The sequence below is a fragment of the Anas acuta genome, chromosome 2 (assembly GCF_963932015.1).
Source record: "Anas acuta chromosome 2, bAnaAcu1.1, whole genome shotgun sequence".
Lineage (NCBI taxonomy): Eukaryota > Metazoa > Chordata > Aves > Anseriformes > Anatidae > Anas > Anas acuta.
The window spans coordinates 128389339-128453907 of NC_088980.1; the positions used below are offsets into that span (position 1 = coordinate 128389339).

The 64569-nt window shown below is 40.7% G+C and overlaps 1 protein-coding gene and 1 long non-coding RNA gene across 2 annotated transcripts; one reads left to right on the forward strand and one right to left on the reverse strand.

Moving 5' to 3' along the window:
- Positions 1 to 2690: 2690 nt before the first annotated feature.
- On the reverse strand, positions 2691 to 7033 carry LOC137851224 (uncharacterized). Its single transcript, XR_011093084.1, has 3 exons — positions 6938 to 7033; positions 6432 to 6576; positions 2691 to 3804 (listed from the first exon to the last, which is right to left on the reverse strand). It is a non-coding gene; the product is annotated as an uncharacterized lncRNA (long non-coding RNA).
- Positions 7034 to 11744: 4711 nt separating this feature from the next.
- Positions 11745 to 50088, forward strand: STMN2 (stathmin 2). The gene is made up of 5 exons (XM_068672152.1): positions 11745 to 11964; positions 36134 to 36229; positions 36876 to 37048; positions 44926 to 45117; positions 48727 to 50088. Exons 1-5 carry the CDS (start codon positions 11946 to 11948, stop codon positions 48784 to 48786), a joined length of 540 nt encoding a protein of 179 aa, XP_068528253.1. The 5' UTR covers positions 11745 to 11945; the 3' UTR covers positions 48787 to 50088.
- The last annotated feature ends 14481 nt before the right edge of the window (positions 50089 to 64569 follow it).

Here is a 64569-nt window from a genome sequence, read left to right on the forward strand (position 1 = left end):
TCTTGATGAGATAATTTTTGATCCTTTAAACTACCCAAATTTTAAAGATGTTTAAAAAAGGACAGAAATGGAATAAGAAGACCCATAAAGCCCAGGCTAATGATAATGACTTAAAGCAAGAAAGTAGAGGGGCCAGATCATCTTTAATTTTCAGAAAAAGGACTAAGAGACTGGAAACTACAGCAGAAAAAGACACCAAAAGAAACAGAAGATGGACTCAGAAGGCAGAGAAATTCAACTTAGAAACTATACAATTTTTTGGTGATGATGAGTGGATTTTTCAACTCTCAGTGTTTTCAGGTGAAGACTAGACACCTTCCTCAAAAGTGTTTAGGAAAATATGAGCCATTTTGTCAAATAGTTATTAGAGTGTAAGAGTAGCTCTGTGTACTTTTTCAATACATGAAAGAAATAGACTTCTTAATTGAATATTCTGTTCTGTCCTCCTGCAAAGCTAAAAAGGTCAGTGGAGCAAGGATTTCAGCAAAAGGAGATCAAAGTTTTCTAGCTCAATGAATCCTGGTTCAAGGAATCCACTGTTAATCAAGCATCAAATAATGGAATTTGATCCTTGTCTGAATATTCAATCTATAAATCCGAGAAATTAAAGTTATGATGCCAAAATTTTTATTGTCATATTTGTAGTGCCATCCTCATGATCTCATATCAGACATGTATTGCAATAGTTTAATGAAACATCCTCAAAAGGACATGAGGTTACTGTCAGTTTTCTTGTTTGTATGAACTTAGTCAACACCAAAATGTTACTTACACTTTAGACATGTTAGAATACCAAGGGTAGCAAAAAGTCTTAGTTTAGCAGATGGATTTTTCACTGCAACCCATCAAACAAATGTAGTATTCTGCATTTCAAAATGTCATGTAAGGAAATATCTCTTAATTCTGAAAGCTACCAGTCTTTGGAAACTGATATCCTATAGTAGTTCATAGAATACAACCATGGTTAGTACACATTCAGCTGCCACTGTAGCTTCCAACCTGAATGCCCACTCTAGGAAGGGCATTCTTCACTCTCAATCTTGCAACTTCATTTGTTACTCGGGAACTTCTGTCAATCATCTCTCCTTTTCACCCTTCAGATAAAATCAGCCTTAATGTGCTGAGTGAAGCTGTAATCTGTAGGTTGACAACACTATGACCCATTTAGACTTTATTTGCCAGCTTCTCTGGGAGAAGAATATAACAAATCCACTGCAAAATCCTGGACTTTGAAGAATTTTTGAATAATTTGAACTTCATAGAAGAAAATCCTAAGGTTAAAATAATGTATGAAAACGTGCTCCTAGCCAGTCTTATTCAACATTTGAACTCAAGTTTTATCCTAATGTGATTTGCCATATTTGGTTATTACAGGGGCTAGGTACTGTGGAATTGTTGATAAAGTAATGCAGCTTTCTCTCTCTCTCTCTCTCTCTCTCTCCCTTTTCTGGCTAAAGTTAGAGCCCTACTTGACTTGAATCTAATAGTATTTGACTGAAAAGGAAATCAGAAGTCAGACAAGAATTTTTCACCCCCAGAAAAGATAAAAGTGAGTTACTGCTTTAATTGGCTGTTGAATTAGCTCATATGAATAATAGCTCATGGTCTTTTCAAGTTCTGTGTTTTAATAAGACTCCTTTTTACTTCTTTGTCTGAAGATTTACTGGAGAAGATTCATTCCTTCTGGACACAGTGATTACATTCAAACTCCAGATGTGAAAAAAAGAAAATGCTATGCAAAGCAAAAAGCATATGTAGTATAGGCTACTGGTAGCACTAGTCTTTAACCACCTTCTTGATGTAGCAAACACAAAGGTCTATTTTAATTATGTTACAGGACCATAACCAAAGGGGCTCTTCATTACAGCAGACTGCACCACAAGGGTCTTTGCAGAGCTGCACATCAAAATAAAAACAAGAAAATTCAAAACGGGACAGAACAGATATATGCTAGCCAGCAGAACCATCACCCATATGGCAGAGCTGGAACTCAAGCAGTACCTGGACTTTTGCAAGTTCAGAGCTGAACCAGCAAACATCCAAAGATGTTGTGTGGTCCAAAAACTGGATTTCTAGTGAGCCCCTTGCCTAGAGTACCCACAGGCAGATACTACCAAAATACACTCGGAGTATATCACCAACCAAAATGAAAGATTAATAAAAAATGAAACATTTCTTTATTCTCTTTGAACAACTTTTGCTGTGAATTAGTAAGCCAGTAGCTTGCTACCTGCATTATCTCTTCCTATAGTTCTTCTCCTTGCAAGCAGTATCATTAAAGGTATTTATCTAGCCTCCAGCCATCCACAAGCTGTTAATGCTTTGCCTTCCATGGCATCAGCTGAAGCACTGCCTAAGCAATATTTACCCTTACTGCACCCAACTATACTACTTGGAGGCAGTGACTATGTAAAAGGCATACTGGGGAGCAAATTCCCGCAAGAGAAAAGAACCTCAAAAGACTCCATTGCATTCTACTCTCAGCACAGAGCACCCTCATGGACCCAACCCATTTCAAATAGGAGTATAGCCATTAAAGCACTCATCATAAACCTGAAACTCCCTACTAGACAAAACAAACAACCCCGCCCAAGGGACAGGAAAAGACACATGGGGCATCAGTATATCATTTAATCTCCCTCCTGGCAATCTCTCCTGTAGAAGGGTGATAATAATCTCTTGTGCCTATGTGTTTTGACACAATCTTTAATCACTATTTTTTCACAGGACCACTGCTTCATTCAACAAACAGCTAATCAATATTTTGCTTTTACCTCATAACTCATTGTGTGGCCCATGCTTTGTTTACTGCCCATTATTCAATTGTGTTATGATGGAAGAATTATTAATTTCCTCCAGGGCTTCTCAATGGTGCTCATCACTTCAACATCTGAGTGCTGCAGAAATGCAAATTAATTTAGCTTCATAAAAATACATGGTGGCAAAGAAAAGGAAGCATTGCTGTCTAAAATAAAGGAAGAAGAGGCAGAGAAAGACTAAGGCAGAAGGTATTCACTAATTTTACATGTCCTATCTGATGCATCAAAGATGTAATTTGAAAGTATTTAACAATATTTCAAACACAGAAGTTGCAGCATCAGTCACAGGTGTGAGTGTTGAGCAAATTGGATTTGAGACTCTAACTATGGTCATTAAAATTAGATAATTAGAAGCTATTAGACTATGGGAGGTTCCACATACAGAGATTGATAAATAAATAAATAAATAGAACACCAAACTGTTTTAAGGGGCTATATTAGCAATAGACAGGAAAAGTCCTGTGCAACAGTGCACAATTCAGTCACATGGCCTTCCTTTACCCTCTTTCATTCATTAACTACTTTTCAGCTCAAGCAATAAATGAGTCAGGAGTCATGCAGGCATCACCTGCCTTTCTTGCACAGCCCTACTGTGTCCCCTGAGCAGGTCCATCCTGCACAACACTTGAGCCAGAAATCCTGCATAAAAACAATATGTGATCACACATGTATCATAAGGGGACTGAATTAAGGTTGCCAAGCAACCACCTCCCCACATTATGCCACAAATCCTTGTCCTTCATCTTTTCAGCAAACAAATGCCAAGCCCTGTCTCACAACTGTACCCTTTCCCTAGTCTGCCTCTGAGACCCTAATTACCCATGGTCCCAAAGGCTTCTTCATTTCAGTTTCTTTGTCCAGCCAGTACCAGCCTTCTCTCATTACTCCAGTTGTTATTTTGCCTTTGTGTTCTTCATAGTTAACATTTAGTCCATCTCATTTCCTATTTCCCCGACCAGCTCTCAATCCCAGGAGATGACAGATGCTGTTAAAAAAATAAAACATCCTCAGTAAGGATAGAAACTTCAGAAATTCTAGCTGTTAAGATTCTAGCATATATATCCAAAAACTGTATAAAGTACTTTTTTTGTTTATAAAACATTAAAATGTCACCAAGATTAAGAAGATTTTTACAGTGAAAAGACAGTGAACTCCTCTACTACCAAAACAATCGCCTGACAGATTTCAGTTATGTATTGCAGAATAGGGCATGCTAGATTGTTTAAAAAAAACAAACAAACAAAAAAACAGAATGAGCAGAACGTTATCATATTGCTTGAAGTTTATACTCAAGAACAGCTAAGATGTCTCAGTTCATTTTTTTTTAAACAAAAAAAATATTCAATGGACATGCAGTGCTGAAAATGTCAAATGAAGATAATGAAGTCCAGCAAAGCTGTGAGCAAAAACAGTTGTTATTGAAATTTCCTGTAAACTTTTTATGGGCTAAGAGCAAGACTATAAATAGAAAAGTTCTCCTACACTTCATTCTCAAAGTTGTTTTCTGCTACTGTTTCTCTCCAAGTGTGGATTTCACCAAAATGTAACTGACATCTTCAGATTCTATTTTATCTATCTTCAACTTATTTCTTGCTTTATTGTCATCTGTTGTCTGTACTGTGATTAATCACTGAGTGAGTAAAAATCAATTTTATTTGCAAAAACAATAGATGATGAGCTGAAATCAGGAGCAGAATAGCAGAATCCTTGTTTGAGAGTCAGCAATAACATAACACTTATTCTCCTAAAATGCACATATCTATAGATATGTCTAACTAGATAGAGAAAAATGGTCTGTAATGTACTTAGAGCATCAAATGGTCTTCTCCAAGGGGTGTGAGACAAAAGGCATGATGAAACAGCTGATAACCATATTTTAGTCACCAAAAAGTAAAATAAATAAATGTGAATTAAAATAAAGTCACGAAAAAGAATATCCCAAGAATACCAAAAATAGCAAAAGAAAGTTAAAATAATTGTGTTATGTGTCACCACAAATAGCAGGGTAGACAGAACAAAGAGAATCAGGCCTTTGCAGCATAATTATTGCCTATTGCTTTTTGTATGTGGCATTTTGCTGTCCAGAAAGACTGCGGTCAAGAAACCAAATGAGAAATGTGACAGCGTGCACCTCCTTTCAAATGAAAGGGCCTTCTTGGAGGACACTTACAAACAAGGGTTTCTAGTCTTGGAATGACTTGTTATTCAGATACGCTCAATATAGTCACTTCTGTTCCAGTAAAATTTCATTGTGAATCACTGAGGTGCCATGAACGGCATTGTCATCCAACCGTCTAATCTAACTCCTTCTGCATCATCTGCTTGTCCAGAGAATTACATTAAACTCCTCCCATTTTAAAAGGAGAAATGGATCTTTACTTTAAAGAGTAAAGAGCCCTGTGATTCCAGGATTGGAAACATACTTAGCATCCTAGATCTAGAGATGAACATAATAGCTCTTAGTAGGATATATTCTGCTTTAATTGGATTTATTTTCTTAAAATAAGCAGAAGAAAATTGTTCTTTATACAGTAAAAAGCCAACCTTTGGAACTGGCTGCCACAGGATATTGTGGAAAATAAAAGGCATATGGGCTCAGGCACACTGCACAAGCACTTAGAAAAAAAAAAAAAAAAGAAAAAGGGTTACTGAATAGGAAGATTGTGTCATGCTCAAGAATCTATTCAGAAAGGTCAATGGTTGAAATGATCCTTGGGGAAGAACTGCACGTGCTTGTCTAACTCTTGGCCTTCCTGTAGCATTCACTTACAATTAGGAAAAATACGGAGAGGCTGGACTACTAGACTGCTCCTAAGTGTGTAGAAAACATAGGAAACCACATTTGTAGAAACCAAATTGCATGCACTTAAAAGCTGGAAGAATAACAGGAGCACTATCATAGAATCATGGAATCATAAAACGGTTTGTGTTGGAAGGCACCTTAAAGACCATTAGATCAGTTAGTTCCAACCCCCCTACACCAGGTTACCCAAAGCCCCATCCAACCTGGTCATGGACACTTCCAGGGACGGAGCATTTGTCTTCAGAAGTGCTCCAGCCCTATGATCATCCTCATGACCCTCCTCTGGACTAACTCTAACAGGTCCATGCCCTTCTTGTGCTGGGGGCCCCAGAGCTGAATGCAGCACTCTAGGTGCAGTCTCAAAAGCGCAAAGCAGAGGGGACAGAATCACCTCCCTCGACCTGCTGGCCATGCTGCTTTTGACATAGCCCAGGATATGTTTGGCTTTTTGGGCTTTAAGCACACATATATCATATAGGTTTGCTCTCTGTTACTCCTCCTACATGTATGTTTATGGCTGCTCTTCCTAAAAAGTTTCAATTTTAGGGTCAGCTCTTCCTTAATAAATAAATAAATAAATAAAAATTAAAAAAAAAATGTAAACAGGAAACTACAGAAGAAAGAATTTAGTGAAGAGAAATGCAGAAGAATGTGGAACTGCAAACATGAAGGCAGGCAAAAGTCTAAGGATTACAGATTTAAAAATAGGATGTCAGAGGGGGGCATCAAGCTGGGCACCTCTAATAGCACTTCTGTGAGCACTCTGAAAATACACAGGTAACTGGGGAGGCTGCCCAGTGGTGGCCTACCTGGAGGTGGGTCAGGATGAGAAGACTGAAATGCCCTCACAGGTATGGGATTTCCCTTCAGGCTATCTCCTTCAGGAGCTTTTGTTGACCAATTTGGCCAAGGCAAGAATGTCATTGACAAGAAGATCCTGTTATCCTGTGAGGACTTAGCAGGGGAGAACATACAATTTAAAGGCCACTGGCATATGAACACTTGGTCTGATCTAACACAATAGCTCCCACATTCTTGTGAACATGGTATCCTCATTCAGAATCACACAGCTGGTTTCTACCTCAACCTCCACCATCTACCCCCACAAGGCCTAGGGTTTTTTATGTATTTGCAGCACAAGACAAAGTCTAGGTGCAACTGAGTCACCCCCATCATGCAGCCTTGTGCAGCTGTAGCTCACATCTCATGGACAAGGGCATCGAGGGAGACCTGATTATGTACAATCCCCATGTTAGCATTAAGCCATTGCTTAGAGATTTCTAGGGAAAAAAAAAATCCACAAATACTGTAATACCATTATTCAGCTTTCCCACTGTGATTCTGAATGCTGCTGAAAGGAACACCATGTGCAGTCGTGCAAGTATAAAAGCCTGCATGATACCAGGCTAACACTAAGGTATTCCAACGCCTGGAATGAGCAGCAGCTGAAATCACTAATGGCAACATTGTTTGCAGCTGGCTTACCAAGCCACTATCAAGCCATAACAAGATGATTTTTAGATGGGCTACACCCAGCAAAAAAAAAGCACAATTTCAGAAGTGGAGAAATGCTAGTTGAAATGTAACAGCATGTTGCCACTCATATGTTGCATAGGAAAATGAAAGGATAAGAACGGCATAATTCAAAAAGAAAATGGTGACCATGGCTCATACATGACACAGTTACATGTAAGTATCAGTGCTTGCTCTTTCTACCAATGGACCCATCAGTACACAGGTGGGTCCATTTTTTATTTTTTTTTAACTGCTTCGAATAATATTTGTAGCATTCTGTAGGAATTTAAAATAAAAAATAAAAAATAAAAAATAAAAAAGCCAAAGTGTTACAAAAATTACAGAATCACAGGTTTGTAGTCTCTATTTTCACATTAAAATATGTAGGGTTTAGTTGCTTACTGAAATACACACTATGCTAATTTATTCTAATCTATACTTAACCTGCTGTGAGGAATAAGTCTGGACAAAAGATTTTTTCACCCATGCTAGAAAAATATTCTGGCAAATGTTCTCACAAGAAAATCTTTATTGTCCCCACGCTCAAGGGCACAGAGGACTGTGTCAAGGTCCTGTTTTATGAGAACAGAATGAAGATAAAATATCAAATAGTCCTCACCAAGGGACCACCATCCGTTTTGTTATGGATATAGGGAGAATCTGGTGGAAAAAACAGCATATGCGTACATAATTAAAAACTATATCATAATATTTATGTGTAGGGGAGTAATTAAGGTTGCACAGGCACCATTCTTTCTGACTTTTGAGAATTACGTTTTACAATCTCGCTAGTGTTTTTCACCATAGGTTTGGGTGAGGTGTGAAAGCTATTGAGATGAAAAGAAGCTAATCATGAGCTAATTACTGATTAATTTACTAAAACTGCATAGACACAAAGAGAACTTGCTTGGGAAGGCCTATAGAAGACTTAGGAGAGACCAAAGCAAAAAAATCAGCTGCTATAAGTAAGGTCCATTACATTTCCTAATGACAAAGGCTAAGTGTAAACAAGCCTCCGCAAAGTCAATAAGAGCTTAATTTCTCAAGTTATTTAAGTAAGATAAACAAGGCTGCACAGCCTCCCAGCCTATGCAGCAGAGAGGCACAAAGCGCAGGCAGACAGCAAGAGATTCATGACCTACTCCCACCTCTGCTGTTTGTAGGTGCCAGTGCAAACAGCATTTTCAATGCCAATGTAGTTCATTTACCTAGCAACAATAGCCTTCAAAGTGCTGCATAAACATTTCTCTTTCCAGCATCGCTTCCCTCTCTCCCTTGTCTCCAAGGGGGTGAAAATTAAGATTCTTTCTAGCAAATGAAGAAAAGAACAAATGAAAAACAAAACAACAACAAAAAAAAAAAAAAAAGGAGAAAAAAAAAAAAGACTATTCAATAATCTGTCCAACACCACAGAAGAAACCCCAGACATATCCTACTGCCATTCAGGAGCAGCTAAGGAGTGCTGGTGCATCCTTACAGCCCATACATCTGCAGACCCAGAGGTAGGGCTGGGCTAAGGGAGCCTTTTAATGTCAAGTGAAAGAAGGCCCAGGCTGTGAAAGAGGACAAGTCTTAGCAATGCTGGGACATGCTGGAGCTTAATTCTGTTCTCCTTTCCAATGAAACACAGCATTAAAAGGTGACATGATGTATGGCACATCTAATATATTGCTCCCATCTACACCACGGCTTTGACACGGCAGTGATTGCCCGGCGATTTCTTGCACCACTTTCCGAGGGGAAGCGGCGAGCTGGTGGCAGGGGGGTGGTTGGACCGGATAATCTCGGAGGTCTTTTCCAACCTTTATGATTCTGTGATTGCCCCCCTCCCGGCCTCACAACCCAGGCGGGGGGCTCGGGGCGGGCTGCTGCCATGCGGCGGGGCCGGGAGCCCTCCCGCTGCGCCTGCCGCGCCCCGCAGCTGCTTTCCCTGGAAAAAAAAAAAAAAAAAAAAAAAAAAAAAAAGAACGAAACGGGGAAGGCAGATGCCAGGGCGGCTTCGCTGCCTGCTGGGCGTGCCGGGTGCGGCGGCGGGGGATGGGGAGCCGAGCCGAGCCGCGTTATGGCAGCACCGCCCCGCTGCATCCCCATCCCCATCCTCATATCCTCATCCCCCCGCACCCCTCCCCGGGCCGAGCCGAGCCGTGCCCGAGCCCCGGTGCCGGGAAGGCGCTGGGGAGAGGCTGCGGGAGCCGGGCGGGGCCGGCAGGGCGCCCCCACCCCCGCCCCGCCATGCGGCTGCCGCGCTGCGCTGGCGCAGGGCCGGCGGGGGGAGGAGATGGGGGAGGAAAGGGGGGGAAGGCGCTGCCCTGCTGGGCTGCACCCCTGCCTGCCTCCGCCCGGCTGCCACATCCCTGCAAATCCCTGCCCCATCACTGCCCCAGCCCTGCTCCATCCCTGTCTGCCCCAGCCCTGTCTACCACTTCTCCAGCCCTATCCAGCCCTGCTCCATCCTTCTTCCCTGATCCAGCCCTGCCCCAGCCCTACTCCATCCCTGCCCACCCCTTCTCCATCCATCCCTGCTCATCCCTGCTCACGTTTGCTCCATCCACCCCTGCTCCATCCCTCTTTGCCCCATTCCTGCCCCACCCTGGTCTCTCCATGCCCCATCCCTGCCCCATCCTTGTCCCCTCCATGCCCCCTCTGTGCCCCTCCCTGCCCCCCTCCCTTTTTTCCACCCTCCCTGCGCTCCTCCCCCCCCAGCCCGCCCCCTCCCCTCCTTTTCCTCCCCTCTCCTCCTTCAGCACCGTGGGCAGCTCCCGGCCGCGCCTGCCCTGGCCGCTCACAGCCCGCAGCCTCTCGAGCCGCGGGCGGGGGGCTCTGGGGACCCCCGCAGCCCCTCGAGGCGTCTCCCTCCCGGCAGCCGGCCTCTGCCCCCCCCCCCCGGGATAAGCCCCCCTCGCTGCAGGCAGCCCCGCGCAGCCACATCTCCGCCCTGCCGCGCACCCTCCCCTCTCCCGCAGCCTCCCCTCCGAAAGGTTGTCTCGCCCCAAAAGAGACAAGCAGTCCCCAAAAGACAGCTGTCCGCGGGGGCAGGGTGTCCCCAGGAAGGCAAATCACCCCCCCCCCAGGGTTGCCTCCCTCCCGGTACGGACCAACGAGCCAAAGCTGCCCCAACGGGGAGCCGTGGCAGCACCTCCTGCGCTGCGCCCCACGCGCGGTGAATCACGGCAGCGCTCTGGGCACAGAGTGGGGCTGCTTCCTTCCCCCAGCCCGCTTCCAGACCGTGCCGCTCTCACTTAGAGGAAAAATCTAGTTCCTGCAATTCAGAAACGATCGATAGTGACTCAAAAGAGAAAGCTGACCTCAGGCTCCGGGCCCTGCTTTACGCAAAGATGCTCTTACTGACCCTGGAGGCAGCTCGAAAAGAATAAACCTGCGTTACCTGTCCTGGGGAAGCGCACGCAGAGGAAGAGCATTGCAGCTCGTGATGGCACAGTGCATGGGCTGAGCAGCTGCAGATGGCACTGCTGGAGGAAGGAGAACGGTGCCAGTGCCCTGCCTGCTCCGGCAGGACACAGCTCCTCCCTGAGACCTCTGCTCGCTCACCACCTTTCTCACTCACCCCACAAAACAACCCCACAGGTAGCATCCTCCAAACTCCGAGCTGAAAATTCACCCGATGGCTGCCTCTCTGCCAGCAGCCTGGGAGTCTGTTATCACTGCATGCCTTTGACAGTAAGGCTGGTTTCCCCCTGGGAGAGGCGAATGAGCTCCAGTTGGGCAGAGCAGGACGAGATGGCCTTGCAAGCGTGGTGCATCGTCCTTGGACTCCTCCAGGCCAGCAACTGCTTCCAGCCCATGAGGTGTGCAGGCACATCCCTGCACTACCATGTTTCTAGCAAGCATTTCAGATCACCACCCACATGTGTTAGCCATAAGTCACGTCACTGGCTTTCCTCTTGCCAGGGACAGAGAATCCTTAAAATGAATAAAAAGGAATCCTTAAAATGAGTCCATCCCCTTTTGTGTAATAGTCTTATTAGGTGCCATTCTGCACTCTTCATCAAGTAAATCAGGCTCACAGCTTCCCAGTGTTCATCAAGGAAGTGGTTACTGGCACTTCTTTTCACATTTATCCTGCTTTGGGCTTCCCAGAGCCCTTCATGGGTGTGAGCAGGTCCAGCTGTCATTCCCCAGGTTTTGGCATGATGTGAGTTGTCCAGGGTTAGGTTTGGGCACTCTAAAATAAATATGTGTCATAAAACAATTGTATATGGTATCTGCATGCAATTGTAGGAATGAGAGGCAGAGGAAAAAGTAATTAAGCAGCTGTTTTATGGATATGGTTTATTTAAATGGTTTATTGAAACCCTTTCTATTGGTGATTTTTTTTTTTTTTTTTTTTTTTTGGTCAGACCTTTGGAATAAAATGTGTTAAAATGAATTTCTGCATGTTTCACAGGTAGCAACAGCAGCGCCTTCAACACCAATAGGCTTTTTTCATGTAAGACATAAAACATTTGACATGGAATGTACTATTAAAGCCAGACCGAGGGGGGAGAGGCATTCAAGGACTGATTTCCATTTCAAACTGCATTCTGGCACTTTGTACTCCAGCACCATTGGTGGATCAATATTTAATGCCCGGAGATTCTGGCTCTGCAGGAGTCATGTCAGGGGACCTCTAGAGCCAATCTGCTTGGGTAGAGGAGTGATAATTATTCATGGGCTCCTGCCTCTTGCTCCTTCTCTTGCACAGCCCCACTCTGCTGACTCAGTGCCTTATTCAGTCTTCTCTCCCTCTCTCCACTGCTGTAGCTGGACCCCTTTGCCTTCACCACCTCTGAGAGCCTGCACATCCCACCATGGCTAAAACAGCAATGGGTAAGAAACCGCATCTCTTTTCCTTCAGCCAGTACAACTCCTGGGAGCACTGCCTGCACCGGCAGCTCTTCTCAGTGGCCCTAAAGTTTAGAAAAATCAAGACGACGCTAAACATATTTTATTTCTTTGATGGAGAAAAAAAAAAAAAAAAAAGAAAAAAAAATAGGGGGGAGAGGGGAGGGGACCCCGGGTCTCTTTTAGCATCCTGAGATCGGATGAAGGATTTACTGATGGGCGAGGTCGGCAGCCTCATTTCCGAAAATGACAATTTTCATTTCGCTTTTCTTATTTTAAACATTAGTCTATCTCACGGCACCAAAGATACAGAGGCAGATATATTTATTAAAAAAAAAAAATAGAAAAAAAAAAAAAAAAAGAAAAACGAGCCGGAAAGTTATCCCCGCCGTAAATACGCCTCCCACCGCCCCGCAGCCCCCAGCCGCGGGAGGCAGCGCTTCCCCTTTTTTCGTTCCCAAAAGAGCCTCGGACGGAGGTGGGGGGGGGTAATTTGGGGAAGGGGGGTCCCAGGGGAGAGGCACCCCGAGGGGGAACGGACTTGGGGGGGCTGCGGGCGGGGGGCTGCGGCGGGCACCTGCTGCGGAGCGCACTGCGGGCCGGCCGCGCCCAGCCCGGCGCCGGGGGCTGCGGGGGGGCGAGGAGGAGATGGAGCCGCCGCCCGCCCGCACCTGCAGTCTGCCGGGGGGGGGGAGATGAAGGGGGGGAAGATGGAGGGGAAAAAATGGGGTGGGGGGAGGGAAGTAGGTCACTGCATCGTCGCTAGCTGGTGTTTTCTAGCGGCTCCCACTCTGCTTTGGCTCTCTCTCCCTGGGGGCAGCTTGCAGGGCTGGGGCGATGTCGCGTGTTAGAGCTGGCAGCCCCCCCGCCCTGCTCGGTGCCCCCCCACGAGCCGCGCCCTGCCGCCGCACCGCACCCCGCACCCCGCATCCCGCATCCCGGGAGCGGCCCCGGCCCCAGGGGGGGCTCCAGCCCCCAGCCCCGCTGTGGCCGCCGGGCGTTGGTCCTGGTGGGGTGGGGGGGGGGGGTGAAGGGGGAAAACGGGGGGGGCCCGGCGCCAGCCCGGCTGCTGCTGCTGCCCCTTTGTTTGCGGGAGGCTGCTGAGATGGGTGGAGGAGCAGAAAATCGCAGGGGAGGGCGTGGGAGAGGGAGACGCAGAACAACCGTGGGGTCAAAAGCATCCAAATCCTGCTACTTCATGCTTTTTTCCTTTTCTTTCTTTCTTTCTTTCTCTTTTATTATTTTTCCTTTCTTTTTATTTTTTCTTTTCTTCTTTTTTTTCTTTTTTCCTTTTTTTTTTTTTTTGAGGGGGTGGGGTGGGGTGGGTGGGTGTGGAATGAGGCAAACCCTCCGCTTGTCGCATTCAAATACAAGTTTCCACAATCATTCACCATGAAAGCCGTGCGCACACAAATCACACAAAATAATGATGGGGTGCCCCACCGCAATTATGCTCCTTTCCTAAGAAACGACTCCCATTCCGTGCAGATGCTGCTACCACTCTTAACCGTGTTGCACGAAGTTGCTCCGAATCCTCCTGGCGCTGGCTCTAAGTGATGCATTGCACATTTATTTATCTGAATGCTGATCTTCCGCTCCCGAGGAATAATCGGTGGGGATTGAAAGCCTTTTACCCTGGCTGTGGCACCCTTGGGAAGGAGGCATGAGACAGCTGGATATGCAAATAGAGGAGAGGAGACAGGGCTGTGGGAGTCTGGCCAGCCCTGCAGTGCCGAGCACGCCGTCCCCTCCCCACTGCAGCAATCTGGTAATCGGTATTGATAATTTGTAGTCAGCTGGAGACTTATCGCTGCAGAAGGCCCTGCAAGGAATCCTGTCAGTGGGAAGGAAAGGGCTCTTCAGCCTTTGATTAATGAGCTCGCAGCACACAAATATAAAGGTTTCTGCAGCAAGAGACATGGCGGAAATCATTAGATTTGCCCAGAGACTGGTTGGCTGTATGGCTCCCGTTTGCCTATTAATACCTGGTTAACCAGCTGCTTAGAAAAGCAGTAAGAAGCAATATAACCACCTAGCTCAGGTTTCTGAAAATGCTAATTGCAACAGAGTTCAATTAAAAAGGAAAGAAACATCATTAAAAGCATCTTTGCTTTTTAAACTCCTGAAGGTATTGGCAAAGAGGAGCATTTTCTTTAACTTTATTCCTCCTTTCTGTATTCATTTTAGAGAGATTTGGGATCTAGGCAGCATATTAGAATAAGTCATTTCATCTCTATTTTGAGAATTTCTTCAGCAGAACAATTTTTATTGTCATGTAGAAGAATAGACTTGTTCTCAGTCATACACATTTCCAGCTACTGCTAAATAAGCTACATTTGCTTGGTACCTAAGCTTTACCCAATAGACCACTGAGAGAACTACACAGTGCCTGATTTTTTTTTATTTTTTTTTTCCTTTTGAGCACTGTAGTTTGCAAAGTGGCAATAAAGGCTAGGTCCTGCTGCCATCAGAGCCAACAGAACATTTCTAATCGGCTTAAGCTGGCCCACCATTACGTTTCTGGCCCCTCTCCAGCAAGACACTTAAGCAGGTGTCTGAGTTTGAACATGTGAACAGTCCCACCGGCTTTGGGCAGAAGTCTTCGCCTAACTCAGTTTAGGCAGATGCTAAATACCTTGATAAATCTGCTTTTAATCTTCTTCCATAGAAAGCAAAAAAAAAGAAAAAAAATCTTTTTTTAAGGCTCTATTAAATAAAACCTTTTAAAGGAAAACTCCATTGATTTACATGGCAATTTCAACAGCTACAAGAACTTTCTTGTAAAGTCTGACTGCTTGTAAAGTTTTTCTGTTTAGTTTGCTTAATATATGAATGATGCATACCATGCACATATATGTCTTACTTTAAAATTTCATACAACATGACTGCAAAAAATCTGGAGATTTTTAAATTGTGCTCACCCCTAGACACCTTCTTCCAAGTAAAATCTGGGTTATATGGATGGATTTATCAGCTAAATCAGCTGATTTAATCTGATTTAATCGGTTAAATCAGCTGGTTTTTTATTTGTTTTGTTTTTGGGTGGGGTCACTACAGACAAGGTAGACCATGTATGTGGTTGAATAAACTCTCTTAGGGTAAGTATGTGAAAGTGTGAGGGTGAAGCAGTCAGTTGTGCCAGTGGAACTAAAAAAGGTGTCTGAAAATTCGAGTATTTTCTGATAGTGTTTAGTTTAGGGACTATTTGTTCTGAAAACACGTTCAGACAATTACCATAAAAAAAAAAGTCTCAGTCCTGATTATAGTCCTTGTTTATTTTATAGCAATTCATCTAACAGAAATATATAGGATTCATGTGAATAATGTGTTAAAGAAGTGTTTTAATTAGGACCTTGAGATTAGGATAATAAGGGAATTTAGGCAGCCCTACCTTGCCCCTCAGTGGGACTGATCAAACCATTGTAAAAGTGCTTCAGAGTATTGTTCTGTTTTATCCTCTGCATTTCAGTTACATGCTCAGATCTAGATACTTAGCTTGATGGATGTAATGCCACTGCTCTTTGTCTATTAATGGACTGCTACATTATTGTTTTATCTGGTATGTAAACATACATGTGAAGTCATAAACATGTGCATGATTGTTGATTTTAACTGGTTCAATTATTTCAATAACTAGCTTTTTTTACTGCACAGCGCTAAGCATTTTGCCCTGATTTGCCACTACACTTAAACAACTGCTTTGTCTTTAACAATTTCACATTAGTAGTCATCTGGACATCAATGGCAGAGACAAGCTTCAAGTTAAACAACATATGGCTAAATGCCAGGCTGCATTCAGACTCAACATCTTTCTATACAACTCCTTTCTATACTGTATGGGTTTTAAGTGAAGGTTTTAACCTATTTTTTTCCCCTTTTATATAGAAAGGAACACAAATCATCAATGAATTATTATTAATTGTCAGAAAAATGCATATTTGAATAGAACAACAGGAGATTAAGATGAGAATGAATGTAGGCAAGATTCAGAAAAGAGAGTTTGCTGTCTCATAATGTTGGCAGAAATGTGTTTTGACTGAGACATGGTTATTGCAAATTTTGTCAGGGTCTAGAAGAAGAAACATTTCAATTAGTCTATTGATCATTCTTTTGATAGGTTTGATCACTATGTTAATGCAAATTTACTAGTGAGTACAAGTCACTAGAGAACTCAAGGTTAACATTTACTTACATTTTTTCCCTGTTTTTAAGAAGTAGATTACTCTTCCTGCTACTGAAAATTCAGGCAGTAATAATTTTGAAAACAGTCCATATGGTTAAGAATTTATATTGCCTGATAGCAGTTCTTTACTTACCCTGTGAAATGCAGAGGCAGGAGAGCAGAGCGTCATCTATTCCATCATCTTATGGAAGGCATCCCACAACATGCTGAGGAAATAAAAATAAAATTCAGCAGCTTGAATACTCCCAAAATGTTCTCTCACCTCTACTTCCATCACCTCTTGTCCAAATATAAGCTCTATCTAGTCTAAAGGTTTCCTTATTTAATAATGTATTCTTATAATTCATTCACATTGATTTTGTCAGATTTTCCCTTAATTAATTAAGCCTGGAATCTTTTTTCACTTCTTTGGTATTTGGAACTATAATAACACGTTTCTCTAGATCACATTTCGCACACATTTTTTTACCATAATTATGCATGTAATATAACAGCATGGTTACATTTTTCCCAGGTGACATTTATATTCATTTCTTTAGAAAAGAATTTTCCATTTTCAAATTAATACCATTAATTAAAAGACTGATTATAGCAGAGGGATTGGATGATCATATTCAGCAATACATTTAGGTTGCATTTTAGCCTTCAAAGACTGTGCAAAAATGAACTAATTAGTTTTCCTAAAAGCCTCCTGTGGGAAGTAGGCAATATCACATAGTCTGAAGCACAGAAATCAGAGGGTTCCCAGGACAGGCAGGTCTGGGCAGTACTTCACCCATGTGGCATTTTCTTGTAGGTCTAATTGAACTACCTTATTAGTTCATAGCCAAAAGCAACAAGAGATATTTAGCACTCCTGAGAAATAAATCTAGCCCTAGGTGTCTTAAACTGGGCATCCTAAAATGGTACCACTCCAAAAAAAACGATGTAGATGGAAAATTAACTCACTGAAAGATTTGTCAAATACTATACAGCACTTCAGTTACCACTTGACCTCAGGGGACTGAGGGTGGCAACTAGTCACCAACTGTTCTGCTAGTAGGCAACATCTCAGCTGGAATTGAAGTCCAACAAGTCTTTTCTTTGAACACGCTCCCCTCAGGCTTTATCTGTATTAAGTACATTTGTCTTTCAACTTAGATTATCAGGACTCATTGTTTTTTTCATCCTGACACTCTCAGTAGCACATTGCTTCGAGGAGGAGCAAATAGGTCATCATGAACCAGTAGTGATCACTCACCACCACAGTAACTACCTTCAAAAATCCAGTGTGAATTGTCCATACCTTTATAAGCAAAAGTTACCGTTGTCATCAGTGCACTTGCAGAGAACATGTCTTCTTCAGCAATACTATAAAATGGATGGTAGATGCATCAAATTCACGTCTTGCTGCCATGGGGTAATGGAGTTCAGCCACTGGCTTCAGCACAGTCAGGGCTGGTCCTGAGCCAGGGGGGATGCAGAAATCTGGTAGATGATTTGGAGGAATGTCTACTATTCATGACTTTTCCTAGGGTGCACATAATCCTCACGTGATGAACTCTGTGGATACTGTGGAGAGCAAATTCCAATGTGATGCTAGAATTGGGTCAGTCTGTCTGTGAGCAGCAACCAGCAGTTCTACCTTGGAGGCACTTCTTGATTCTGAAAGGTGCTGGGCATCCATGTCTATGGTGAAGGCAGTGTCTGTTACTCTAGTGGCTCAGCACTTTTCAAAAACTGGAAGAAAATATTTTGGAGATCCCAGCATGCACAGACCTGCATCCTCAACCAATTTATAAAAAAAAAAAAAAAAAAAATGCCTAATGCAGAAGTACTGGCCCCTAGGGAACAAAATATTCAAGAGATCACGTGTCTGAGCAATATCCAACATACAAAGCTTCTCTCTAATTATTTCATTTTCTTCCACTTACTATGTTTTTCCTGTCTGATAATACATAATTTAACAAAAGAAATGAATTTAAGATCTTTCAGCAGGATGTACAGTTAAATTGATGCACAGCATCTACATGAAACATTAGGCATTGCTACATACATTTAGAAACATTATTTTCTGTATGTTTGTAAGTTTGTCTAATCCAAACTGTTCATTAAAAATTATAATTTGTACACTCATTCAAATACACAAAATCCATCATTGCTGTAACAGTTATTATGTGGAGACATTTTGATCCTTCACACATTACATTCTGAATTGCAAACCAGGATAGTTTTTTGTTTTGTTTTTTTTTTCATTCCCATTACTGACTATGAATGTTTTTTAGTTTAGGCAAGTGACTGCGGACATTTATTAAACCTCTAGGGCACCTGCAGTGGGATACAAGTGTGACTGCATCTACACAAAAGGTGGGGAGAGGTCAGCACCTCTGGCTATGGTCAAGGTCTTCCCAGAGTGATTGCACTCATCACCATCTCCTAGAGGAAATACAAGTGGGGGGAATGTTGAGATATAAACCTTCCCTCAGGCACTTCCCCTGCAGCTCCTGAAAAGACCTACTTCAGACTTCTCTTCTCCATCACCGCAGGAGGAAAAAGGTGGCAACGGGTCCACTCCTCTCCCTTGGCCAAACAGCTGGTGGTTGGTCTCCAAGTATGGCACTGGGACATGGTGGCCCTAGTCCTTGTGTATCCACCCTCCCTGGAGAACACCAGAGCCACCAAGATGCAGCCCCTTACTGCCATCCCATGGGAGCAGCTTCACACTGGAGAGAGAACAAGAGGGCAAACAAGCCAGGGCATGAGCCCCACCTAGTACCTGGGAAGCCCTAGCTTATAGAACCATTGATGAATTGTGCACGCTACAGCCAGAGGATAAAAAGTAGAAACAGTCATGGGAGCAGAAAACAAAACATGAGTTTCTTTGGGTGGTAATTAGGACCCTTCAGCTTGAACCCCCTAATTTTTCAATGAGATTGAACCCATCTCTGTCATTTCCCAATCCAATATGCCCACCATAGACAGTTGTATCAAAGGGCAGCAGTAAGACAGCCAGCAATGTTTCTCCTCAGTAGCATTTTAAAAGAAAGCAGTGGTTGCCCGTGCTTTTATGATGACCCCTGTCCTATCCATATGGGCCACATTTTAAGAAAACAGGCTGAATATATTTCCCCAAAGGATAACAACTACAGTTGAAGAACACCCAATTCCCAATATTAGGGGATTAATTTCAAACCTGAGGCACTCTTGCTTGCACAAAAAAGTGGCATCTACAATGCACAACCAATTAGAGGAGCACAAATTACAGCATTTATGGGTTTTAGCAACCAAGAGGTCACTTTTTGCAGCTTTGCAAAAAAGTTGCAGAATCCACATTTTGGATTTAGAAGCCAGAATTTTTCTTAAAATATCAATACAGGCATCTAGCTCCTATATTGGATTTATCCCTTACTCATTTTATGACTTGTCTTTATCTTCATTAACATAAGAATAATCTTACATAATTAGTTCAGCATTGTTTTGTGAAGTTATGTTCCACAATGTACGGATGTATAACGATACTCTTACGTTCCAGAATTTGCAAAAATCCATACTGATCAGATCAGGAGACGGAACAACTTACTTTATAAAGCTGTATTAGCTTTCTGTGCTGTTCATGTACTTCTTATAATCCTTAGGAAATTATTAGGTAAAGAAAAATGATGCATATATTTTATACTGATTTGCATAGAAATCTACAAATTGAGAAGTAAACTTAAGCTAAGGTATGCTTTACCATAAGCTATGCTAAGATACTTTTTAACATTTAAGATTTTTTACATTTAAATATATTCTCTAGTCACAGAGTTACTATGGAGCTAAAACTTCCAATCTTAATACTATTTCTGATCCTTTCTAAAGCTATTGAAAACACCAATTATATTTTTTTCCATAGTTTTCTCATATTCACATGTTCAGATTCATCCTCTTGTTTCAGCTATGATGACAGCTGATGTGATTTCACCAGCAAGACTCCCTGAAATATCTAATATTTTTAGGGTTATTATTTTTTCATCTTAAAAGATTGTAGAGACCACATCCAGATCAAAGATTCACAAAAATTTTGACCTATATTTTGTCTATGATAGTGTAGTAAAAATCAAAATTTGTAATTTACCAGTATTTTTGTACTGCAAGTCCTCCTAGCCACCTGAGTGGAGGTGCAAGAAACCTTTGCACGCGCCCAGGAAATCTTTTAAATTAAAACAGAATGCACAAATCAGGCTCTATCATTTTTAAAGACATATTTTTGCAGTGAAATTCACTTCTGTAACCAGAAGTTATTAGGCTTTATTAAATATCACATTTAACCTTTCTGATATTTTTTACCTCATTCATATGTGAAAAGAAAGAGTAATTGATGTCGCTCAGTAGTCATGTTTGTAGTTGCTTGAATACGCAGCCTTTATCTCCAAGTACTGGCATTTATTCAATTTATTAAGTAGATGCAATACAAAAGACTATTTCTAAGCTAATACCTTTTCTATCCATTTATATATTTTTTGATGCTGTCAAGACTGCAGTCAGGTAGCTTTCAATATTATATTTGTAGATAGGAAAGAAGCCCATACTCATGGTTGTTTAAAAAATAAACATCCACTAGCTATCAGTAAAACACTTGTTCTCAATGCAAATAATATATTGCTGGGAAAACAATGTTCTAACTCTAAACATGATTATTTTTTAAAGTAGAATATCTGTAATGACCTCTCAAGACAAATAACAGTAAGATATCCATTTTAATTTGTATAGAGAATTCTAGTTCTTCCCTTCTGAAGTGCATTCACTTTTTTTTTTTTCAGTGAAGTATCAAGAAGTGCAATGGTGTAAAGACTTTCACCTTCTAGTGGTGGAAGGCCTGAAAAACAGGATTAAATATGACAGAGATACTTTCAAGTGCTCTGCGACATTTTTATTATCAGCTGGTGTAGATCACCTATGCTGTTCTGCAGTTCTTGGCTTGTCTGGCATCCCAGTCTCTTCTGCATGAAAAATGTGACCAGTGTTCTCAAGAAGGATAAAAAAAAAATACTATAATAAAGATAAACACTGAACCACAGCATAAAACTCAAGCCATTTACAGAAGCAAAATGGAGCAATCTACTATACAAAAGTTACAAAATTAAATTTAATATATTTTTACTTAGCTATAAGGTATATAATTTCCTAGAATAAAGCAAAAATTAAGGAAAAGTATCCTGGAAATGGAATACTGGATCAGACAGACCTCAGTCTGTCCCCAAGCTGGCGCTTTTTGATATTTTTGACATTTTTATAGCACTCTTAGTGCTATTTATGCTTCAGAAAAAAGTCTGAGCTAGCCTTCAAGAAGATTTCTATTTTTGATTTCTCACCTCTGAACTTCCTTCCAAGCAGCTTGCCATCCAAAACACAGTTTCCCATCTGCTCTGTCCCCCCCACCTACTGATTTCCAGTCCCAATCCATCTCCTTGGTGCAGTTTTCCTTGTTTTCTTAACCCAATCTATTTATCCACTACAGAATGTCATCTTCATTCTTGGTCATTTTTAAATCATCCCATTCCTTAACCAACTTTACCCCCCCCCCTCCTTATTTTTTTTATTTATCTGCTGTCTACAATTTCTTTCACCATCTAGATTCAACTCTCATCCCTTCACACAACCCTTAATAATCCTCCAATAATCTTCCCCACTTCTGAGGGACCAGAAAGGGAGGAATTGACACCATGGGATAGTTGTTTTCTTTTTCCTGTTTCCAGCACCCTTCTGCACAGCAAGCAGGATAAGCGGTGTTTGAAACGCTGCTCTCAGCCCATGTGGAATCAGTCATGTACAGCACAAAGTGTCCTCAGAGAAATTGGCTGAAAAGCTTGGACATGTCTCTCCTCGCCATGGGTGAAGCCTGTAATCACATATTTCAATGACATTCCATGGCCAGGCCTGGGCAGATTTTTCAATGGAGGAATGATTTCCTGGCACAGAGCTCTACAGCCCTTCAAACAAATGCAATAAGCATTTGTTCAGTTTATTATGTACAATCTCTGTATTTTTTTTCCTAGTTTCATTCATTTCATTCATCTTCCCAGAAATGATGAAATGAATTTTGCTAAAAGTTTTCCACAAACTCAGCAAGAGGTGGCCCTCCAGCCAATGAAATTATTGACCAAATTGTTACAATTTATCAAAGAAATACTCAGTGGAAGGAGTCCTATGCTTTCTAATGCAGTGGAGGAAAAAAAAAAAAGGAAATAAAAAGTGGCAGTAGATGGGAAATAGCAACTGTGGTGTATGGGCTGTACATCTGAATGGATAAGATGGGTGAAGGTCAGGAACATTGATTGTGCTAGAATTAGGTCTGATACCAATGTAAATCTACGGTAATAGACCTGTGTTGATTTATGTATGATGAACCCATTTTTTCCCTTTTAAATCTCCAGAAGCAGCAGTTTAGGAAGGAAACATCTCCTTTATTATTTTGAAAAGTCATATAAGAGCCAGCTACGCTAATAAAGGAGAATTTGATTATACAGGAAAAGAGACTTTTTAATACAGGAAAAGGAATTTGATTATACAATAAAAGAGAAAAAGCAGGCCATTATAAGTTGACATTTGGATATCTCCAGCTCCTGCTACTTTTAGGATATATTGAAAAATGTGACAGCCTGTCCAGTTGTGGAAGCTTGATAAGGCTGATAAGGTTACAAAGGACAAGCAGAACAACACAGAAGAGGCTCTGATTTGCTTTTAATGACAGGCTGTTGACACTGGGATATGCTGGTGCACAGTGTCCTGAAAATCTAGTTATTGGAAGCAAAAAATCTCCCTTACTGTAAATAAGCCAAGCACCCTTCCACCAGTGCCCCACAGAAATCAATAGAGCATCTTGGTAGGGATTGACTCCAGATGTGGTTAATTTAGCAGCCGAGAGGTGCCTCTGAATTCATCAACACTTCCGTGTAAGTGAGGACCAGTACTGCAGGAAAATAGAGACAGGCTAGCAGACAGACAGCCATAGAGAGGCTGACAGAACACATGAACTCTAGATACCTATATTTTCAGTAATATTTCATAAATTGAAAAAATCACTAAACTTAAAAACAGTATAAATGTGGGACGGAGAACAAAGAGATACAAAAAACTGTGGTTGATCATGAAAGACTTAATTCAGAGCAGTCATATTATTAAAACCCTATATTATTAAACCCATATTATTAAAACTTATTGTAGCTTATAAATTTATGCATTTATTTTACCTCTTCAAAAATCAGTATGTTTCTATTATGTAAATCTGAGCAAAGCTACTTAAAACACAGGTGGCTTCAACTAACCGGTGTTTTTTGTTCTAGTTTTTTTATTGTGTTTATTTTAACAAAAATATCTCACCAACAATTGCTCTCTCTCAGGCAATTTAATCAATTCTGAATAATATACCAATTTAGTTGCACCATCAGCATGGTTTCAAAGCAGAGGCTGACATTCCCTTTTTTTTTTCATTCATTTTACACATCCTCTGATTAAAGTACTCAAAAATATTTATAATCTATGCCTAGCTGATAAATTTTAGTGATATGCTGCTGAGTGGTATCATTGTTTTCTTAATTTAGGCAATCAAATATTTGAATATATGCATAAAGACATGCCAGGATACAATAGTAAAAGTGTAAATCAGTTCATTAGTAATAATAGCTGCATAGATAGTTTAGTCATGCAGAAAAAAATTCTGAAAGCCACAGAATAATAGACATTCTACAAGTAGATCCAGAATTCCATCTTAGCCCCTCAGAAAGCATCTACTGGGTAAAACTTAAGTGTGCCAAAGTCAAAGAGAACTTTTCAATCAACTTGCAACAAGGCTGGAATTTCATCCACAAATAATCTAATGGCTAGTAAAACATGGTATTAATCAGCTAAAGTTCAGGACTGGCAGTAACTTCAAACTATTGTAATTAATTTTACTGAGAGTTATTAGGATGCATTCCTGACAGTAGAATGTTACAGAACATGGACCATATCTTCCAGAGAGGCTTGTGAAGGACCACTTATAAATGGCTACAGCTCAGTGGTCAAACTTTACTGTAGTATACATGCATAGCATGTTCTGTTTTTTTTTGTTGTTTTTTTTTTCTTCTCAGACTGAGAGAAGATGTGACAAACTGGAAAATGCTTGTCACCTAACAGGAGTCAAGGTTACTGAAGATTTCATCCATTGCTTTGCAAGAGTCACTTCATTGTTGACACTGCCCAAATCAATTTTACTAATAAAGGCAAAGCATGTCCAATCAAATAAATCTCTTAGATTTATTACATGGACTGGATTTGGTATAACATTTTATAGTTAAAATAGGCACATTTATATTTGTATGCTCTATTTCCAATATGATGTTGTGATTTCACTCAATAACAAATCTTGCAGAGACCCTGTATTTCTTGTGTTGTGTAAGTTATCATTCACTGATACTCAGACTGCTGTTTTATATGCAGTAGTTCCAGGTATTAAATAATCACTTAAACACACAAGCTATACAAAATCCTCCCAGTGACACAAAGCCTTTTTTTTTTAACATTACAATTATATCTTTATTTATTTGTTTGTTTGTTTGTCTTTTAAATGGCCCCATCTCTTCTGTATGGTTTATTGATTGCAAACCTGAAAGGGTACTTGAATCACTGCATTTCAAAAAGAGGTAGGATGATTGGAGAAGTGACCTCTGGTGATGACTACACCTAAAGGCGAGTAGCTGAATGGGCTGGCGTCTCTTTTGTGCTACCATGGCAAGGTGGTCTTGCAACATGGCAAAAGGAAACCAGGAGGGTTTTTTGGCATGAAAGAAGGTAGGATGGAGGCCAGTGAGGAAATGTTTGGCTGGGAGAACAACGAAAGAATGAGCCTAAGGGCTTTGGTCCTGTAATGTACTGAGGATGAGCTCACCAAAAGCCTGCAGCTAATGTACAAGTCCTGAATGACAGAGATAGTGTAGAGGTTCAGTGAGATATAATGCATCTTTGTTGGGATAGAAAACATTAAAATATGTGAATACAAAAGAGGAGGGGAGCTGGGGCTGTAAGGTGCTTAGCAACTCTTACCTTCCACAATATCACGGGATGTGAAGACAAGCTTACTGTGGGAACTGGACCATGGTTCTGGTTGGAGGGACATCCAGTGGTCATCTAGGCTGTCCTGCTGCTTGAAGCAGGGCCATCACCACTTTGTCCAGCCAATTTCTGAAAACTTCCATGGATGATCTCACAAATTCCCAAGCCACAATTTGTGGCTGCTGATCCTTCTTGTTACCTGGCACTACCTGGGGAACATGCAGGTGTGAATCTGTCATTTCATTGATCTTCCCCCTAGCTCTAAGTAGCTAGTATAGTCTATCTATATCCCTTAGGATACACTTTGCCCAGCTAAACAAAACTGGCCCCCTTCACCAGTCTTCACAGGCCACCTGCTCAGGTCCCTTACCTTCCTGGCAGCCCTTCACTGGGCCCTTTCCTGTTTGTCCATGTTCCTCTTAAACTGGGGGTCATCTCATCTGATACCTTTCAAGGAGTGGTGGAAGAAATAGAAAAAAAGCTCTTTCGTGTAAGACTTTTAATACTGAAATAATTTCTCTGAATAAATAATAATATTAAAATAAAAAAAAAAAAAGTCACTCCCCCCATATCCATTCATATATTGTGCTTAGGCTTCATCTTTCAACATTGATAGTTAGAGGTTTATATAGCCACACACTAAAACACCATCTGAAATCTCACTTGGGCATTTGTAGGATTTCTTAGGACTGTGTAGAAGACTAGCAGACAATTACCCAATGCTCTTCAATGCTGTGAAAATAAATTTTCACTGTGAGCATACTGATAGTTGAAATGTCTATGAGTTGCCCCAATTTATAGACTTGGGAATCTTCCAAAAGATACTTTTCTAGTCAATCTGCTTCCCACTCATTGTAAGATAATGCCAAATGAAAAGATGAGTTTTACAGAAACTGTTTTGTATCAACAAGGTTGATCAGGGAGTTGCTGTCATCTAACTTACTCTGCACAGTATTTTCGAAGACCTTTAAAACCTCAAGACATTATTTTTGGACCAAAACATTTCTCCAAAGATTAACATACCTTGGTTATGATTCCTATATGGAGAGACTTTCTTAACTCAGGTTTTAAATTTGTCTAAACTCAGAAATTCATCTCTTTGGAATATCCTGTAATGAAAATACAGTCCCTTGCTCCCATATATACCCGATCAAGGGAACTCTTACATTGTTATAAATACATTTAAAAGAAAAGGATTTAAGCCATATGACATAAAGCATCCATAAAACAGAGCATCAGGGTATCTGCAGTGGAGTTGTCATTATCACACCTGCATGGTTTTAAAGCAAAAATCTTCAGAATTACTTGCTTTTCACATATACAAACTCTAATGTTAAAGAACTTTATATAAAGACTTAAAACTCATTTGCTTAGAGCTCATTTTGTTCTGGTACTCGAATTTAAAATGTTATGTTAATTAACACAATTATAACATGTATGTCATTGTATTAGTGCAAAGATAGGAGCCCTTCATTTTTATATAATCTACTTATAGATGCTGTTTGGAATTGTGTACAGGAATAACTAATGCCTTTATTCACACAGATGAGACATCCTTGTTTTAAAATGTACCACAACATTAAAATTCTATTCAAAATCCAGAAGAAAAATGGATTTTTCAGGCTGTCTCCTTTCATTGTCTTTTGCATTTTGATATTTAGCCGGTAGTCATGGCAGCTCATAAGAGTGATTGTGTAGCACAAAGATGCAGTTACATGTGTTTGGCTTTGGGTTAAGTAGATTAAACACATGCGGATTGCTCAAAATCAACCACTAAACTTATGTAAAAAAGCTTTATATAAATACGTGTAATGTATATATATACGCATATTTGTAACCTAATGAATGCTCCTATTTGTTTCTTCCAGACTCTATAAAATAGGCTTTCTAGCCTATGGGACCAGGTTTGTTTGAGGGGTACCTTATACATCCCTCACAGCAGCATACTGTTTCTAAAATGGATTCTTCCAATAATTATAGTGTAAAAATAATTGCAATACGTTCTGCACTCACTGAAATGACTCAGCAAGCAAGGAATACATTCAATTACTGGAATATAAAGATCAAGAGTCCATCCTAACTGCAAATTATAATTGTATTTATCCCATATGATATAAACACTAATTTCTACTTAGCTGACTTGCCTACAGTATTGTCTTTGCCTAAAACAAACAAATGCACCTTGCAATTTAATTTGCAAATCATTTTCCGGGCCTTAAGTTATCACTAATTAATATTTTCACTTTTTTTAGTTCTAAGAACAGTTTTTAAAATACTGGAAGACATCAAGGATGTCTTTGGAGTGGCTCAAGATGTGTGTTAATGAGGATTGTGCTTAGAAACTCTGTATGAGTTATTAAAAAAAAAAAATGTATCTGACTTACATTTCTGAAAAAAAAACACATGTATAACAGATTCCAGATAAACAGCAAGGACCATACTCTTTGTTAATGGAAAATGGCACAGAGCAATGTGGCTCTGTTCACTTGACGGAGATATTCTACTTCACAACAGCTGAATTATGAAAACAGAAAAAGCTGGACTCCTTAGCCATTTTTCCTTAATTGTCTGCTTTGCAGAAGTATCTTGAGCCATCCCTTTGCTTGATGGCTTTCTTCCCGAACCTGAGGGTAATTCTGCTAAAAGTTGTTCTACCCAGAAGCCCGCTGTGACTCAGAACAATTTGATTGCAATCTGAGTCCAGAGATGTGGAGAAAGGGGGGAATATGTCATAATGTATCTGAAATAATATCAGCACATGTCCAGAAAGAATATACTGTGTCAAGATGGCAGGAAGCAGTAGCAAAACTCTTATTTCAGTTGTGAGATGAAAAATACGCCAGGATTCTGTCATGATTCTCTAGCTATAATATTCACAGCCAACACAGAATAAAATGTCAGCCAAAGTTAGTGGATGATGCAAGGCCAGGTGATGAAAGACCAGGAAGAGTTTGTTGAGCCTACATAAAGGGATTACAGTGATACAAAATCCAGTCAGTGGAAGTTGCTGTAGAGATCATTATGAAAAATTGAATACGTGCAGCTGTTCCAAACACACATACATGGCCGAGTCTGAGATTCAGAAAAAATCTGGTGCTGGAATCCAGCTCTGTCACATCCTGCTCTACTAACCCAGTCTTATTGTTAAAATAGAACCTGCAGCACACTTCATACCTTGGGAGACATTGTTTGATCATAGCAGGCTGATCATAACTAACTGTTTACAGCTCTGTTTCATCAATTTTGATTTACATCCTCACTCGAGAGGTTGTTTCACCAGCTGGCACCTGTACTGCTTGCACCATTCTCAGAGAGACAACCTGGGCCAACAGAGGTGTCACTCACTCAGAAATCAGACATGGGTTCTCCATGAAGCTTTCCTACAGACTAAGTCTGTGACCTGAGGCAATTTTTGTCACCTCTGGGTCATTTCATCCCTGTTGTTCTCTGCCTGGCTTTCCCACTTGCACTGTAAGTTCTTTGGCACCGGCTGTTCACATCTGACGTGTTTGTACAGAAAGTAGTGCAGATCCCAGCTGGACCCCAGCATGCTCCTGCAATACAATAATGAGATGACCTTAAGAGCGTGCTGGGAGACAGCAGCCATCTCCAATAGTCTGATCCCTGACCACCGGGTGCTCCAGGGGAAAGTAATGTGTTCAAAAGGACTCAAAATTGTACATCCCACCCAGTGCCTGGGTCACCAGCAAGCAGCATAACTGCTGTTATGGTGACTGGTACCTGCATGCTAGGCCTGTCAGGAAAAATAGGCTGGCTGCAGGTTCTGGGACTTGTGTCCTTCCAAGCTCTAACTCTGTCCACCCCACACCTCGCTTGTTTGTTATCTAGTAGAAAGTCCCATCTCCTTTCCAAGTGGTTATCATTTTCACCTTGTGCTGTGGCTACCATTTGGACCCAGGATTGAGTCAAGCACCACAGCTTTGCACCCAGGAAGCAGCACAGTTTGAGGGAAACCACTTCTGAGGGAAGGATCATAAACGTGGGGGGGTCTCCTGCTACAGGGAACTCCTGAGGCAACTCTGCTAAGCTGTTATGGCTGGTTAGTACAGGTGGCAGGCTCAGTCTCAGAAATGTTGAGACAAGATAACCTGTGTACAACAGCACTGAGATAGGTGTGTTGAGGTCTTCTGCTTCTCTGACTTTTATCCTTGAACATTAGCATTCCTTAAACCATGGCTTTTAGCCTCTGTGGAGACTGAGATTCTGGTTCAGTGTTACTTAGCAGGGATGATCTTCAAAGCTGTCAGTAGAAAGTTTGGGGTGAAATATCTGACTTTTTAAACCACTTTATATGTAATCTGTCAGAGAAGTAAAGGAATCTAATGTCTCTAATGTGCTGACAAAAGTGTGTGACAACACTTCAGGCATACAAGGTGAAGGAAATAACTTTAAACAGTGAGCATTAAATCATGCAAAGCAAATCCATGCATTCAAAAATTCCAGGGCTTAAGGTTTTGATCCTTAAATCATTCGTGTAAGTCTCTGAGTGAGAAGTTGGTCAATAGGGATTTTCCTTGAGAACAGGAATATTAATGATAGGATCAGACTCAGGCTGATACATGTAGTACTGTAGTACTGCTCTTACCAGTAGCCTTAAATGGAAAGTAAAATTGAAGACTTTTCTGGAAGACATGAGATAGCAAAAATTTCTACAGTACCATCAGATCTGTGGAATTTATTTATTTATTTTTATTTGCATCTTGGGAGAAGTTCTCTGCAGCGCAGTCAGGGTTCAGTAAGTGGATTTTCTTATAGTCTCACCAGTGAAAATTACATATATTGAAATAATACAAAATAGTTACTTCACTTCTTAACATTCTGACATCAGAAAATAAAGTGAACAGACATTTGAATCCAATCACACTCATTAAGTTAAAAACATAGACATGGCATCTGGAGTAGTCCATTTCAATCCAAAAATGCATAGTCATGATTGGCAATTAAGTTGTAAATTTAGGGGCAGTTTTCAACTTGACTTGTGCCACCCTGCAATCTGCATGTTGACAAGACACCTGTGTTTGCATCTATGCACCAGCATGTTCGAGAAAATCAGTATTGGGCTTTGCATAAGCAAACAGTTGCTTGTGTATTCCTTTGTGTGGGTTTTCCAGTCAGATACTGTGCTGTCACCTGAGCTGTGCTGTAGAAAGGGCATACAAATACTTGCATTTGATGGTAGCGTTCATGGTACAATTTGACACGATCTTAATAAGCAGCTGAAGTGTCAGATCTGTCACTTGCATCATTTTTTGTCTTTTGAAGAACTCATGATACAACATTTTCAGTCATCACAATGTAGATTAGATCTGTCCAAGTTCTTTCTTTCTGGACTTATGGTAGGAAAGATTAAAGTTAGTGTTCACAGAGGAATCTCAGTAATTCACAATTTGTTTTCCTTGTTCTGTTTCTTGTTTCCTTTTCATAGTACCCACTTCCTCTGTGGTATACATGTAGATACTGACTTATCACAAAACTCAGGGGCAGGGGGCATGACCAAAACTTTATACTTGTCTCAATATTAAGCTGCTTCACAGTACATGAAGAATGTAACTTTAAAGACTAGTTACAAAAGAATAGACACATTTATGATCAGAAGTGATAATAACATCAATTAAATGTGTTTTTTTTTTGTGTGTGTTTTGTTTGTTTGTTTGTTTTTAATCAATAGAGATTAATCAAAATTATATCCTAAAAGACTAAGAAAACAACAAAGGGTGAATGAAATGCAGGCCAGATATTCAAGGTTGTCTTGGCTTACTTCTGTAAATATCAATTACAGTTATGATCATATAACACTGTCTTATTTAACAGAAAATAACATAGTACATTAATAAAGTGGATTACCAACATAAAGTAAAATTACTGGACAACAGTGTGCCTTTTGGCATTAATGAATTAACATGTTGCTTTGACAAACCAAAAACTCTATCACCTCAAAGGGAGCATTAACAAAGTAAAATTTGTAGCAAACTGCTGTGTCAGTAACGCCCTTAAGAAATTAGCGCAGAAGATGGCTGTGATAGGTCTTCTGTACCTTGCATTCCATGCTTCATCAAACCATGTTTCTTACTCTTACAGTCTCTTCCAAATCAAAAAGACAAAGCAGGACTTCAGTGACTGTAATTCATCACAGCAAGCTGACTGTCTCCCAGGCAAGGGAACGGGGCTGAGTCATGTTCTGGCTTGCACATTTTGACTATGGGCATTGTGCCAGTTCCTGCTTCCTTCCAGGTGTGCAGAACCTCAGGAATTAGTTGGCTGGTGGTACTTCAAGTTTCAAAAAGCTATAACATTTTCTTATATACAGACTGGATTCAGTAAAGTAAAATGAATCAACAGATTTGCATTCATCAGATGTTAATTATAAGTAACATTTACACTATCTCTCTGCTTTCATGTGTTAAAAATAGTCTTGATTATGAATAATGGACTCTGCTGTGACACAGCAATCTGTCCTAACTGTGCTTTGCCAAGGAACAAAATGTGACAAAAATTGCCCATGGCCCGTCAGTCAGGACAGATTTTCATGTTACAGTGTAAATTGTAAAAAATTCCTTATAGCTATTTGATAACAGATAAGAGCAGACAAGGTAGTTTCACCAGCGTTTTCCCTGTTTCTCTCACCAGCAGGTAACTGGTTGCTGACTTTCAATGGCAGCCATAGCACTCTCCCCTGTTAGCTTCAACAAATGGGCAAGTGAGCTGAAGGACTGGTAGTGGACAAATTTTCTGCCATTAGTGAAGGACTATGGAATGCATCTGAGTAAATGCATTGTTTGAGATCTGGAGAGCAATTTTGAAGTGAATCATCAAAATATCCCAGCTGACCATGCTTTGGTCTACACTGCAGAGCAATCTCAAAGCCCACAAACTAGTTTAGTTGAGAGGTGAAGAAAACTAGAAGGTGTCCTTTAGTAGTACTATGCTCCAGGAGCTAATGGTTGGTTAGAACATGGGATATATTCTAAAGAAAATACACACAGCATGGGGATGGAATACTTAGAAGTGTGTCCTTTCACAGATCCTATCCTGCCATATGCTTTGCTACTTGCTCATGTAGATGTAGTAGTACTTGAAAGCCTCTGAGAGATCTAACTTGGATTAGCAAGTAGAGAGCCCATCAAAAAAAAAAAAAAAAGAGCAAAAAGAACATCAAAATGTTCTAAAACCAGCTGTTATATATTATGCCAGAAGTTTCAGGAGGTGGTGATATTAGCTTAAAACTGTGATAATAAGATGCACTGGGGATTCATTCAGGGGAAAAAAACATGCAATCTTGAGTTTCAAGCCAATCAGAGATTCTTCTTCTCTGAAGTTGTCAAAGGTTTTATGGATATTTGATAATATTTTATTTTCAAGTCTTCAGCAGCTATGGATGTGAGGAATTCACTTCTTAAAATAATAATAATAATAATAATAATAATAATAAGAATAAGAATAAGAATAAGAATAAGAATAAGAATAAGAATAAGAATAAGAATAATAATCTGAAATAATACGCAACTTAGAATTTAAGAAGATCTGTAAATAATAGGATATTCATTGCAAAACCACAAGAATTGCTAATACCAAAATACCTTCTGATTTTCAGCAAAAAATAGTGTTCTGGGATCTTGCCCAACTTTAAAGCATTTAATGCATCTAAACATTTAAATCTTGCTGCCTGTAACTGAGAAGATGATGTTGCTGTCTTTTGTCAACATTGTTCTTCCCTAGTAATTTCCCTATCAAAGCTTTTGTATTATTACGATTACCATCATTTACTTTCCTTCATTTAACTTGCACAGTTAATGCTATGATATGTGCCCTACATGACTGCACAAGGAGCTATATAATTAGCAAGCCAGTTGAAACACATTTGGAAAATGAGTTAGGAAAAGTTTATTTGAAAAATAAATTTTGTTGCAATCACTGATTCTCTTTAGGGGTTTTTAAATGCTCCACTATAAAACGGAGCATTTTTGTGCCTACTTCATTTAACACAATAAATCCTGTGCAGATTACATAAATGTTGTGATGTTGGCTTTTTGATTTTTTTAACATAATAAAAAGGTTTCTTTTAGGGAAAACATGTTTTTTATGGCTAAAACACTAGCTCTACAGGGTTTGGGAAACCAGGGTTGTCTCCCTGTTCAGACGTGAACTCCCTGTGGGACACTGGCCAATCACTCTAGTTAGATCACCATCTACAGGCACCTACGTAGTTGTCAATGGGCTAGTAATACAGCTTTTTCTTTAATGCGTGGCATTTTAAGGAAAGGACAGCTGAGTAATGCATGGCTACTGATATTTAAAGCTGCCAAGTAAAGCTGTTTTTGTCTGGTCATGGGGGAGTAATTTTCACACCACTGATGCTGGACACCTGAAGAGGTGTGTAGGTCTTCAATTCCTTTGAGGCCCTCAGACCTCAATTCTCCAACAGGCAACACTACATGTCAGCACTGCAGGAGTACAGTATATTACACACTCTCCCAGTAGTTGCCTGAGACAGAACAGGTCTCCTTTTCCATGCTTTCCCCATGTAACCCGCGTGTTGCTTGGTTTCCAGGGTTGCAGCAGCCTCCAGAACTTGCTGTGAGTGTTCAAGCCAGGTTCTAAGTGTGGCTGAAGGACTTTCTAGGACAAATAGAGACTGAATCAATACAATGAAGAAAGGAAATTTAATGTTTGCAAAGCATGGAAAATCATCCTAATTCTGTCAGTAGCCAGAATGAAATAAGACAGTCATTTCACCAGTGTGCTTTCAGTGCAGCTATTATGTTGAAAGGAAGGAGAGCTGAGCATTTTCTTATCTTTCTCCAGCCATGTTTTGCAGATGATAAGCTGGCAGAACAGACATCATTTTCTGATCATTTTAAATGCTGCTAGAAAACAACACATATTCAATGTCAAACAAAGATAAAAAATAATGACAAGGACCCCCAAAAGACAAGGTTCCTAGGACACCTCTTTCCATGCCTCTATCTATAAAGATGTTTCAAGCTATGTGTTGTAGGAGTGATTCATCATACCTTTTACAAGAATGTTTAGCTGTCAGCTTGTGCCATCAATGGCAACTTGAAGTCTGTTTCCTGTATCTTTACTAGCCCTTTATGCAGGGCCTCGTGTGCTCCCACTCCACAAACTCTCTGCTGAAAAGGATGCAGTTTTGGTGGTGTGAGCAGCTGGCTGGACAAGCCGTTCTCCAAGGACAGTCTGGACGACCACACCTGTGTGCTTAGAATTACATATGCAGTTAAAAGTTTTGTTGAATTAAGGCTTAAATGGTTAAGCATTTCATTATGTTTGACCGCCAACAGATATCAGTTTGATGTCTTTGACTCTTCAGAGGATTTTTGAGTTATATCTTGCAATTTAGCACTTATGTTTCAAAAACAGACAAAAAAAAAAAAAAAAAAAAAAAAAAAAAGAAGAAGTCCAAGCTCCCTTGGCAACCTTAGTTCAGAGAAAGCAAAGCCTTCAGTATACTCCTGGTCTGAGGTGCTGTCTTTCTCTTGTGGTATCTATAAAGCTGTATGTCCTTTGGATGAGTTATTTAGTGTCCATGATTGCCCATGTGAAGCTACATTAGCTAAATTAATCATGTGCTGGCAGTTAGAAATCCATTCGTAAACTGATGTATCATTCAAATATCATCATTCTGAGCAGTACCCTAGGGTTCTTGAGCCCTCATCAACCTCAGAGCCTTTCTGAGGAAAATAAATAAACAAATAAATAAATAAATAAAAGACTCTAAAGCAGCCACAAGAAAGACTGAATGACAATTTCATATGTATCCACTATTTGAAGACCAAAGGGCTCTCTGATTTTCCTTTTGTAACAAGGGTTAATTTGGTCTATTCTGTTAAGTACAATACTTTCAGCCCAAGTTATATTTTAAGCCATATTTTCACATGCTGGCAGAAAACATGTGTCTGCCTCTGTAGATATGATTTTGATAGCAGCAGCAATATGTGTGTGTCAAGGTCAGTTTTGAAGCAGCCCCCAACATATATATACTTTATGCTGTGTGTGCAATGGTTTGCATGTTGACTAAGGAGGACTTGGGAGAGCTGGCTTTAGTCTGGGCTCTGTCATTGACCTGCCTAGCAACCAGATACAAGACTATTTTCCAATTAATAAGCTGAAATGTTAGGAAGGGCAAATGTAATGGCTAGGTATTGATATCACCATTTCTAGAGCAACTCATCCTCAGTATATCACTGGGGCCTACAGTAATTACTGGGCTACAAACTAACAGTAAAGGTGAAGCACAAGCATCTTTATTGCATCAGCTGATATGCACTATACCTGAGTATGGAAGCAAAGTATTTTGGCCAGCAAGTGAGGAAGGAAAAGCTTCTTTGTCTCAAGGACTTACACATATTAAGGATATTATCCTAAGGATTTTATAAATGTATCCTCATTTCTGGATTTAATTTTAATTATCTGGATGACGTTTTCATTTGTAACGGATAATGTCTTTAGCATCTGCCTATGGCAATACATGGGCAGTGTTTCAGAGCTATTCTCAATTGCATTTGGATACATCATAGAATTTTGTAAGAGCTTCATTTCTCTCCACCTGCCAGGAGATAGTGGGGTCATGGCACTCTTCCAATACTAAATACATTGCCTAGTAGGTAGACTCATCTTCTATAAACCAAAGATGACTGTATTCATTTTAGCCGAGGCTGAGGTCATGCAGGAGATCAGAAGCAGTCTCAGCAGTACTGAGCATCTCATATTTGATGTGGTAAAGGTTTCATGTCCAGAAGAAATAGCTGAAAGTAAATATTCTAGATAAATCTGCCAGGTGCATGATCAATCAGATTTGCTGGTCACTAGTCTGTCATCCCAGGTAGAGGGTCACTAAGGAGAAGTTGGGGAAATTAATTATTCTAATAAGGTCTCTCCTTTCAGCTTACAAGGAAAAGATGAAGGAGCTGTCCATGCTCTCTCTGATCTGCTCCTGTTTTTATCCTGAACCTCGCAACATGAACATCTATAAATATGATGGTGAGTAACTTTCATTGGAAATCATCCTGCAGGTCAGATAATGTGCTAATGCTAGGAAATGACTCGGATAACCATCCTGGTACCTAATGTTAGGCAGTCGATACTTTGCTGATTTAACAATTCATTTGCTGGTCTTGGCTGTTGTCTTCTATTGATTGTATATTACCTGTGATGCTCGATATTGGTCCTAATAGCAACTAACTAAACTTTTAAAGCCCTTTTACGGTGAACTGTATTTTTTCCCAGTACCCTGAGAAATACTTACTATTTGAGAATTACAGATCTTCACAGCTGACATAATTTCCAAGGAAATGAAGAAAAGATGAAAGCATGCTTAAAAAATTAATCAGCTTGGGCACTGCTCGCATGGGGTGTGAAATGACACAGAACACCAATAAGCTTCCAAAACTGCTGTAAATTTTTATTTTTATAAGATTAGTGTATAATTAAACTTTTGTAGATAAAATGGGATGTGCTTCTGAGAACAGTTTTTAGCCCATAATCTGCTATTTCATTTTAAATGTCCAATGCAAAGATGCTAAATCTTTTGTCTGTACTTCTGATCCTACATTAATGTCAGTGCTGCTTCTCTCCTTGATACCACCAAAGTACTGAAAGACTTAACATTTCTCACTTTATCGTGCAGACATGGAAGTTAAACAGATCAACAAACGTGCCTCAGGCCAGGCTTTTGAACTGATCCTAAAGCCACCATCCCCGGTCTCAGAAGCACCACGAACTTTAGCTTCTCCAAAGAAGAAAGAACTCTCTCTTGAGGAGATCCAGAAGAAGCTGGAGGCTGCAGAGGAGAGGAGAAAGGTATTTTGCCTTAATAAAATACTAGTAATTACACCAGACATTATACAGGATAACAGACACGTTCCCTATCCATTGCCATAATTGTTTTGCATTACCATCACTGACCCACAGTATGTTTGCATGGACAAAATCTATTAACGTTTTTAAAGGAACAAATTAGTTTATTTTCTTTCAGCAGCTTGCAGACAAACCTGACTGATTTGGATGCTTGGGAAACACATGTCATTAAAATACTGATGGCTTTGGACAAGAAGCCTGAGATGCAGATAGCACATGGGACAGCCTCAACAGCAAAAAGCTCTCTGCTCTCCTTTTGCTTCTGTCAGACCAGATCAGGGATCCCTGGGAGAGTCAGTGGAGCCATTACAGTGGTGTGTGGTGAAAAGTGAATCCCCTGAAGTTAGTAAATCTGGTTTGCTGACATTTGCTTAAAACTTCGCCCTTATTTTTGCCTTGCAATGAAACCAGACTATTCTGAATCTCACTAATTTGAACAATTCAGTCATTCGAATGTTGCACATTAACACTATTGCTTCTGTCTTTACTTGTGTCAAAGCAGAAGGACATGTCTAAATGTGAAAGGCATATGCATAAGCAGTAGCACCTGCCCAGAAGTATGAGTTTTCACACACCCAAATGATGACATGCTTCAAAGACTCAATCTGTGAAGTACCTCTGTACTGAGTACAAATGCTCAAGTAAAGATTTGGACACAGAATGAAATGGCAGCAATTAAGAAGCCTGATATTATGCATATACTTAGTAGGAAATATAGATTGAATGTCCCAGACATTTCATTTCATTGATTTCATTACTGTTCATTTCTTCCTAAAGGAGAGCTCATTATGCAATAAACTAGTAATCAGTGATGGCAGTTCAGACACCTGCAGTTTCTTCCCCTTAATACTATATTCATTCTGAATGAACATATAACTAACTGAGTTATTTTAATAGATTAAATCTTCCATATTGGCAATGCAGCAGAAATTGCAAGAAAAAGAACCAAGAAGTGAGCAAAAAGCCTCATTACAAGTCCTTGGTGCTCACACATCCCAAGTATCACCTGCAGTCTTGGTCTAAAAAAAAGTGTATAGTGCAGAGAAAGGTAAAAAACAACCAGAGCATAAGAAGATAAATTAAACAGTCCACTTCTCAGCTTGGAGACAGACAACAGATGGAAGATAAAATTCTATAAAGTCATGAATAGTAATGAGAAGATGAATAGGAACAATTATATTCTGTTTCATGCAATCCAAAGGGGAAGAAACACTCAATGAAACTAGATAACAATTTCAAAACAGAGAGAGGGAATTACCTTTGCATGCATTGCTTAATCAAGTTTTTGTGTTTGTTAACACAGGTTATTTAGATGTTATTAAAATATTAATTATTTCAAAAAGCAAATTTAAAAAAATGGTAGAGCAGTACCTTGCAGAACACGATTATATGGATGCAACATCTGGCTCAGAAAATACCTAACCTGATGGAAACTAGGAAGATAGATGTATGTAGGAAAGAATTAGGCAGATTTGCCTAGCTTTGTATACACTACCCCTAAGAATCTTCCTTCCACTCTCTGCTGCTACACAAATCAGGCAGACATTTTCTGAGACCCAACATGGCAGTTGTTATCATACTTTTCTGTCTATGTACAGCAGCTATCTGGCATAACCGTTCCAGATCCTGTCCTTCCAGCACAGTTCTAATTAAAATCAAGTATAACTAATTGATGAGAATAGCCTTTTTTGAAACACTACTAACTGATTTCACACTTCTTAGGAATTAGGCCCTGCTCTGTCAATTAGGCAGTGTTTTCTTTAATAAATTTTAAAACTCGTGAGAATATCTACAGCAATACATGCACTCCAGCAGCCTCTTGCATATCCTGTTTCATGTTCATCGTTCATGCTTATTTCCTCATATGTTTTTATAGGGCTCCTTCCTTTTCTCCTCCTTTTTTCTACCTCAGTTGACAGTCACTGTGACCTCATACTCTCAGACCAAATTGAGATTTTCACCTGAGATATTTTTTCCTTTTTACTTCATACAGCAAGACCATTTGAGCTAGTGACAGACTTGTCCTTTCTGTTTATAGAACCCTCTTTGTTGTGTGTCATTATTATCCCATTACTTTTTTGGCATGTGTGCACTATATTTTCCCATCTTGGTAGATAATCAGAAAGATCTTGTGACGTTGGAAGCAGCAGAATTTAATTTCTTAAGGAACTTTTGGCATTTATCAAATTTTACCTATTGGTTTTGAATATTCAGCCACAATTGCACTGGATATACAGACTTCAAAAGCCGTATGTTGAATCGTATATCTTTAATGCCTATATTCAACTTGCATGAAAATGAAACTCTAAAGGGAGGTACATTTTTAGTAGACTTTGGAATGAGGGAGAGAAACCATATGCAATGAAAACCTCTTAATGGCTTTGTATTGGGGTGAAATTAAATAATGTTAGTCCTTAGTAGTTAGCACCACAACAAATGCTAGAGAACAATCATCATTTTTAGCTTTCATGCTGCTGATTGTAGAGTTAAAGCTATATGAGTTGTTAACACTGTTACTATAAAATCATATAATCAAAGAGTCATAGAATCATCTAGACTGGAAAAGACCATAAAGACATCATCTAACCATCAATCTGACCTACTGAGTCCCATCATTAAACCACGTCCCTCAGAGCCACATCCACACATCTCTTACATACTTCCAGGGATGGGGACTCCACCACTTCTCTGGGCAGCATGTTTCAATGCTTGAGCACCCTTTTCATGAAAAATTTCTTCTTAATGTCCAATCTAAATCTTCCCTGGCACAACTTGAGGCTGTTGCATCCTATACTATTACTTACACCTGAGAAAAGAAACCAACACCCTCCTGGCTGCAGCCTCCCTTTGGGTAGTTGTAGGCAGTGATGAGGAATATGATGTAACAACAAAGAGATGGAGGAAGCCAGTGCTATGCGTAACGTCTAACTTGGGCTCATTCCCTTGCTTTATATGGAAGGAAAAATCCCAGTTCCAGCCCTGAAAACATCACTTCTTCAACGTATGACTTCCTGCTGATTAATAACTGGGCATTTATATGCTGGCAATTGCATGGCAGTTGGAGCTTTTAATCCTGCTCTGTAGTATCTCTTAAGTGCACAATACACTGAAGAATACCAAAGTTATCTCAGCTTCTGCAGAACAATTTAATTTAAAATAAAGCCATAGAGTGAATAAATGTATTAGGAAAGTGGAACTCTCATGACTGGTAGTGTGTCTCACACACTCTAATAACGAAGATTGTCAGGGAAATGCACTCAAGCTGAGTTTCCCAGTTTAAAAGTTTTCTGAGGCCATTCCTTGCTTTAAGAGTAATCCTTTATCTCTGCATAAATGATTTCAATATTTCACAGAATCACAGAATCACAGAATCACAGAATTTCTAGGTTGGAAGAGACCTCAAGATCATCGAGTCCAACCTCTGACCTAACACTAACAGTCCCCACTAAACCATATCCCTAAGCTCTACATCTAAACGTCTTTTGAAGACTTCCAGGGATGGTGACTCCACCACCTCCCTGGGCAGCCTGTTCCAATGCCTCACAACCCTTTCAGTAAAGAAGCTCTTCCTAACATCTAACCTAAAACTCCCCTGGCGCAACTTAAGCCCATTCCCCCTCGTCCTGTCACCAGGCACGTGGGAGAACAGGCCAACCCCCACCTCTCTACAGCCTCCTTTAAGGTATCTGTAGAGAGCGATAAGGTCGCCCCTGAGCCTCCTCTTCTCCAGGCTGAACAAGCCCAGCTCCCTCAGCCGCTCCTCGTAGGAGGAGCTATACATCATTTGGAGCTATACATCAAAGAAAAATAGATAAATGAGAGAAAATAAGAGCACCTGTTATTCAGATAAGTGGAATTTTCTTCCTGTGAGTAATAATAATAATAATAATTGGGGAGGATTTGGTAGTGTTAGGTCAGAGGTTGGACTAAGTGATCTTGGAGGTCTCTTTCAACCTAGATGATTCTGTGATTCGGTAATAATAATAATAATAATAATAATAATAATAATAATAATAATAATAATAATAATAATAATAATAATTTTAAAGCATCTCTAAATAGAATTTCTGTAAATAATTTTTCTATTAAAGTGAGCTCTAAGTTGTCTGCATCTATCTCTGGCCAGATAAGCATAGGATAAAAATTTCTTTGTGAAGCACTCATCTCTGGAAACTGAGGTTGCACACGATCCTTTAGAAAAATGGCATGAATTTCTTAAGGAGCTGGCCTACATTATCTATCTTTTTAGCACAGAAGTACATTTCTGAGAGCAAAAGTATCTGTACCAGGAATATCTAACTACATTTTTATTCCTCTACACCTAGCGTTAGAGGCTGCAGCTGTAGCTGCACTGATTAAGCCATTTAATATTTAAGAAGTCTTCTGAATATTCCTCTCTAAGTATTTTTTTCCCCTTCTCCACCATTTTATACTTTTCTCTCCTTATTAATCTTCATCTCCCATTCCCTTTCCAGATTTTTTCCCTCATTTTCTCATAACTATGCAAGAAGCATTTATTGTAAACCGTTTGAAAGTATATTAGAAAATGGACTATCAAGGATTTGAGAATACCCTTTCCAGCACTTTAATACAATGTTGAAAATTAAACTTGGAATAAAAATTTCCTGTGTATGTTGGAATCCTATGTCAAGACTGTCCAAACACAGTGGCTAAAAGCCAGCACCAACAAAGGGAGTTCATTAATCCCAGCCACACTAGGTATCAAGGGTCATTCATTTTGGCAATTTCTGAATGCATAGTAGACTTTGAACAGGCTGGGTGGCCAACTTCTTTTGCCAAATGTGTTTGAAACAGAAAATCATTCAACAATCCAGTACAAAAACACACCAACTACATTCCAAAATCATCACAAGGGGATTTCAAAAGTGATCTGAATACAATCAAACAGACAGACTCACAGCTGGTGTAAATGGCATTAGGAGGACATCAGTTTAAATGAGACTCTACCCCTTGGATGGTTTGTGATGGGGAGGGGAGTCCTTTATTTTGAACCACTTCTGGATACCCCAAACATTTTGAAGGAGGAAAAGGAATGCCTTTTAAGGCACATCATAAAGGAAAATCATATTAGGAATGTGCAGTCAGTTCCCGTGGCCTGGCTTAGCTTTTATTTGGACTCTTACCAGTGCCTATGCAATTTGCTTCCAGAAAACACTGAATTACCACATAAGCATTTTCTTCCTTATCAGGCATTAGTGACTAAATTACTTTTGAATACATCATCTGCTAGTGTGGCCTCTAGAACTGTATGTACTCTGATAGGTAACTCTAATTTTTCACAGTTCTCATGGACTTATGATAATAGGAAGTAGTTCCAGAAGGCAAAGGGCTTCAATGGAAGATAATAAATTCTGACAAACAGGCAAGTGTCCCAGAGACCCAAAGGCATTTTGACACCTCCCACTGAAAGCCAATGTTTCTTTTTCAAATATACTGCTTAGAGTCATAGTCCAAAGCTTGCTTTTTACTATAGCATCTCCATGGGATACATCCGTGGACATGTCTACTGACCAAATCTCAAAATGCTTGATTGTATATAATCACCTTATACCAAGGTATGTTTGAACACCTTGAAATGCTAGCCTTTCAAGCTAAAACACTTCTTTAACCTTTCATGGGAATGGACATGAAGATCAGTATCATATTATCTTTTTTGATTCAAATTCCCAACAGGAAAGAAAGTATTTTTTAGATTATCAAAGGTACTTTTAAATCACTTATGTATATGTTCAAAGAATTCAGATCAGCAGCCAAAATGATGATAACTTTTCTAAAAGCAAACAGAAGATTGCCATTAAAGACTAAATTAAAGAGAAGATGCAGAAAAACTTCACAAGCACTAGTCAAACTTAGCCACACAGGTTGGTCCAAAGACATTCCAACAGGATGAAGATATTAAGTTATTTAATTTTTACATTTTACAAAATCTTTCAAAAGAACTTTTTTCCATTTTGAAACGGCATATGCTTAAAGAATTGATAAACATTAAGGACATGAAAAAAGCATTTTGCTTCAAAATAAGCCTTTTATCATGCAATTATTAAAATTATTGATATTTTTGGTAAGCATGCTTTTTAATTAATTTTGAGTCAGGCTACACCTTCTTTACCCAGGTGCCTTTCCCTTTGGCTCATTCTCCTTCCATTCTCTGCCAGAGAAACTCCCGCAGCTCTTCTTGCCTGTGCCTGTCTGGGGACTTTCTGTTCCCATTTGCAACATCTTTTAGCCTGCACAACATTAATTTTGTCTGATGGAAAGATCTAAAAAGTACTTGCTACTTGCTCTATTACTAGCTGTTCAGCATGTGCTATAGTGGTAAAAGCAACAAAGATCTTTGAAAGGTACAATCCAGTTCAGTAGACCACTCTCATCATCGAGTGCTCCAAGGGTCGTAGACTGAGAAATGAGCCCGTAACTGTGACCAGGATAGAGGTGAAAGCAAATATAGTAAATGGCCAAGATTATCAAAAGTTGCATTTATCTCTGATCTCAAGCCATTGCAGCCTTTCAAAGCCATAGATGTTTTATTCCAATGTCTTGATGCAAGGTGTTCTGGCTGGTTTCTGCACCCTTTTCTAGAATCTGCTTAATTTGCCTTGTCAGTACATTTGCCTGTATGTTTACCTTATCTTTGTTAGAATGTTTTCTCTTCCTCGCTTGATCTTCTACATGTAAGAGAACTGCAGCTTTTTTCACTCCATTAAAAACCACATGATATAATTTAATAGGATTCATTACTGCTAATTGTAATTATTGGTTAAAACCCTTAATTTAGGCCTTAAACTAATTCATTTTTATGGTTAACAATGGCAACAGTGTATTGTTATCTGCACTGAAATATACACTTATCTTCCTGGAGCCGTATTTCATTCCATGATTTCTGTTTGCCTCTCATGCTCCCTCTAATTTATTTTACCCAAGAGCATACGATGTTGTTTATCATTTCCAAATAACCCCTCTGAAACATATTGTCTTTTCTACTAGACTTGCCTGGAGGATGGGCCCAGTGCCGCAAGTTCCTTGGCTTCCCTCCTAGGATTAGTGGTTCCATGTCAGTAATTTGATTTAAAAAACAATAACAAAGCTTGTGATTCTGCGTTCACAAAGAATAGCACACTGTAGTGCATAGGATGAATATGCTTAATTCCTTCCTCCACTTTTCATCTTCCTGGTAGAATTTAAACTTTAAATTAGCAATATTTGTTGTTGTTGTTGTTTTCTATAAAATAAAACCCTTTTTTCTTTCATAATTACCAAGATGGAGTGAAACACAAATATCATGAGGAAAAACCATTGTCTGATTTGGTTCTGTTTATCTTTCACAGTGGTAAACTTCAAAGCCTGTTATTAATTCATGCACACTGAAGGACTGTCCAGCCTGGGCAAAAAATGTGCCTCTTCTCCTTTTTAACACTGTGCACTTCAGCCTCCAATCCCAGATCTCTGCAAATAAAACTCTCTTATCTAAAAGACCACAGCTCTGAGAGGTTAAGCAACCACTGCAGTAGCTGAGGGCAGCATTTCTCATTAACAGCATTTCTCGTTCACAGAAGTACTTCAGAGGCTTCTCTGCTGCTGCATAAGTCATATTCCCCACATTTAGCCAGTGCCACTAAGCCCCTATTATTGACACTAATATGGTTTATATACAGAAGTGATCTTTCCAAAATGTGCCTGTAACAACAAAGGAACAAACTTTACACAGTTTCTAAACACTGTGAAGAGCCCTGAGGGGGTTATTTTACTCCTCGTGGGTGTGTGAGACACTAATTTCAGCCACATGTCTCTCTGTTTCCCAGTCCCAGGAGGCCCAGGTGCTGAAACATCTGGCAGAGAAGAGAGAACATGAGCGAGAAGTGCTTCAAAAGGCTTTGGAGGAGAACAACAACTTCAGCAAAATGGCAGAGGAAAAGCTGATACTGAAAATGGAACAGATCAAAGAAAACCGTGAAGCTAATTTAGCTGCTCTTATTGAACGTCTTCAGGAAAAGGTAACTGCACCATCACTCCTCACCTAGACTAAAGGAGAAAATCTAGCCAATATTTTGAAGAGAGGTTGAGGGTAGCTCTTTTCTGTTGCAAAACTTGAGTTATTTTTAAAACAGAGCCCCCTGATGCCTATCTAAACCACTTTTGAAAAATCACAGAATGGTTGAGGCTGGAAGGGACCTCTGGAGGCCATGTGGTCCAATCCCCTGCTAGAGCAGGGCCACCCAGAGCAGGCTGCCCAGGACCATGTCCAGGTAGCTTTTGAAGATCTCCAAGGAGCAGACAACCTCTGTGGGCAATCTGTGCCAGTGCTCTGTCACCCGCACCATACAGAAGTGCTTCTGGTGTTCAGAGGGAATCTCTTGTGCTCTAGATTGTGCCCATTGCCTGCTGTCCTGGCACTGGGCACCACTGAAAAGAGCTTGGCTCTGTCCTCTTCACATCCTCCCTTCAGGTACGGATATCCATTAATAAGATCCCCCTGAGCTTTATCTTCTCCAGGCTTAACAGTCCCAGTTTTCTCAGTTTTTTGTTAGAGGAGAGGTGCTCCAGTCCCTTCATCATCTTAGATGTCCTTTGCTGGACTCTCTGCAGTGTGACTGTTTTTTCTCTGGTTCTGGGTAGCCCAGGACTGGACACAGTACTCCAGGTGTGGCCTCACCAGTGCTGAGTAGAGCGGAAGGTTCACCTCCCTCATCCTGTTAGCAATACTCTGCCTAATGCAGCCCAGAATACTGTCAGCCTTCTTACTAGCAAGGGCACACTGTTGTCTCATGTTCAACTCCCTGTCCACAAGGACCTCTATGTCCTTTTCTGCAAAGCTGCTATCGAGATTGTCATGGTGAAATGTGTATTAAAAACTCAGCTGTCCTCTGCTTCTGTTCTTAATCTTGGTTTGGGACCTTTGTGGTGGCCAACATTCACATGTTTATTCTCACAGAGTTATGAAGACAAAGGTTCATCACGAAAAGGAGAAAGCAAGACAAAGACATGTTGATTTTCTAGCTTTTAAGAAAACGCTGTGAACAAATTAAAGGTCACTTGCATTTAGATTGTGGTCTTTAAGAAAGGTCAGTGACGGAATCAAACAGTTGTCCCGTGGATGTATAATTCTTGACTTTCCAGAAGGACAAGGGGAAAAAATAAGCAAAGAAGTCTTTCCTACATATCGAAAGGGACCTATTCTCCCAGAAGCTTTGCAAAAAAAAAAAAAAGACAGTAAGCTTTCTTTTGAAGATCTTTGTTAAAGCCAGAGGAATTTCCTTTTAGTAAACCCCAAACACCACAGTGACCTTCTCCAAATCAGCCCTTCTAAACAAGAAAGAGAAACATTAGAATTAAGATTTAGAAGTGTTAAAAAAAAAATACGCTTTTTTTCTCTCAACAATGAACTTTCTAATGTGTTAGTAAGTGGTTTAACAAAAAGAAAATAGCTCTCAGACATTTCCAATGAGATCTCCAAAAGCGCCTGTTTTCCTTTGGTGGTAACAAAGGTCTCATAAAGTAAGAAATAAATAATAGTTTCCCAAAGATTGATGTTATAAGTGAACCGGGTAACTCTGGAGTTTAAGAACTGTATTCAGGTTATTTGACATTTTTGTAGTAGATGAGTTTGCAGGCACATATCCCAAATTTTATGAAAACAAAGGGAAGAGCCAATTAGCCGTCCTTAAGGTCCAAAAGAAAATAGGATAGACAGCTGGATATTCTCTGTCCTATGTTATTGTTAACAGACTCCTAAGCTCCTTTTCCTCTGCAATATGATGGCAAATGTGCATGAAATCCAAAGAAGGCTGCTGAACTAAGATGTCAATAACTCATCTGGGAATATTTGTACAGACCAGAAATTAAAAATTTTATGACTATAGTTTTGCCAACACAAAAGCCAACTCTGACTATGCAGAAAAAGATGAATTAAGATAACTTTCAAGTGTGACCAAGAATTGTGGATGACCCGAGGCTGTGGTGTTTAGAACCTCCTACAGTGAAAGATAGCTTTGTATACTGCAGTTAATACGAGTCCTGAGAAATGAGTCCCTTAGAAAATCTAGCATTCAGAATTATGGAGCTTATAAGAAACTGTGATTTACAGATTCAGTTGACACAATAAGCTGTCTTGGCCTGTGATCCATAGTTCATTTTGACCAATCTCCATAAAAGATCCCCTAATGTACAAAAATACCTCAACGTGCCTTAAACAGAAGACAGCTAGGGATAATTTTGCTTCTGCAGCCACCTTGTGACTTGTCATTTAATTGTCTAATGTGTTGTTTTTTTCTTCCAGTAGTCAGACATGAGAGGTAAAAGTCTGATAGTTTGACAGTTGGAAAGACGTAGGCATAATCCAAAAACCCTAAACCCCATAAGCTGCCAAAAATAATACAGTATTATAAACACCCTGAGTGGAACATTCCTAACATTTAACAGATGTTGTTCCTGACCACAGTCCCATTTCCACAGAATTATCTGAATATACAGTGGCTCTAATAAGTCTAAATTAATTGTGGCTGTTTTTGTAAAAGGCAACATGGCTGTAACTTGGCAGAAGGAGATAACATTGACTTATGGTAAAAACTCCCCTTTTCCGTCACAGCAGGAGTAAGAATGGAGAGGACAGCTAACCTCATTGTTCAGTTAAGGAGATTATAACAGAACAGAGCAAAACAGAATAGAATAAAATAGTTCAGTTCAGCTCAGTTGGAAGTGACCTCCAAAGATCATTGAGTCCAAACTCCTAACCTCTTCAGAGCTAACTAAAAACAAAACAAGAACATGTTATTGAGGGCATTGTCCAAGAACCCTGACAGGCATGGGGCATCAATCACCTCTCTAGGAAGCCTGTTCCAGTGTTTGATCACCCTCACGGCAAAGAAATTGTTCTTAATGTCCAGTCTGAATCTCCCCAGTGCAGCTTTGTGCCTATGTTCCTGTACATCTGTCATCTGTTACCAGGGAAAAGAGACTGGCATCTCCCTCTCCACTTCTCCTCAGGAAGCTGCAGAGAGCAGTGAGGTCACCTCTTAGCCTTCTTTACTCCAAACCAGACAAACCAAGACTCCTCAGCCTCTCCTCGTAGGACATGCCTTCCAGCCCTTGTACCAGATGTTCAAAACACTCAGATTGACGCTTCTTAGCAGAACTACAATCTGTGACCTTTTATTCGTGGCTCTTAGATCTAACACAGTAGCTGTCACTTCTTCTGCATACAGCATGCAAACAATTAATCCAAGCCCATTCATCCTTCCCTGTATTTAGTTCAGTATCTAGGAATTCAAAGAGGAAATGTGTGCATGTGGCATATTTTAGGCCGCAAGAATCACCTCTCTGTGTGGACCCTTAAAATGAACCTTTCTGAGGTGCTAAGAACTATCAGGCCATATAGGATAAAAAACTGAACTCCAGAGCATAAAGAGAGTGTAAGCAATGAATATGCCTTGGGCTGGGCTGGTAGGTGACACCTCTCCTGAGCTGCACCCTCTAAAGATGGTTGTGCTGTGAAACACGTTTTGCACAGGTATTCAATGCACAACCTAAATGTGTTAGCATCAGGAGCCTCCGAGGTAGGCAGAATGAGAAAGAGGTTTGATTTTTCCCTTCTTGATGTTTTCCAGGAGAGGCATGCTGCAGAGGTCCGTAGAAACAAGGAGCTCCAGGTGGAACTGTCTGGCTGAAAACAGCAATGGTGGATGTGACCCATCCCCACCATTAGTAAACTCCCCCTGCCTATATTATTATGGATCATGCGATATCAGTATGGGAAATGTATGACATGTTTAAAAAAAAAAAATCAAGAACTCAATAAAAAACTTTAAAAAAGAAACAAAAAATAAAAACAAAAACAATGCGGTCTCTTTGCAGAATGATTTGCTTGATGTTTAAAAAACTTGGATCTTATTTTGTAAATACTTACATTTTTGTTAAAAAATACAAGTATTGCATTATGCAAGTTATTTCATAATCTTACATGTCCTGTAACAGGCTTCTGATGTTGTCTATTTCCACTCGGTTGAATTTGCTGGGTCTGTTCATTTGAAGCACCTCACGTCTAACTCCATTCCCTGCGACTTTCATTCCCACCCACCACGAGGTCAGTAGTAGTTCTATGGTGCTAGAGACCAGTCATTGCCTGATAACCTAGACCGCTTTGCCATCGATAAGCTTTGTTGAAACAGTGACTAGATCACAGGTATCGTGACTTCACATTCAGCTGTCCGAGACAAAAGGCTCTTAAAATGTAGTTTCTTTAAATGCAACTTGTGCTACAGGACTCTGTAGCGTGCTGTAGAACTGAGGTTAAATCACCGTGTGCAGTGCTTGTTGCTTCTGCTTCCGAGGCAAGAGGCAACAAATACAGCTTTGCAACTGAACAGAAGCAAGTGGTATCAGTTTGAGGTGAATTTGAAAGGCACATTGTAACCATCCAGCTATGACAAATTCTAAATGATGCCAAACAGCCATACAAATGCTAATTGTAAAGTGAGCTTAAATCACCACTTGAAAATTTATTAATGGAGCAGATAATAGATAGCATCAAATGGCTTTATTTGTAGGTGCCATGATCTATGATACTTCTCTGATGCTACCATAGTACGTGTGTAACAGTTAAAGAGGCTACCAAATATTTCACCAGGAACCCATGAGCCAGGTGTTACCTTTTATTTTTTGTTTTTGACACTGCTGACTTCCATTCATCATGACCTTTACTCTTCAGTGTTAGCCAACCCTACCTAGTGACGGACATCTAGGACTAAAGAGGGCTGAAGCAGCAGGAATGACTAGACAGGGTGCTCGTGCCAAGTACAGTATCACGAAACCTAACACATCATCCCCAAAATACCTGCAGTTTTGAAGTTGTCCCTATCCCCCCGGAGGTTGCTGCCTGCATATTCTACTCTTCATTAGTGCTATTTTCCTGTATGTCATTGTGAGCAAGCTGTGATTAATAAAGAATTGGGGTTCTGTGAACTGAAAAAGGGCTTGTCTCTTCTCTCGCTCCATTACTTCTGACATGTGCCCGTATGAGGTGAAAGCCTAATGAAGTCATAAAAGCATGGAAATTAGATTTAAATAAGACCTATTAATAAATCAAGCCTATTTCTTTGCTAATACGGGACTGACCCCTGCTATGTGTTTTCAGTGCTTAGGCTGGTTATTTTTAAAGATTACTGTATAAACTGAGCCTATGAACGTGACCTCTAGCACTGGGATTATTAAAAAAGAACTAGCTACACACACATGCACATGTTCCCTTAATCCTCACTCAATACTGGGGAGGAAAAAAAAAAAAAAAAAAAAAAACAAGAAAGAAAAGTTAATGTATTCTTGGGTATATACATCAATAATTGCATCAAGATTCTGGCTGGTAACACGCTGATTTTCAGGGTAAAAGCTCAAAAGGTGATCAAGAATTACACCTAGGATTAGTTTTCTGATTTAAAGTGATGAAAGTGGCATCATTCGCTCTTTCAGAGAGATGGGCCAAAAGGTCCAGATCTGCAACAGTCGGTTTCTGACCCATGCAGCCTGTTTTAATCTGGAGCCAAGTTATGTCCCTGGAAGTCCTGGCCTGCAGTCAACAAACTGCAGAAGCTCATCCAGGCACAGGGCTGCAAGGTCAGCTCTGTGCACAATGAGTTCTGTAACGGCGTGAGAGGCACAACACAACTTCTTTATGGCAAGTTGGTTTCATTGCCTAAACTCCTTGTCTTTCTGGCAAAATTACTAGAATTAAACCTGGCAGGGGACTCATAGAGCAAACTCTGAAACTGGATGACACAAACCTCAGTGCTGCCAAGTCTTCAAAGTTTGCATTTTGCTTTAAGCCCCAATGAAAAGAGTCATTCAGTCAAACTTTTATCTCTATTTAAGGTCCCGAATTTTGGGTTGGGGTCTCCTGGATTTGGGTTACATTTCCAAATGACAAGTCACTTACTGAGTTCTCCCTGTCCATTGACTTAACAAGACCTGGATGTGTTTCAGGCCCTTTTCTTGTTTGTCCTGCTGGCTGCACTTGCTAGGACAACAGGCTGAGGACAAACCTCTGGTGCTGGGCCCTTTCAGACTCCACAAACAAGGGTGTCCACATCCAGCGTGTCCGCTGGAAGGCTCCATGGCACGTGCCCTCCACAGAACCAGACCTGGGCATTGCCTGGGAGATGCTTCATGGCTACCAAATCTGCACCAGAGAAATGAATGAAGAAAAAGGCCATGTGGCCTCAGTAGCTCAGTGTCAGAGCTGATGTTTTGCTCTTGTTGGGTTTATTTGGATATTTTAATAGTTTGTGGGTGTAGAATTCATTTTATTGAAGTATAAATATATTCTAAAAGCCTCTGACTAATACCCTGCATTATCATTTGGCTACTGGAAATATCTCAGATTGTTTTTTTTTTTTAATTCAGTGGCAAGTAGCATTCTCCGGACTTAAAAATAAAAATAAAAATATCCTGCTTCTTGGATTAACTGCAGAAGCCCAGCTGCATGCTGTGAGCTTAGAGCAGCTGGTGCTGTTGTGGGGAGCATTTTCTGCAGGCTGTTTGAAACCCCCCTGTGGACAGGAGGGAGCCTGGAGCGCCAGCGCTGCGCAGAGCAGATGCTCCCTCCTCCCTCTGAGGTTTGGGAAGGCTCAGCTGCTGGGCAGAGCTGGCAGCCCAGTTAGAAAGGCAGTTTTGACCTGTGGCATCTGCATGTCCCAGGACTGTCTCCAAAATGGGGTTAGGGCTCTGTTTTTTGTTAATCCATTGGTCAGATCAAGGCTGGCTGAGTACTCAGACAGGAATGCTGCAAATCTGTGAAAAGTTCATGTGGTCTACTGAAGCCACAAAACTGGTGCTCATACAGACTCAAATATTTCCAAAGTCAGGAGGTTTGGATGTAGGGTGCACACACACACAGAGCTGACCGCTTTTTAGCAGGCCTTTCAGAAGTGTGAGCAGTGTAGGAAAGAGCTTTATTCCTGACACCTTAAGCCATACGGAGAAGTGCTTCTCTCTCTTCTCCCAGAAGAGGGATATGGCTTAAAACCTATGCTTGGATCAGCATGAACACCTACCTTATCCAACTGTTTTCAGATACCGTCACGTCAAATGAAATCCTCTCATCAGGTTTTTGGTGGAGGCACAAAAACATTGCATGGGGAGCAGCAGGAGATCCCTGCACCTTGCAGCACATGCCCTGTGCTGAGCACGTCTCAGCGGTGGATGGAGCCAGCACTTCACACCCCGAAGGGCTCTCGCCTGGCAGTGGGAGAATTACAGATAAACTTCCCTATGCATCAGGGGTGGTGCCGCAGTGATAATAGTGCAACAGTGCCATGCAGTGGTCGGTTTTAAGAAATGAGATAATCTCTAAATACACGGGGTTGCAAGGCTTGCCTCTGAAGGATAGCCATTACATCTGCTGCACAGTTCATACTAGGTCTTTATATAAGGTAAATGTGGCTCTGAAATCTGGAGACTGAGCCCATATATTTTCAGATTTAATTCCAGTGTAACATGAGTGACATGGCCACGGGTTGCTCTAAAACAATAATTTTTTGCGTGAATTACAATACCATCATCAGAAACTTGTGACTGTGAGAGTATCTACATGTACATTTCTGCAGCTTCAAATATGTCTAAAAAGCAACAGGCAATATTCAGAAGCCCATGAAGTTGATACTGGGGAGGTGATTAAAAAAAAAAAAAAAAAAAAAAAGCAACTTCAGAAATGTACGGAACAGCAAGAAAAGCTAGCATCAAAAACCACCATCAGATCAGAGCCTAAACAACCCATGAAACAGCTCAGAGAGAAGAAAGAGGATGGTCATCCTTAGATCTGCCACCCTTCAAAAACACTGAACTCTTTTTTTCCCTCTCCAAATACTGGCAACCAGGGCATGAGACCGAGGACCCTCAAACCCAGCCTGCAGTAAGCATGCAAATATAACCCAAAGCTCTGTGAGCTGCAGAAGCAAGAGTCTGCTATAGACTCCCCATGGATCTTGTACATTTCTCTGATGTACAAGAAAACGCCTGTGCTTTGAGCTTTCACAACTTCAGTGTTATGCTGATAGCAACTGAGCTTTAAATCTTCCTCTGGGAAAATTAAGGGAGGTTCTTTTTTCTATTCAAAGGTCCACAGAGACTGTAAGCATGCGTATATTTGATAATTTACTTAGGGAAACATCCACTTTCATCAAGTCTACAGTGGGATGTCAGCTTCCCTTTCTTTTGGGTACCAGTAAATGGATGCTGGAAAATGTCTTCCTGCTGTAACAGGTTGGCTTTGGTCAAATGGGTCCTGGGAAAGGAAGCTCTTGGGCAGCTCCTGAAGAAGGAGGACATGAAAGACTTTATCCAAGATACATCCCAGGAAATTATGACCTAAGGAGATAATGATGTAAGGAAACAGCCAAGCTACAACTTAAATTTCTCTTACCTAGTATATGTGCAACAGGTTGTTAAACAAACTCTGGAATACAACTATTCCATAATAAAATCTGTTTTTGAAACATTACCTCTTCAAATATGCAATTTGCCAAAGAGTCTTTTAGATAGATGATGATTTCCATAGGTTCACAAGTTCGTAAAAATCATCATGTACAACTTCTTGTGACCAGAAGAGGGCAAACTCTGATTATTTAACATACAGCTGAGGGCAGTGAGTTTTATTTTGAAAAACCCGTCAGGCTGTGCGTTATTGTGCTTTAGGACATCACGAAGATTGATGCTCTATTATTTACCCTAAAATCTGGATTTGAGCGTATATGTACAGTAGAATACGTACAGAGTAGAATGGGACAATATAAATATAGGAGATGTATATATCATGTTGTATATATTGTGTTTTATGTATAACCTAACTCCTTTAAAGTTGAATTTAGAGCAGCTTAGGAAAGGATGACGAAGAAGCGACCAGACTCAACATCTGCACTGTATTTTACACTTCCCCCTTTGTAAATGATGAAAAACTGGTGGAGTACAATGCCATATAAACAGCTTTCAATCAACCATGAACATTTTATTCAGATTGCAGATTATCCCTGCCATAGGTATTATTTTGGGAGCAGCGCCAGATAAATGTATGTCTTCTGCCTCCAGAGACAGGTTTAGGAGCGGCAGAGCTGCTTGCTCACGAAACACAGCCTGCGCCTGAATTAACGGTTCCTGTTAGACCTTAGCCGTCCCTGTGAGGGGCCAGCTCAGTTTTCCTTCTCTTGTGCTCCTTACCAGTGCTGGAGGGAGCCTGACTCAGCACAGGTTGGAGTGTCAGCTGGGGTTCCTGACCTTGACCACAGCCTGCAGCAGAGCTGGAGGGGAAGCAGAAGACATGCCTCGGGTGCTGCAGGGGGTGCTGCAGCACCCCCTCTTATCTCTATCTTGAGATAATTTTGGAAGACAGGTAGGCATCTCTGTTCTCTCAGGAGGATACCTCCAGAGAGGTGATTCTCTGGAATCACTGCTCAGGGAGCAGTGATTCTCCCTTATTATTTCCCATTATTTTTATCATTATCCATCATGGTCAGTTTCTCCACATCAAGACCACAGACTTTTTTTTTTTTTTCTTTCACAACTATGTATCTGTGGATGAGTAAGAGAAAAGAGTTAAATATAAAAGAGCCACACAAAATCAGTCTTCCCTACCTGGTCATTTTAACAAGGAGCTGATAAGTTGGACATCTTCACTCTGAGCTCTGGAATATGCAGAGCAGTACAGTGCTGCTGGGCACCTTTTGGCCAGTGCAAGGTGCTGGTGGGTCACAGGCAGGGCCCCACACTCCCACCTGCACACAGCCGTGTTGTTTGGTCCCTGCGAGAGTTCACTAAGAGACTGTTTGCTCCATTTGGCCTCCGTGCCGAGGCATGTTTAGTGCTCACAGATGTAGCAAGCAGTCTTGGCTAAGGAAAGGCCTTTGCATTGCCCAAGGCAGCTGCTGGCTCTTGCAGCACATGTGTGAGGATGCATCCAAACAGCCCCAAGCTCCCTGGCCTGGGCTCAGAGCTGGCTGAGCTCAGCTTGCACACAGGAGCTCCCTGGCCAAGCAGTGCCGTGCTGGGAGTCCCAGGACATGCCAGTGCAAGCACTCAGCTGCCGTAGCATAACTCATGGGCTCCAGCTCACAGCTGGCTCTGCTCAGCCACTGCGGAGGGCAGGTAGGGACACCACGGCTGCACGGATGGAGCCTAAGCAGGGTTGGCACTTTATCTTGCACCAAGCTCTGTTGTTGTTTGGTTTTGTTTTTGTCTTTGTTTTTTCCCCAGAGCAGAAGAGAGGGTGTCCTTCTGGTCAAGACCTACTCGGTCTTGGCTGGTGGGTGGTGGCAGATGCTCACAGGCAAGTATAAGAACAAGACAAGCTCATGGCAGTTCTTCTCCAGCTTCCAATAACATGCACCTCTGAAGCTGCCCAAGCAAGAATTATGTAGTATATTTAACATCCCTGATGGGATATGTTCTTTTATTAATATGACTGATCACTTTTTGAGGCCTATGGAAACTCATAGTGTCTATAACAACACACAAACTCACGTTCATGGGTGTGTGGGCCCCACAGGTTTGATTTCACCTGGTAGTGGTATCTGCTACCTGACATATCTTTGAGAATCACAGCAGTTTTTTCAAGAGAGAGAAAAAGAGAGAGACAGAGATGGAAGCCGACAGAAAACTTTGAAATTGTTTTCACAAAAGGGGAGTTTCCTGGACAAAATTCTTCCTCCAGACCAGCAGCACCCCCATCTCTCTGCACCCAGCTCACCCACCTCCTGCTCAAACACCCGTACGAAGGCAGAGTCGTTCCTCAAAAGTACAGCTTGGCTGCCTGTATGCTACCAAATCATCCTATTTCCTCCCAGCGTAAGCGCTTCTGGGTGTCGGTTTGTTTTAACAGATGTGCTCCGCAGCACTCCACAACAGCCGTGCAGATGTGCCTTGCTGGCCTGCACAAGCCAGCTCCTGTTCTTGGCAAACACCAGCCCAGAGTAATCCTGCCCCCAAGGAGCAGGCCTCTCTCCACCTGGGGTTTCAGAAGTGGAGTGGCTCTTCTCCTTGCTCACTGAAAATGAATACCCACGTGCACTGTCTCTTTTCCAAGTGTCTGGCCTAGGGTGAAGACCTAGGCACCCCCGTGGGAGCCCTACTGGCTGGCACAGGCCACCCAGACATGCTACTGCTTGCTACTGAAAGCTCAGAGCACTGTCCCAGATTACAGGGAAAACTGGATTCTTTTTTTTTTTTTTTTCTCTAAGTTTTAATACTGGAAAAAAACATCTCTTTTTATTTGTACCCATAAAATATACAGAACATTTTGTCTTTTTCCCATTTTACTCCTTTCACATAGAAACTAGATTTTTCTTCTTTCAGAGAAAAATTATTCCCTACACTGTAAAGGGATTCCTGCTTGCCTCTTGTCCTTTAATACACGGTGACAAACATGCAATCAGATACTATTTTACCTGTAGCCTTCTTCTGATTCTCCAGGCAAAGAGAACAAGGCAAGAGGTTTCTAAAGCACGGATAATTGATTCCTAAGGGAATAAAGCGCATAGGCATAGCCTGTATCTCTCCCTTTTTCCCACCACATTTCAGACCATTTTCCAATGGCTTAAAGGTGGGACAAAAGCAAGACCTCAGCTACGTATTTCAGCTTGGTGGTTAAGAGTTCTGTACACATTCTGTAGCTCTAAAGTCCTGTGACCAGCACACCCAGTTAGCAGTAACTGAATGATGTACGGATCTGGAGTGTAAATAAAACGAATCATTAAAAAAGAAACACACTGTGTTTCCAAGCAGTATATGGATTTATGCTGAATGTAGTATTGAGTTTTGCTGCCTTGCAGTGGAAATCAAACACAAATACTCTGATACTGAATCCCGGAATAGCGATACACATAAACTTAATCTTTCTTTGTGTAACATGGGAGAACATTATCTTTCTCCTTATTCTGCTCAGATTTATTCATTATTCTGGTGTTAAAAAGGCCTTATTTTCTTTCCACTAGCCTTTTATTAGAAGCTATAGTTGACTGAAAGCACAGAAAATCTTTTGCACAGTGCATGTTATCTCATTAGGAAAAGGGCTTAAAAATGCTTTCACATCTTTACATTACTGTGAAGACAGTAATATTCTTCAAATGAAAGAAAAAAGAAAGCAAACAGAAATGAAATATAAAATAATCTCCATTACACTTGGCTAGACAAGGACTGGCTGAAAATACGGTTACAAGTAGCTAGAGAAGTTGTAGTTTTATTCAGCTGCTTGCCTCAGAGAAAGACTGTGAATGTGAGGTACCAAAATGCCTAGAGGAGAGTCAGAACCACTCCATAACTTTCACAGAATCAGGTAAGACTCATGAATCTTACCGTCTTGATGGCTGATTCTGAGAAAATGCCTGGAGATGGAGATAAATCACACCAAAGAAGCAATAGACTTTGGGAGTACGAAAGCAAATGTGTATGTGGGTGATACCATGAATATTCATGTTATTCATTGCATCGTATGAGGTAGCTGCTACCTGTCAACAAAGGTAACCACGTCAGTAACTACAGTTATTTTATTACATCTAAATATAAGAAATGACCCTACTATGAAATTACAAACGTGGCATGTTTAATAGCAAGTGTTGCAATCAGCCTGCTACTAGACAAAGCATTAACTACATAACTTCAAAGACTTTGGGTATCATAAGTCACTGAAAAAAACTGTGAAGCATTAACAACTCCATACAGGGTCATAAAATTATTTTAACATAATTATCAAAAACAACACACAAAAAAACACACTCTGACAAGGGACCCATCAGGAGGATTCTTCATGCAGTAGAGGAGAAACAGCCTCTAGTCCTACACAGAAACAACCAGCTCATGAACAGGAGGCCACCTACAAGACACAGAATGGCCACTGCTGCAAACAGGAGGCCAGATGGATAGCAGTTTGGGTGGAAATGTCCTGTGTTAGGGTTTCTGCCATTACACAGGTCACCAATAACATTTTAAACTGCCTTTGGAAATTCAATGGAAGCACAGGTGCTGTTCCTATAAAGAGTATTAGATTCTAGGCAATTTAAAGCAGAAAATAAAGCTTCACTAATTTTGTCTTTTCACCCACACTTTGGATGACTCACATACTCCCTACCTTAGTTAGGTAGGCCTCTCTCATGACCCAAGTCCTCCAGACAACTCTGACTTGCCCACATAAGCTACTCACCCTCTGACTAAGCCCGTGAATGGCACTGTGCTTCATTTTGTACAGCAGTCAAAAGAGAATGAGAACCTACAAACTTCTTAAGGGCTAATGAATGTCTTAAAAAGGACCCCCTCTTACTACAACCCGCTTAATGTCTTCTGGAATAAGAGTTCTCCTGAGACAATGGTAGAGAAAGACATGAAAAGGAAAAGACAGTTTCTAAAATATGCCTGTTTCACCCCATCTTAGATATTTTGTCCATCATACCATAAAATAAGACAATACTTACAAACCCTGACAAAAACATTGTGTGGCAAACATAGGTCATTCTTTGGGATTTGTATGAGGGGATAAAGCAACATAAATAACAGGGCAACACATCATTTTGAGTGTTTAGACCTCATAAATTCATGTGCACCTCTTGAAACAGTGCAGTGCTTACCCTGTGAAAACCTGTTTAAGTCACACACAAGGAATTGCACAGAATGCAGCACTTGTCAAACTGGAGAAGTGTTTTACTTTTTGAAGAATTAACTTTGCCTCTCTCACAAAAAAAAAAAAAAAAAAAAAAAAAAAAAGTGGATCTGCAAAATTACTGAAGGATAAGTTTCTTTCCTTTTCTTTACCATTAATCACAATATGATTACAGAGCAATAATTTTATTTAAACCTGAACCTTTTTCATGGATGCTTCAAAGAAGAATGTATGGATTATAGTGAAATGGCTGTGTTTTTATGAACATGTAAGGAATATTTTAATTGGACGTTGTTAGTAACTGCTGCAAATGTTTTGTATTATGTTAGCATTATTTGGTTTTGATCATTCATGTTTTCATCCCTAAGAGAATACTGAATTAATTTTTGGTGTTGAAACATTATCTCAGTTTTTATTATTCCAGGAAAAAACAGTAGTGTTTTAACACCCACAAATAAATATGTCCTCAGAGGAAAATAGTTTTAGTTATAGGTTTAAACCTTTGTATTCTTACAGAAACTTAAAACAAAGAAACAAACATTATTTAAAATTAACTGGCAACATCATAGAAAAGGACAAAGTAATATTTAAGAGGTGTTTTTCGCTCATTTGATCTTTGCACAGCTAGTAAAGGATCTGACCTTAATATTCATTAATATCAACAGGAATTTGTTCCTTAATGTTAGTAAATGATGAATCAAGCTCCAAATATGTCATTCAGGATCTCACAGTTGAAAGGCTTAGTCACTGCGAAAGGGAAACATTTAGAGTCTCTAGAGTAAATAAAATAGGGCACATGCTATGGCATTGCAGATAACATCTTCTCATCTAGATGCCACCTCATAACATGCCCTAAAATAGGAAGTACATTGCTGCTAATCTGGAACTGTGCTAAACCTAAAGTCAAGGAGATGATATATGGGTTGTATTTAGGAACCGGTGGAGATGACAGAAAAGATTACTTATCATTATTTTAATCTATCCACAAAAAAACTTGATGTTTAGCAGAGTTTCTTTATCAGCCCTGTTGGAGAGATTTGCAAATGATTCACCTGAAGAACCTTGATGAGGATTTGTTTTGTGATGTATGTTTTCAAACGTGCCCTCAGTGGCCCAGCACTCAGAGCATTTGATGGAACCAGAAGAAAGTGCTGGGAGCAGCGGAGCTCAGCAGCGATTCTGCCAGAATAACCCAAGGGAGGGTAGGAGCTGAAAGAGAGAAGAACCCGATTCGTGCCAGTGCTAAAAAACGACTGACCTTTGAATAGTAAATCCACTGGTAGTTGTATGTACCAGCACAGGCCCAAAGTAAGGATAACAATAAATGATGCCTGGTGATGACAGCTAAAGCCAGAGCCCTAAAGCATGTATCTCCCAAACAGAGCCAAGCAAATCATGAGCCTGTGCCTCTGATCAAAGGCCACCAAGAAAGTGCTGCAGCATTCCTTGGCAAGTTCGGAAGATCCCATGGCTATTTTTGACCACTACCATGTGGTGGCCAGCCAATATAATTTGCGGATGGACAGATGATCACCTCTTGTTGCCAAAAAGCCTTAAGAGATTTGCAAACCTTCTCTTAAAGAGAACCACAGCATTTCTAAGCTCTCTCCCAAGCCGTCACATCTCAGTGCAGGTTGAGCTGTGAAACAGTGTCCAGCGGGTGATGGGGCAAAGCCATCCATACACCCAGAAGAAGGATCATGTCAAGGCCATGAAGGTGCATTTAGCACGGGTGAAGTCTGGTTCTGAGCACAGACATGCTGTTTTGCAGTGTCTCAGGCAACCACGAAAACATAAATCTGTTGAAATTTGAGGGATGCTTTAGGGAGAGCTGAAGCCCCTTTGAATAACACTCTTCTGTCAGCAGAAAATCAATTGTGTGGAAATTGTGCCAGCTGAGCATCCCTCTTAGCATTCTGAAACATAATGTCACGTAGGAGGATGCCAGAGAAGTAGTGAGAAAACAAAAGAAACTGCAAGACAGGGCCTTGCAAGTCTCCAGTGGAAATGGTTTTCATATCGAATGACATAAGTGTCAAATATGAGTCACTGCTGCCATTTCTGACTGCCCAAAAGAGGAAAATGTATACTCTGTGGTCAAGGCAGAGCGTGATAGGATGAAAGATATTGTGCAGTTGGACACCAGTGCAAATGAGCTGCTGAGGGTTGATATTACTGAGATAAAGGTGTCTCTCTATAAGGCGCATCACATTTCCATAGCACTCCATGAAGGACTGGAAACAGACTCTCCTAGCCCGTGTGAGTTTACCAATGTTTCAGGGACAGAAAGCAATACGCAAGGAAAGCTCTCCTGAAGCACTGCCCACACTCGGTAGCTGTGGTGATTAATACCAGGCTGTTGTTTTAAAAAACAGGATTGGAACAAGAAAAATGTAGTTCTGCTTCATTTTCCTTTTTAATTCATTGCCAAGTGCAGGTTATGATTGACAGCTGGATGCAAAGAAAAGTTTAGATTGGGGTGTTATTATCTAGACATAAAAAAGATGAAGGAGAAGCGCCTGCAGAAGTGTGTACATGTAATACGTGCCTTTTCTTTTTGGGAGCATGGTCTTATACAAAGTTGGCTGCTTAAACTACAAGCACAGTGGTCCAGTCCTCAGCCATTACAATATTTTTAGCCAGACTCCACCAGTTTACAAACACCAAGAATCTGGCTGATTTTCTGCCTTTGAATCCCACTTTGTTGTCTGTGAGATTTGCCTTCGGTTTACCCAAGTTTAGTGTACTTCAGTAACTCAGTCAACAGAGGGAAGTAGATGGCAAACATTCCCTCCCAGGATGAGGCCTTACTTTCTGTCTGTTTGGCGATACGAGAGCCAAAATCCTCCAGCCAGCACGTCTGCGCTTTACCATCATGCTTCCTCTCTAGACAAGGCATCTCTGCCTCTTAAAATTCAAAGTAGCATGACTCTTTCTATTCTTTCTCCACACCGGTAGTGTACATGGTTCAAATTAGCCTCACTTCTTCAATGATTCATTCAGAACGAAGCATCTGTTAGGAAAAAAAAAAAATAATAATGTTATATGGATCCTTCCCTGCTCCTCTGGACACCTTAGAAGCATATATGTCTTTAAACTTTAAGGTCACACGGTGTCATCCCCTGTGTGCCATGCACAGGCTGTGTTATCTCTGAGATTATAAGAGAAAGTTCAGGGGCCAGGAGGGAGGATTTGCAGTGACGCCTACAACTGCTGTTACTTTTTATGTACGCTTGCTCGTAAGCCAGGAGGCTCTGATAATTCAGTGTGTCCACCATGACTTACTTTTCAGACTGGCCTTTGCAGAATAATATCCCCATTTTTAGTTAATTCAAACCTGCTAACGGTGACTATTTCACCAGCAGAAACATAGCCCCTCGTTTGGAAAAAAGCATTTGCAGGAGCACAGCATTCTTGCTCCACAGAGTTGCCAGTACAGCTCTGGGACAAAAGATGCTTTCCGACACTAGATTACTTTCTGGAAGGGAAATTTCCCTGCTTGGTTATATAATAATTGTTTTGCAGTTTTGACCACGTAACACTTGATCTCACAGGTCTTAGGAAGAAAAGGCATTCTTGGACTGCTACAAGAATCTTGCCTCCATGAAAACAGCAGGGCGAAAATTTCAATTATTATGTGTTGTGCCAAGACTCTGCACCGATATTTTTTTCTGGTTTGTTTTGGGTTTTTAAGGAAATCCTCTTTCCCTGGTGCCCTATGTGTTAGAACTGAGCCCAGCCACAGTTGCTGGCCTTAGAGAGGGACAGGAAGGAAAACCAAACAGAGCCAGCCCCCTGTGCCTCAACCTGCAGAATGCCACTGAGACTTCAGGAGACAATGCATGCTATAAAGTCCTTTTTTGGAACAAAAGCACTCTCATTGCACTCTCCTTCTCTGTTAAATCAACAGAGTTGTAAAAGTTATTTCTATAGAAGCCTATTTTTTCTCTCTCTCATAAAATTGTATGCAAGTGTTACCCAAACAGCTCCACTGCTATTGTAGAGCCAACACCCCCGCCCCCAAATGGCGCTGCTTCGCTCCCATGGGCCACCCAAATAAACACAGCAATTGCTCTGCTGCCTCACAGGCTTCCTCCTCCAGTCTTGTGAAAGCCAGAGCATAAACCAAAACTGTTCCAGAGACACTAATCTGTACTGTGTTTTCTGCATGCTCCCTAAGGAAAGTCATAATTGACATAGTTTTGTATGTCCTCCAGAAAAGAGTTTTCCTTCCTACCGAAAAGAGATTCAGCCTTTCTCTCTTTACTGAGGATCCCTAAACAGGTCTCCTGTATAAATTACATCTTTTGTCCTGACACTATCGTGAGGGGCCATTTGCCCAAGGTTATAAGGACTCTTTGTTCACTTCTTGAATAGGTTCTTGCCATCACTGCAAGATACAGATTTGCCATTTGAGGCAACTGAGCCATGTGTAGGCACAAATGCTTTGCCAAAGCATCTAGTTGTTTATCTAGTGCTACATATTTGTGATTATTGCTGGTATCTGGCAGTAGAACTAGAGGGGCAGCAGAAGGGAAACAAGCAATTAGTCAGGAAAAATAAAATCTAAAACAGTACTGCTTATGTCCAGGGAAGATTGTAAGAGCGCAGACATGTCTGCAGCAGGTCAGGCTCCAGGCCACCTTATCCAAAAGGAGAGCTATTTTACTGCCAGCTTCTCATCTGGATAATTATGTTCATTTTGTAAATAGAGGCAACCCCAATCTTAATAAGGGTACAGTCCAAGTAATCCTACCTCACTCATCCCCCACCTCTCATGTCCAAGTTTCTGATAAATCACATAGGATTGCTAACCACCATTTCTAGCAATGAGAAGTATTGGGGGGAGCCTCCTCTCCCTTCAATCACGAACTTTTCCTCATCCCTATCCTCTCTCCACAGTCCCACCAAGTTTCCTTTCATCTCTTTAATTCCTTCCCAAAGCTGCGCTATACCTGTGGACTCCACCTCCTTGACATTTTTGTCACTGCAGGGTTTCCCATTGCGATCCCACCTTGCACCTCATGTTCCCAACACAACCCAGTCCCACACCGGCAATCTGTGCCATCCTAACAGAGCCTTCAGCTGTGCATCCTGCACCACCACCCCCACACACAGGTCCTTAGACAGATAATTTTCCTTCCCTGTACACTCGCTTTGCTCTAGGTCTGGTCCACATGAAGATAACCCTCATGTGTCACCAATTATCCCTTCCAGCTGAAGGGGTCTAAGTAGAAAATCTGAAACCTTCAGCCCTACCAATGAATTGTATGCATGATGATCTGAAACCTCATATGGGAAGCTGTGCCTTCAAATATTTTTTTTAAGACCTAGTACATAATACACAAAAGAGTATGTTAAAAACACGATGTTGAGTTGGGAAGTCAAATACACAAAAATGCATCTAAGGGGAGCATTAATTTTGCCTAAGAACTCTGTTTCATTCCAACTACAGGCTGGATTTTCTTTCATCAGGGAGTAGTGAAGGGATCTAGTTGTTGCTGAAGTAGATGAAGGTGTTTGGAGACTTTGGAGTGTGCAATACAGAAATACAGCCCTACTGCTAAGGGGATTGAAGCGTGCTGGGGGAACCAGGTTCTTTTATTCCTTCCATTTGCAGAAGTGCTTTGGGATACTAGGAAAAGGCTTTCTAAGGGTTGCCAGTGTTCCTCATTGCCTAGAACTCTGACACGGGAACTAACTCTGTCTGATGTGAAGAAATACTCATCATCCATGGCTTCAACAAAGTCAAGAGCCACTGTGCTTTGAGTCCAGGAAATCTTGCGCAAGTGCTGAAAGAGGGAAAAAAGAAAAAAAAAGA

Coding starts and splice junctions, on each gene's coding strand:
- STMN2 (XM_068672152.1), top strand. Junction 37,049..44,925: donor CTGCAGAGGAGAGGAGAAAG/GTATTTTGCCTT, acceptor TCTGTTTCCCAG/TCCCAGGAGGCCCAGGTGCT. Junction 45,118..48,726: donor TTGAACGTCTTCAGGAAAAG/GTAACTGCACCA, acceptor GATGTTTTCCAG/GAGAGGCATGCTGCAGAGGT.